We start from the raw sequence: 72,089 nt of genomic DNA, 5'->3' as shown, positions 1-72,089 counted from the left end.
TTTTCACTGATTGGTGGGGCTAATGGTGCATCTATAGAGTTGTCTTCCACACGTGTCTCATACTTGTCAAACTTATTGATCTCTGAATCAAGTTCCTGTATCTGCACTTCAAAGGCAGCATTATTAGTAAGGCAGGCAGTTAAATTGGAATTAGAGATACTTACCTCGGATATTGGGTTGCGAGATTCTTGGCCATTCAGCGAGATTTGCTCCCTTGAAGCATGTGTTTCCTGTTTTTCTCCATTCCTCAAGTCAGCGCCGTCCTTCTCCCCTGAGCTAGATCGATCCTGTTTTTCCCCGGTGGAGTTGATCACCGTTTCAGGGGACTTTCCATTGTTTGGACGTTGAGTTGGCTTTGGGACTCCACCCAAGCCATCGCCCATGCTAGGAACCACCACGAAAGGGAGTTTTTCGGGATTATACGGCAGAGCTCTCATCCATGGTCCGTATTCGTGAGGCTCTGTTTTTTCCGAGTCTCTTTTTGCCAACCAGCATTCACAATCCTTTCCATCATGTGAGATTACCAATAACAAAAATTGGGGAGTTTCTCGTACTTGAAAGAGACCCAGATCTCTTCGTTATCTTCCAGTGCAATTCGACGACCCCAGCATAGAGGCTTCGAGATGTTGATTTCTACTTGGATACGTAAGAAATCACCTCCAACCAAATCACTAGAGTTTTCGAATGGTACTACCTGGCCGAGTGATTCTCCTATTTTGATTGCAGTGTCTGAATCAAGCATTTGCATTGGCAATCCGTGAAGTTGTACCCAGATTTTTAGTTTAGTAAATTGCAAATATCTCGCCGGAGTTGATCCGTCAAATCTCTGTAACAAAACGACATGTTTGTCGAAGGTCCAAGGTTCGTTTGCGAGGACTCGCTCAGCGTCTGATTCAGTTTCAAATACAAACAGAAGGATATGGTCGCCAACCTCACGCACCTTGAATTCTTTTTTGGCTCTCCACAGTGGTTTAAAGGTGCGGCCTATTGCTTCCACGTTTAGGGCTCTCCTTGTAAGGAATTTTGCAGCCAAAACAAACTCCTTGCTACGAAGGTTTTTCGACTTTAACAGACTGAGTTTTGTGTCCTCCTCCTTTGTCAAGGATAATTTTTTCCAGTCTTGAAGAATATCGTCCATGGTGTTAATGCTAGAATGAAAGGGTAAAGAGAGAACACAGACCACACCGGAAGGAAAACGGGGGTCAGGAAGGCCCTACTGCTAAGGAAGATTAACAGAGGGGATGAGTTATCATTCCGGGGAAGATAACAAGGTTCTACGTTCTAGCAACTCGGAGAGCGGCTAGGGCAACTCAGAGAGTGGCTAGGGCAACTCAGAGAGTGGCTAGGGCAACTAAGAGTATTTAACGATACTCATTATAATGTGTACAAATCCTTGTTTGCCATATGACGTTGTTGGTCTATAACTCTACATGAGTCCAAATCTTTTATATCACACTCTTCCTAGTCCACTTTATACTCTACAAATAAAAATAACACATGTCCATCAATTTAGTTAAAATGAGCACTTCGGTCAGTTTGGTGTGGGCTGGACCATGGTGCTTGACGCACCCAATAGCAACCATCAACATAACTTCCCCTTGTCGTGGTTATTGCTTCATCGAAATATTGATTGATGGTCACAACTTGAATAAGTTAAGCAGTGAGCAACCCATAGATTAGACCTAGCTAGCTCAAGTTGGTACAAGTTGTTCAGCAAATATAAGGCATAAGTGTGAGCCCAGTGTTATCATTTTTCTTTTTACTGTCTTCATATTTATCGCCCACAGATGGACTCAAGCCTAGCTTTGACTTGTCATCTTCAACTTATTACCAAGCAAATCATTTTTTCACTTCCTTTACACTTTAAATTAACGAATAACTCTAGATCGAGTATGGCAGGATCATGGACCCAAGTCATTATTTATACTGTCAAGGAATATCTCAAACTTGTGAAATCAAGCACATGATGGAGAAAATGGGCTAATACCCCTTTCAAAAAAAAGTCTAGTATTTTGCTCTCTTTTCCAAACTAATTAGAGAAATGCCCCTCTTTTGAAACTCGATTTTCTCAAAATCGAGTTATAAAAAAGAAAAATTATGGAGCCCTATAGTGGCGTTTTAAGGACCTATAGTGACGTTTTAAGGACTTATAGTGGCGTTTTGTAACTCGATCTCCATGAAGTCGAGTTACATGCATTTTTTTTTTTAACCTATAACTCGATTTCAAGGAACTTGAGTTTCAAAACGCCACTATATATCCTTAAAACGTCACAATATGCTCCTTAAAAACGCCACTATAGGGCTTAACTTGATTTTGAGAAAATCGAGTTTTAAAAGAGGGGCATTTCCCTAATTAGTTTGGGAAATGGGGCAAAATGCTAGATTGTTTTTTTAAAAAGGGCAAAGGCCAATTTTTTCCAGCACATGATGGCATACAATTAACTAATTAATTATTTTGACATTGCTAAAAGTCGTGGTAAGCCCACGCATTTAAAGCCATAGTGACCCATGCACCTACAACTTATATTACTATCAAAATCTTATTCTACTAATTGAAGCGCATGGAATTGTTAAATTCCTCAGTCTTTTGTGTTTTTACATGGCCACAATTACTAAAAGAGATATTTTAGAGCTCATAGCTAGACTCATCTATATGAAGTGATTCTCATTACCAAAGGTCCTTAAGGGGGGAAAAGTGTGATTAACTAGGGTGGATCTACATAGAGTTCAGGGTGGTCACAGAACCACCCTGACTTGGAAAAAAAAAAATTTTATGTATAAATTTTAAAAATTTATGATTTTTTATCTTTGAAAAAACTTTGTGACCATCCTAATTTTTTTTTAGGCTCAACATAATTAAATTTTGGACAAAATTTGACAACAAGCATGGTTGTAGACTAAGGCTACAACTCTATTCAATATATATATTTTTTATTGAATGTGAATTTTAACAAATCCACCATTTAATTATATGTTTTTCTTAAATCTTCCATACTTGCAACGTTTCAGGAAGATAAAAGATCAATAGGTATGCCGTCAATCAAATATTTAAATTTCGAGTTTTTGTAGTTTAAAATTATACATAAAAAATAATTTTATGGATCGAATGACAAATAACATCTGATCGGCATGAAATTTTAACGTGTTTTAAGAATATAGAGAACATGAAATTCATTAATTAGATTTTCAAAATATGTAACGATGTTAATTCATTTAGTGAGAGTAACTAGAATTAAGTTTGTAGCCAAATTTTGTTCTTAAACTTTGGTCTCCTTACAAATAAAAAGAAAAAATCCAAGAAATTTTTTATTTAAATAAACTTTTGAAGAAATGTAGCTTGCAATATTGATAATGAGATTATCATGTAACGATTTCAAAATAAAAAAAATTTGTTGAAGGAAATTGTAAGATTTTATGTATTTGCGTGTGTGTGTGTGTTTTTCAGTCAATGTATGAAATTATCTTTTTATTAGATTTTATATAATTTAAGTTTCTTAATGATCACTCTAAAAAAAATTTCTGGAGGCGCAATTGTGATTAACCCTATTGTTTTTTTTTTTGCCTACTATGTTCGTCTTAAGTAACTAATCAAGCATATCTAATTAACTTTGCTATGATTGTGTTTAATAAAAAAAGATTTTACTAGTTGAGTTAGCTAAAATTCACTAAGTAAGATTCTTTTATCTTATTTTATATGTTTTAGGCATTTTTTTAACAAACGACATTGAAGAAAAATAAACGAAAATGTTAATGTTAAATTAAAATGCTTTAAGAAAATCTCATAACTTTAACTAAAATATTTTATGGGTTGATGCCCCTTGTGTGGTAGATCCATATCATAAAAACATGATAAAGAGGCTTCATTCTTCATGGACCCAATCACAGAATTCAAGGCTTCAAGAGTGATGCCCGTGGGAATTCGGATTTGATTCAATAACTTGAGCAGGGATTATCAACGAGTATAAGATGTCGCAAGTAATCTCCACATAGAAATAGTCTGTTGGGTCTTTTGCAGCTGGTATATAACTCTACTTCATCTTCAGTATATTAAGGAGGCTTGGCCTTTTGGTTCAAGGCTTTTCAAGGGTGGTCCAAGTTGTGGTTATAGCGAAACCACCTCAGTACTCAGCAACCTCTTAAAATCTTCACAATCATAGCAACCTCCTCCCAATATAATAATTAATTAGCAACTTCTCTAAGCTGATACAGTACCCATAGACCTACCAAAGGGCCAAAATGGCCCATTAGCATTAATTTTTGAAATATTTAGCAACAGAGCACTGTTTCGGAAATAATTAGGGAAATACCACTTTTTCCGAAAACGCCGCTATAGGGCCCGAAAACGTCACTATAGGGCTTAAAAAACGCCACATAGGGCCCCTTGAACCTGTTATGGGGACTTATAAAAAAATTTTGCAGGAAAACGCCGCTATAGGGCCCAAAAACGTCACTATAGGGCTTAAAAACGCCACTATAGGGCCCCTTGAACCTGTTATGGGACATATAAAGAAATTTTGCAGGAAAACGCCGCTATAGGGCCCGAAAAAGTGGTATTTCCCTAATTATTTCTGAAACAGTGCTCTGTTGCTAAATATTTCAAAAATTAATGCTAATGGGCCATTTTGGCCCCTACCAAAGTAATTCAAATCCATCAAAAACATTTTAGGCCCACAGCTCACTTGAAACTCTCTTTAGGCCCAACCCGGGTCATTAGGTCCACTCATGATTTGGGCCACCTTCAATCAAAGCAAACCCACTCACACCAAAGGCCTTGCCTCTCTATTGAACCAGGGTTGAGAAGACTTGTACGAGATTATTGCCGGTGGCTTCCCCAGAACTTCAAATGGTTTTAACGTTTGAGAAGTGTGAACAATCAAACACTTAGAGCATCCACAGCAGTTACTGATCATCCTTCTCAAAAAAAAAAAACACTTACTGATCATATATATAATTGACAATTTTACTTGCACATAGAAAATACAAAATAAAATATTATACAATCTTTGGTAATGAGTTGTACGCACTCATTAAAATGTCCGGGAAAAAAAAAGATTACTCTTTTTTGTTTGAAATTTTTTCGATTTATTTATATATTTCTTAGCCTCTCTTTTTTCCCCTTAATATAAACAAACACAAATAAGAGGAAAAGAAAATGAGATTCTATCACGAAGGCGAGTCAATAACAAATGTTGCGGTGTTGTTAATATAGAGGTAAGTAAACTATACACACAACTCAATACCATCAAATTTTCTCAAAAATAAATATAAAAAAAAAAAAAAAAAATTTCAAACCCAATTAATTATAATGAAGCATTCAAATCATAGACTAGGGTAGGTCCACCTGGAGAACTAATGAATTGATCCACCCTAGTCTTCCTAATAATAAAACATGGTCACTTATACAAGTGTGACATCACCGATGGTTTTTTTTTTTTTTTTTTTTTTTTTTTTTTTTTTTTTTTTTTTTATATTGATTATAAACTTGACTCACACCTACATAGGTGTAGTCAGCATTTCATTGGTTTGGGAGAACCATTTTAGTGCTCTTTGTATTGGACTTAATAATTTAGAGGAGGCAATTTCCTCCCTCACCTAACAAGAAGTTATAAATTAATAATAACTTTTCAGAGTTCCAACCATTGTTTTCCTTTCCACTTTTCATTTGAATATAAATATATATATATATATATATTTTGAATTTTTTTGGTGAATTTATTATTATTATTATTATTATTATTATTATTAGGTGAAACTACACTATTGGTCCCTAAAGTTTACATTGTGTATGTAATTAGTTTCTTAAGTTTGAAGTGAGTATAATTAGTCCCTTAAGTTTTAAAACTGAGTTATATTGATCATTTTACTAACTGCTGGTGTTACATACGTGGTTAAAGAAACAATGACTTGACATTTTTTTAAATGGTGTGGTATGTTTTTAATTAAAAATTAAAAAAAATAATTCCACATTAGATGAAATTGAAAAAACATATTGACAAGATTAAAAATAAATCTGATATTTGTTTAACAAAGACACACGGAGATAGTAGAAACACAGATTTAAAATCATATGAACTATTAAATAATTTTTTTAAAAAAGCATTTAGGGTGTTCTAGATAGTAGAAACACAGATTTAAAGTCTTTTAGCATCACCAACAACAACAAAAGTAATTTTAACAAAGAGTTGCTGCAAAATAATTTTTTGACATCAATCAAATAGTTGTCGCATACCCAAGGGTGTCCAAGAGACTGACTAACTTGACCCACCCAAGGGATCCAATCGGATTCAAACCAGACTCGATCAAATTCAATGGCCGTGGAGGTCGACAACAGGTCTCTGCCTTCAAAACCCAACTCTAGCGGGTTGATTGATGATGACCCAAGTACAATCCGGCTAGATCTGCCGGATTCAATGAGATCTAATCTAAACTAGATCTCACCAGATATTCTCCATCATTCGTCTCTTTCTACCAAGATCTCACCCGATTGTGCCATTTTTCATTGTTATCTCACTGGGTCTTCAGAGTTTCTGGATTCTGTTTCTCCCGAATCCGATCGCCACCTAGTGGTTATCGAGCTGTTCAGTCTGATCTCCTTAATGGTTGACGACAGGTATGGTTCTTCTCAGCCTGATCTGATTGCGATGGAAATTCCATTTGAGTTATTGTGACTGTCAATCTCTCGCTTCCCCTTCTCTCTCTCTCCGTCGTGCCTTAATCCAGTCAATATGATTTTTCAATTTCATCTATCGTAGAAATTTTTTTTTAATTTTTAATTAAAAATATGCTATATCATTTAAAAAAAATGTCAAGTTATTGTTCCGTTAACCACGTAAGTAACACTGTTAACAGCAATTAGTAAAAGGACCGATACAAGTCAGTTTTAAAACTTAAGGGGCTAATTGTGCTCGCTTCAAACTTGACGGACCAATTGCGCACACATAATAAACTTTAGGGACCAATAGTACAGTTTCGCCTTATTATTATTATTATTATTATTATTATATCATTGCCAAGCATACAGCCAGGAGCACTTATTGCATGCATCGCTTGCCCAAATGATTTTTCAATAATTACTCTAGAAAAAGGGCCTTCATTTATCCAAAGTGGATCTTCACAGTGAGACTATTAACAGAATGGGAAATTTATTGAGTACTTTGGCAGTTGGCATTGCTCCCAAAGTAATGCTTCCAAACTACACAATAATTACTCTAGAAAATGGCCTAAATTCATCTAAGGTGGATCTTCCCAAAATTTCATGTCAGTTTTTTCAATTTGTAGCCAATATCTATTAAGAGATGGCAGTTGGTGAAATTCCATAGGGGGAAAATCATATAACAATCCGCCTTGGGAGGTGTTATTCTCATATGTAAACTGATATTGAATTGTTGAGGAAAAACTTTTATGTTTTTTTTTTTTTTTAATAAGAATTTGAGGATGCTGAGAATGAAAGTGGAAAATGCATAGGAAATCTTCTAGTCTTAATGATCTTGAACTTAACTATACGTGAGATGTTTTATTGATCCACTATTAGCATAATTTGATTAGCATAGTTCTTTAAAAAATAGGACTATTTTTATTATTATTGATATATAGTTAAAAAAAAAGGAACTTTAGCAATATTCAACTTTTTCTTATTGATCAATGCTTAAAAAAAAAAATAGGAACTTTAAATCAAATTATTGATCTTTTTGGGCAAATTATGCTTTAAATCTTGAATTTAACAATGTACTGTTATAGATTAAAAAAGTATTTTTTTTTTAATGGAAAATACTAAAGTTACATATTTTTTTTATAAACTATTGATATGGTTAGTGGTTATTAGGAAGAAAAAACTTACGTCAATGATGAACTTAAATGAGAACCAGTTAGAATTTACTACATCAACCTTTTATTTATAGGACTTCAAGTTTTTAGAGAGGTTAGATAATTAGAAAGTATTAGAGAGGTCCATGTGAAAAGAGAGATATGGAAGTAGAAAACAGGGTTAAGGCTCGAGGGTGGAGAATTTTTTTATTATTATTATTTTTATTAAATTTTGGAGTTAATGACTTGATGTTGATTTCTAGAAGGTTGTTGATATGATAATTAGTGTTTTCTTGACCATTAAATTTAAAAGAAATGTGTAATGATCTAAAAAATGTGTGATATATTCTTAAACCCCATTTCGTGTATATATATTCATTTTTTGGGACAGATTTTATTTTAAATTTTATAATTTGAGGGTGCTCTCAAATTAAACCCTAAACTTGAATTATTTCAAACCTTTTTAAGAGGATTCAATTCACCCCATTTTCTATATTTCTCTAATGTTGTTTGCTAAACACATGTGCCTAACAAACGCCCACACCCGTTTGTTGCTTGGTAAGCCAAAGTTTCTTTCTCTCTACTTTTAGCCTTTGGTCAGGCACAAAAATGGTTGGAGTCTCCGTACCAACGACAATGCTGGTGTTGGGACTTTGGAGGAGACCGCATTGTTGGTAAAAATTTCGTCTTTTTTTTTTTTTTTTTAACACCAAATTAGGGGTGTGCATGGGTTGGATTGAAATGTTTTTCGACCCAACCCATCACAATGGTTCAACCCAACTCATACGGATCAGATTGGGTTAAGTTGAACCCATGGGTTGGACATTTTTTTTTAAAATTTCTGTTATAATTAACTTGGGCAGAAAATTATATATCCCACCTACTACCTAAGTTAATAAACAAAATATTCACGAATTAGCATTCCAACTCAATTATAATCAAAATAGATCCAACTGACTTGTTATACAAAATATACATGAACTAGGATTCAAACTCAGTTATAAACAAATAGGAGTGGAGTGGAGTGGAGTGGAATGGAAGTGGGAGGTGGCAAAGAGAAAAATAAGATTGTTAGGGTTTGCAAGATAATTGGGATTTAGATAGGAATAGCCAAATAGGGGAAAAATTATTAATTATATAATATATTTCTAAATATATTTTTTAAAATTTAAATATATAGATGGGTTGGGTCATGTTAGGCGAGTTTGTGATTGTTGTGACTCGCATTCAACCCGACCCACTAAAAACTGATCCAACCTAGCGAGTTGGGTTGGGTCAAATCGGTTTTGGCGGATTGGTAAGTTGGCTACACACTCCTACACCAAACAATGTTGTTTTCTTCTATTATTTGTGCAGTTATTTTTTGTGTTTTAGGGACAGTCTTTTAGAAAATGACGTTATCAATGAGAATAAATTAAAACGATTTAAAAAAGACACAGTTTTATTGAATTTTTTTAAAAAAAAATTTAAACTTAATTTAAAATTAATTCAAGTTAATAAGTTATAAAGTTTCCTTGATGGATAGATAAGTTATACAGTTTAAAATGAATTTTTTTTCCCTTGCTTATTGAACGATACTATGCGTTATTTCTTTTTTGGGGGAGACTCAAAGTCGTTCAATAAAGCAAAACGTGTGGCGATGTTTACGTCTCTTTTGGGTAAAATTTCCTCCTTTTTGCTTTCCTAAAATTGGACAATGAGTTATTAAAAAGAAAAAAATGGACAATGATCTTTGGCATGTTGCGGTAATTTTAAAATGAGGATTAGAATGTGGGTCAACATCAATATCCACAATACGACTTGACCAAAAAACTTTTCTACTTTGGAGCGTCAAACAAGGGACAACAACAACTACTAATGCTTCCATTAAAGTTAGGTAGAACATACGACTAGTCTTTATTTTGTTAAGGTGCAAGGTTTCGTGAACCGTATGGAACTAGCTTTATTGAACCAGAACTTTGCATGTAGAAGAAGTCAAGGCGCGGAAAAGCATGCAACTTTTCCTCTTGAATTGGAAATTCACATCGTTTTCCCAACATCTGGGGGCTACAATTTATTTTAGATTGTTCAATTGATAGGAGACTACAATAAAGTTATATAAACACAAATAAGCTTTATCATATTCCTTCTTTTGACGGAGGAAACCCACACTGGACGTTTGATTAAAAGAAAAAGAAAAAGAAAAGCAGGACTTGCCAGAGACTCAGAGGTGGCTATCAAAACTGGAAAGTAATATATGGTTATGTTCTACCAAGGTGTAAAAAAGCTTTTCAACTAAAATTCTATATATGTAAAAGCTTTGTCGTTGAAGCAGTACAATTATATCTTACTATATCATGGATTGCAATTAGTTGCACCCAATGCAATTACTCTCAATTATTGAAACTGAGAGTTGAAAAAAATAACTATTTATAGTGGTTACGTTTGGATTGGGCTGAAACCCAGCGCATTTGTGTTTGGCGGGTTTTTTTTTTTTGCACGCGTTTGTAAGACTTACGGCTACTGTTCATGCATAGTAGCAGCAAAGTTTGACTTTTCTTACTCTTTTTAGCAAATCAGTGCACACCGTGCACTGTTCACGGACCCACAAATTTCACTTTTCAACAACTTTTTCATTAAAAATGAGTCCCACGGTACTATTCACACATTTAAAAATTATTTTGCTACAGTGTTTTTTAATTTTCAGTTTTCAGCTGTATCCAAACGGAAGTATTTGTTTGGATTGGGTGTTTGTGTTTGTGTTTTTTTTTTTTTTTTTTTTTTTTTTTCCACGCGTTTCAGGGAGTAATGCGGTTACTGTTCATGCACTGTTCATGAACAGTAGCTGCAAAGGTTGACTTTTCTACGGTGAACAGTGCACCTGTGCACTGTTCACGGACTCACAAATTCCACTTTTCAACAACTTTTTCATTAAAAATGGGTCCCATGGCACTATTCACATATTTAAAAATTATTTTGCTACAGTATTTTCAATTTCAATTTTCAGTTTCAGAAAAAACAAGTTCAATCCAAACAGACCCTAAAAATAAGTTAAGAAAAGTAAAAGGTGAAAGTTAAAAAAGTGAAAAAAAAAAAGAAAAAGAAAAAAAAATTTATGAGTGGGAAGGGAAGAATTGCATCATGATCTTAATCCATATCATAATACCATTCATGAGAAGTCATAAAGACATCTTCACAATGTAAAATAATTAATGTATCTAATAATAATTGAATAAAAATGTATCTTTACTATCATCTATAAACTTAAATATGTTGTCAAGTCATGATCATCTTTTCTTATAGATATGATAGAAATTTAATTTATAGGGTACATTTCATAATGATTGTTTTTTATTATCAAGCCACGACACTAATCATCTTATTTTGTGCAAAGGTGGATTCCAAATCCCAAATCTTTTGTTAAATAATAAGAAATTTTATTAATTGAGTTAACTGAAACCCACAAAATTATCATCATCAATCACTTATTCTTTAGTTTCATTTTTTCATAATTGATCCCACCAAACGGTTTATGATGACTGATCCTGATCTTTATTGAACTTTCTAACTTAACCACAAGAGAAAAAGAAAGGAGGGGAAATTGAATAGAAGAAACTGCTGTGGGCCATGAACTATGTTACTTATTAACATGCATCTCAAATTTTAAAATATGTTCCTTCAAACGAAAAAAATATATCAAAAAGTTTTGGTTTTCTTTTTCTTTCGAGATGTAGACTACAAAAAATTGAATGTTGATTTAGTCATCCTCTTCTTTTTCTTTGTAATTCAACAAAAGTTGATTTCTTCATGTATAAAAACATCATACAGCCATACTTATTTGATACAATAGTCAGCGTCACATATCAACCTACACATAGAAACTCATGGAGATTGCTGCGTTTCTCCTCTTTTTTGCAGTGTTGTTGGTATACTGTTTAAAGGCTAGCTCAGCTGCGGCAGTAGAGACCAACATCACCACAGACCAATCAGCGATTCTTGCCCTCAAACACCATATAGATGGCCCTTACAAAAGGTTGGCAAGCAATTGGTCTACCTCTACTTCTGTTTGCCATTGGATTGGGATCACTTGTGGTGAGAGACACCATAGAGTCATTGCCTTGAATCTTTCTCATATGAGTCTTTCAGGAACCATTGCTCCACAAGTGGGAAACCTAACATTCTTGTCTCATTTATCCTTCAGAAACAACAATTTTCATGGTTCTCTTCCAAACGAGTTGGCTGCTTTGCGTCGGTTGGAAATTGTCAGCTTTGGATTGAACAACTTTTCGGGAGTGTTACCATCATGGCTTGGGTTTTTACCCAAACTTCAAGAGTTGTATGCTTATACAAACAGTTTTGAAGGTACTATTCCAGCATCTCTAGGCAACTTATCGTCACTGCAAATACTTCATCTCAGCGAAAACAAGCTTTCAGGTTGGATGCCCTCCACTATCTACAACTTTTTATCTTAAATTATTTTATTTTGGTATCCACATTTTGTCGATTTTCTTTTATCTCAAGAAGGTCTCTCATGTATAAAATATTTGGGAGCGTCACGACTTTAGTGCAAAAATATGAGTGTATACTTAATATATAATAGTGTATACGAAATAAACACCACCCAAAATATTTTGTCATTTCTTATCTCAAGAAGGCATTTCAATCATTAAAATATTTTATCTTTTTCATAAAATAAAAAAAAAAAAAATTATCTTTTCACAGCGTGTAAATGTTACACTCTTTTTTTTTTTTTTTTTTTTGATAATTACATGAAATATTCATTTAACTGAAAACAGAGGTACAACTGAGAGAGCATAGAACAACTGGGAGGAAAAACAACAACTACACCCCACTCTCACCAATGAACCCGAGAGCCCAGCACTTAACTTGTGTTTGCATATTAAAGTTTTGAGTTTTCTTTCCTTGGGCTCCAACAACCCTTTTTAAAAGCCCTCTCTGTGGGCATAAAGGGGAATTGGTGGGCTCATTGAAAGGAGAGGGATTATTTGTGGGAAATGAGCTGGGTGAAAATTGGGACTCAGATGCCAACAATGGAGAGCCCAAAACCAGGGCCTTGACAATTACATTCTTACCCTTCACAGAAGACCCTTGGGAATCGTGATTTGACAGAGCTATTGAGTGCGTATGCTTCGGACCCAGCCACGCCTGACTAGCAACCACCGGAATCTGAACGCCAATGACTTCCTTCAATCTTTCCTCCTCCAACCCACCACAACTAGCAACTCTATGATTCTCAAAAACCTCCATGAAACCATTGCTTTTTCTGGTCTAGCCCCCAAAATACCTGAGACAATCGGTCTCACCAAGACCCAAAACACCACAAATAAAACAAAGGAGAAGAAGCCGCTCCATTTGAAACCCAGACTTGAACCTATCCTGGAAAGCCATTATTCCCATATCTACAAACGTTTGATCGGAACCCATCATCCAAGCAGTTCTATGAGAGAATTTGAAGGCGCGCACGCACACCACATGAAGTCCGATCGCGTGGTTGAGATGAAGAAAACTTCAAACACTTCTGCAAAGAGTTGTAGATGCTTAAAACCCCCAGTGAAAGAGGGAGAGAAGACTTGTACTAGGCAAGAGGGAAAAAGCTCCTATTGAGGGAGAGAGAGAAACTTTCTCTCTCCTACAAGCCGTAGGAGAGAGAAGTTTAGTTTGTTCTGTATGGTGTGTTTTCAATGTTTGGGTTAACCTCAATGTGAATGCTCTTCGTTTATGAGACTAATTATAAATGTTACACTCTTGTGAGATTCACAGTGAAAAAGATATATATATATATATATATATATATATATATAAGCTATTGCAAAAAAGTCATTTGAGTTTAAAATGATCGTTTGTAAAAAAATTAGGAGAAGTTGTTGCGAAACAAAATTTTAAGTTTTAAAAACGCTCTTTTAGGCCTCCAAAATGCTTAACCAAATAAGTCTAATATATCAACAAACTCTCTATCATTCTTTAGTTCTTTAAGCATAAGCTTTTTGCTAGCCTTATCACCTAAAAACACCCAACCAAACAAACCCAATATATCAACAAACTCCCTATCCTTCTTTAGTTCTTTGAGTGTTAGCTTTTTGCTAGCCTTATCCTCATAAAATGGAGAGTACTTATTATTATTAAAGAGTTCCTCGTGATGAGGATATAGTATTTTGGCTAAAATTAATGTAAAATTCATTTTCTAAGTTTGATTGAAATTTATTTCAATCATCTGACATTATTTTCATTCAATTGTGTCCTTTAAGTTTCAAATTTATTCAATTCAGACATTTTGTCCAATTTTATTAAAACATTGCCCTTAAAAAAAATATTTTTACATGAAAAAAATATATAAAATACTTTTATAGATTTTTTTATATAAGAATTTTTTTTTCAAAAAACATCTTTTTATTAGTTAATTGCATACTTAACATCATTTTTTTTTTTAATGAAATTGGACAAAATTTATGAATTGAATAGCTTTAAAACTTAGATAATTCAATTGAATGAAAGTAAAGTTAAAAGACTGAAATGAATTTTAGCCAAACTTAGAGAATGCACTTTGTATTTTAGCCTAGTATTTTGGACAATATATTTCGAGTAATTATACTATACTTTAGAGGTACAATAATGATGTATTCCTTTTTCTCACATAATGATGTAAGTTATATTTTTTTTCTTCATGCTTGGTTTCAATTTATTTTCATGCCTAATAGTATTAGAGTTAGTATAATTAATATTATACTTAAATTAATTCATAATTTAAGTTGAATATATATATATATATATATATATAAAAGTTAAAAGATTAATCTAAATATAAGACATTCAAAAAAATCATTTGAATAATTAAAAATAAAATTAAAAAATAAGCTAACTTAAAGTATTAAGAATAAGATAATCTACTCAAAAATTTTAAAATATTATATGTATGCCTTGGGTTTTTAATACATTGTATGTCGATTTTATTTTGAATTAACTTAAAAGTGTCGAAATATATGTATATATATATATATATATATTATATCTTATACATATGTAGCATTGTATAAGAGATTTTATTTTAAAAAAATAACAACATATAAAATTAACGAAGGAGGCAATTAGAAGATATTGTTATAATATACCATGTCAAGTAAATTTTTTTTCTTGACTACATTAGGTTGTCAGAGTTAAAATTTATTTGAAAATTTGATTTTGGAATATTAGGTCTAGGCCTAGAGCTAGCCTTAAATAATAACGTTATAAGTTTATTTTATCGTATTTGTTATCCAAGAAATGAAAATACACAACATGAGTACAAGTCATTTGAATGATCAAAGTTCAAAGAAAATTTACTCCAATGTGACATAACTACAAATCAATGATCCATTGGTTAATTTGGCTTCTCTTGAATCTCCTCACATCCTAATGGTGATGTCCAGGACTCAACCTAGGGTCCGTTTAGAAACAACTTATTTAGTTGAAATTGAAAACATTTTGCTAAAAAAAAAAAAATGAAAACTAGCTGAATAGTACCAAAAAGAAGGTAAAAACTAAAATGAGCAAAAGCTTTCATCGGCTCCCAAACAGAGTCTTAATGTAAAAATGTAACATTAGTATGAATCATTTGAAAATTATAATTGATAAGTTTAAAGTTTCCCCAGATTTCAACATAAAACAGGGTTTTGGAAATTAATCTAATTTCCTGTCAACTCTATTCTATTCTCTTCTATTCCCTCTCCTTTCCCTTTATTGAAATTGGTCAAAGAAAGTGCGGATAGATATGAGCTTTAAAATTGATTATTTTAGTTTCCAAATAAAAGCTCATATTCTATAACTAGTACTTAAGCCTACTAGCAGCTCTTCACCTGTATGCAATTTGAAAATTTTGCAGGAGGAATTCCAAAAAGTTTGGGAAACTGTACTTCCCTCAAGATAATTCATTTGGATGATAACAACTTTACAGGTATGACGATAACCACTTCAATTTAAATACTACTTCCCTTTTGGCTCCAAGAATGTTTGAAATTTTAGAAACTTACGTCCATCAAGTGCAATTATTTAGTATATCATTTTCTTTTGCTAGAAATTATTTAGTGTTTATCGTATTGTGTATTATATGCTCTCTATTCACATAAAGTAAGTCCCATTTATCTATAGGTCATGTACTTTTATGTGATTTGTAGTATACTAGGTATATGGAACAATTTCTCATCAAACCGAAGTGGCGAATATCGTGTTTACATGGTGCAATGCGTTTATAAAGACCACAACATTTAGAGAGGTACTTAGTGTATCCGGGGTACATATTATACGTATTACAAGTCTCAGTGTCTTACAAAAAATTTGTTACAAACTAATATGTTTGTTTATGGTGATTCCTGTAGACAAGCATACTAATGGAGATTCTGGAGAATCAATTTTGCATAATGAATGAAATAAAGTGCCTTTTTTTGTTGAGAAAAAATGGAATAAAGTGCCCAACAGGCCTAAACTGATTTGCATCATTCTATATTATAAGTTCGTACACAGATTACTAAGATAGAGCAAGTAGAATAAACTAAAAGCATGATCCATAAAGAAAAGATATCAGGGGCAAGTTTTCCACCTTGGCTAAAAAAATGCATCTTCTTTCATTATGTACATAGAGTGATTTGAATGAACTCTATTGATTTTCTTATTTGATTATTATTATAAATATTATTATTAGCACGTGTGTCTGCACGAGATTCACCAAATATGGTTTTTTTTTAACATGTCCAATGCACTTAAAATTATTTATTTTTTAATTCCATAGTTGGGATAGAGGAAATTTGAACCATTTATTTCTCCATTAGAAATACTAGGTTGTAACCTGTGCTAATGCATGGGAATAGCCGTCGGTAAAAATCCCACAGCCAGTATTTGATATTACACCACTAAAAAACCTAAGAAGTTGGAATGGAAAATAGCCTTAGATTCAGTAAGATTGGTGTATTCTCGAACCTCTCTTCCGGCCATCTTTATTGAATAATATTGATGACTTTTTGCTATGGAATTCTAACTCTCTATCTCCTTGTCTCTGCTCTGGATTTATGATTTCAACTCCTTGTAGCCTAGGATTTTTTTTTTTTTTTTTTTTTTCATCCACCAAACAATCAAACCCACTAACCAAATTTAACCAAACTATATATAGAAAATTAAAATTAAAAAAGAACCAAACATTTTTAGGGGATAAAACCTGTACTGCCACATCATACCATGGCTGAGTTGTGGTCTTGGTGGGTGAAGGCTGGTGTAACAGTGGTTGGTGGCCCTCATGGTGGTGGTAGCAATCATATTTTTCTCTTCATAGATTTGAGTTTTTTGCTTTTAATTTGCTTTTCCATCATTTGTGAGACATGAAAAGGAGTTTCACTGTTTAAAATGTTTTTTTATTGGACTCTTCAATTTTTGCATTGTTGTAAATACAATGAATAGCTAGATGGATATTTATGGTATAGTCCCACATTTGACCCCAAAATTAAGAAAACTTTTGAGACACATGACACAAAATTAGACTTAAATTGTAGATTCTAATTAAATTTTTTCTAAACTTTGGCTTTATATATATATATATATATATATATATTAGACACACACACATACTAGGAGTAGCCAACCAATTGAGTTATAAGGCTCTCTTGGCTCAATCACACTTGATTACTAGTAATTGTTATAGTGGACGCAACCATTTACACAGGGACGGACCTACACTATGCAAGAGGGGGGCCATTTCCCCCCCTAACCCCCCCCCCCCTAAAAAAAAAAAAAAAAAAAAAAAAACTAGTATAAAAAAAATTAAGATTTTCCCTTATATATATATTTGTCTCTCCTCCTCTAAAATATTTAGATATTGACCTACAAGAAAAGAAATAAATAAATAAAATTCATACCCCTTTAACTACAAAACCAAAAGAAAAAAAAAATGGACTAAACAAAAATCACGCACAAAATAAGAAACACTTATTTAGTATGTTATACTTTGTTAATATGTTTTTATAATATGAAATGTTTAAGAAATACTTATTTTGTAGGTAGTATTTTGTTGAATATGAAATAGATGTTAGTTTTTATTTTCATGAATTTTTTTTTGGTTTTAAGCTTTGCCCCCCCAGGTATGAATCCTGGTTCCGTCTCTGCATTTACATAATAGTTTTAATCAATTTTTCTAAATACATAGGATCTATATTTCAAAGAGAAAATAAAATTTATGTTTTGTTGATAACGGGGTTTGGATTTTTTTTTGAGTTGTTGTTGCAGGTGAAGTACCACTCGAGATTGTCACTCTTCAAAATCTAACGGAACTAAGTTTAGCCAACAACAACTTAACTGGTCGCATCCCAAATGCACTCTTCAATAACTCAAAGATTGAACTCATTTGTCTATGCATGAACCAGCTAGTAGGCCTACTTCCATCAAGCATAGGAAATTGGCTTCCAAATCTTAAGTTTGTTTACCTATGGGATAATGAACTATATGGAATAATTCCTAGCTCTATCTCAAATGCTTCTAAGATCACAGAACTAGAGTTGGGCGCAAACAATTTCTTTGGCTCTATTCCTAATACTTTGGGAAATTTAAGGCGTCTTGAGAAACTCAATTTAGTCAACAATAATTTGACCAGAGATTCTTTAAGTCTAGAATTGAGTTTTCTCACATCTTTGACAAACTGCAAAAATTTGACAACTATAAAGCTAGCAGATAATCCCCTTAGTGGCACCCTTCCAAATTTCATTGGAAATTTCTCTACTTCTCTTGAAGAATTTGTAGCATTTAATTGCAACATTATTGGCACTATTCCTACAGGGATTGGTAATTTAAGCAACTTGATGACCCTAAACCTAGATGACAATAAATTGGTTGGACCAATTCCAACTACAATTGGAGGGATGAGAAAGCTCCAAGGTTTGAATCTTCAACACAATAGACTCAAAGGAATCATCCCAAATGATATTTGTCACTTGAGGAACTTGGTTGAATTACATTTAAACCAGAATGAGCTCTTGGGAGCAATACCAACATGCTGGGGAAATCTTTCTAAACTTCAAAAGTTGTCCTTGGAATCCAACAAATTGACTTCCATTCCCTCATCCCTTTGGAGTATTGAAGACATACTGCAAATAAACTTGTCCTTCAATTCTTTAAGTGGCCATCTACCATCAGATGTTTTGAATTTGGAGCAGGTAGTAAATATAGACCTATCATGGAATCAACTATCAGGTGACATTCCTACTTTTGGAGGTCTGTGTCCTTTGGAAAACCTATTCTTAGCACATAACAAATTCCAAGGTCCTATTCCTCAGTTATTTGATATGTTGATAAGCTTGGAAAGCTTGGATCTATCTAATAACAACTTATCAGGAGAAATTCCCAAGTCTCTAATGGAACTCAGATGCCTCAAATATTTCAATGTATCTTTCAATAGATTGCAAGGTGAAATTCCATCTGGGGGTGTTATTGATCAATTCTCAGCTCTATCATTCATGGGAAATCGAGCATTATGTGGTCCACCCCGACTACAAGTTCCACCCTGTGAAACAGGAAATGTTGGACAATCAAAGATGGTCATTGTAGTTATTGTAAGGTATATTCTACCAACAATGATAGCAGCAATACTAGCATTGTTCCTCATATTTGTTTTGATGAGATGCCGAAAGAGGGATTCAAAACTAAGAGGTCAAGGAGATTTGTTACCTCTAGCGACATGGAGAAGAATAACATATCTAGAACTTGAACAAGCAACATATGGATTCAATGAAGGCAACTTAGTTGGGAAAGGGAGTTTTGGCTCGGTGTACAGAGGGAAACTTTCAGATGGGACTAGTGTTGCAGTAAAGGTTTTTAATTTGAATATAGAAGAAGGGTTTAAGAGTTTTGAAGCTGAATGTGGTGTAATGCGCAGTATTCGCCACCGTAATCTTGTGAAAATCATAAGTAGTTGTAGTAGCATTGATTTTAAAGCCTTGGTACTAGAGTACATGCCCAAGGGGAGCCTTAAGAAGTGGTTGTATTCTCATAACTACTTCTTGGATATGATAGAAAGATTGAGCATAATGATAGATGTTGCATCATCATTGGAGTATCTTCATCATGGTTGTGCTTTACCTGTTGTCCATTGTGATTTGAAGCCCAACAATATCCTCCTAGACAACGATATGGTTGCACATGTGAGTGACTTTGACATTTCAAAATTCTTAAGCAATGAAGACTCTACGATTCAAACCATGACACTAGCCACTATTGGTTACATGGCACCAGGTAATGTTTCTAGTTTACAATTCAATTTTATGTTTACAAACACACACAAAAAATCAGAAAACTATTGAGAATTTTTCTTTTTTCCATTAAGTAAAGATATTGGATGCTTTCTCACAATAAATTTTAATCAACTTGTAGAGTACGGATCACAAGGGATTATTTCCACAAGTGGCGACGTGTATAGTTTTGGAATTTTGTTGATGGAAACATTCACAAGGAAGAATCCCATAGATGATATGTTTGTTGGAGAAATGAGCCTAAAAGGTTGGATAAAACAATCACTACCACATTCAATAATTGAAGTTATAGATACTAATTTGCTAAAGAGGGATGAAGAAAATTTCAATGCTAAGCTAAATTGTATGTTGTACATTATGCAATTGGCTATGACTTGTTCAACAGAGGAACCAAAAGAGAGGTCAAACATGAGAGATATCGTTACAACACTCAAAAATATCAAATTGAAGTTTCTAAAGGATGTCGGAGAAGATTAACAATAGAGAGTTTTATCTATATTTTGTAGGTTATACTACTTCCATAAAAACTCGTTGGAGCAGAGAAGCTCTAAGCAATTTGCGTTTACAGTAATGTTGAAGGATATATGATTAACTATACATATTGGAGGCATTAATTTGCTCAATAATGGTAAGAGACAATGCAGTGATTATTTCAAAGTTAGCAACCGATAAGGTAAATACAAGCATATTTTTAAATATCATAAAAATTGACGAAATATCTATATCTACCTCGCATAAAAATCCTGCAAATTAGCGAATGAAATCCATCAATTCAGTGATTTTCTTCACAACTTTAGAAGGCTTTCTTCTAATTTTGGTCATGCTACATGATTTGAAATTTTCATTATATTTAGTGCTTTCCTTGACGAGTGGCCTTTGTTTCTTCTAAGATTAGATTTACCTTGATTTTTTTTCATTAGCTTAATATTTTTTTATTCTTCCTTTTAGGCCTTGATTTCTAGCAATTTTTTTAAATATATCTATTTTGAATGCTATCATTAGAAGTATTGAAATTTACCTTAGATCCAACTATGTTGTTAGTACATAGCTTAGTCTAGCGTCGCCCATTAGACTTAGCCTAGTATACTCATATTACTTGTATTTCACACATACTTAGCCTATATAAGGTTCTCTATTGTACAGTGTTATTTACACATACCTCACACATACTTGGCCTATTCAGTCTCTCTCTCACTTTATATTCTTAACATGGTATATGTTAGTATATAGTTTAGTCTAGTATATCCCATCGGGCTTAACCCAGTATACTATACTTGTAGTATACTCATATTACTTGTGTCTTACACATACTTAGCCTATATAAGACGTTCTATTGTACAATATACAAACTATTCAGTTTATCTATCACTTTATATTCTTAACATGTGCTATTAAAATAAGGAAAATCATCTTCGTTTTGTACTCTTCCTCCATTCTTAGATAGGTGGTAATAGTTCCCATAGGAAGTCCTTTTCTTTAATTATATTGCAAGATCTTAATTCCCAGGTTCCTTCCATGAGTCAGTTAGCTTATCAATGGTTGCAGAGACTTACATTTGTTCATCTACTTGAATATCAATACTCGAATAGCTTATCAATGAGGATCTTTGAAGGTCATATGCTCAGTCCAACACAGAGTTGCTTACCAATATTTGAAATCTAAAATAGAGGCCACAAGCGTAATTCTTCCGGCCTCTTCAGTGTCATATATTTGTTGAAGTGGCTCCCAAATTTGCTTGGCAAAAGAGTAAGCTTGATCATAGTAGTCGTAAAGAGTATCAACAAGAAAAATGAGTATATAATTTCCGTAATACTTGATTTTTTTTTTCCCACTTTTTCACTATTTTTTCATGCTCTACGTATTTTACTGGACTTTTTTTTTTTTTTTTTGGCTGAATTGTATTTAATGCTATACTTTTGTACTTGTATAGTATTTTAGACTCTAATTTTATATATATATAGGGCTTTTTTTTTTTTTTTGAGTTTTATATATATATATATGGCTTTGATTGTGAATTAGTAATATTAATATATATTATTAGTTTCAAAAAGTTTATTTATTCATATATATATATATATATATATATATATTTTTTAAAGGAAGAGAAATGAAAAACAGAAGTCATTTAGAGATGCTCAATGTTTTCATTAAAATTTGGTAGACTATGGGATGGAATTCATTATTTATTTATTTTTTTTGGTGCAAGACGTCGTGAACCACATGGACCTAGCTTAATTGAACAAAAAGTCAAAAAGAAGGAAAATTATGCAATTGGAAGTGATTGAATAAGGTCTTTAGAATCTTATTGAATTGACAGGAGACTATGATAAAGTCTTTTTTTTTTTTTTTTTTGATAATCAATAAAGTCTGATAAATATAATCACAAGTTCAATTTTTATTAATTCCTTCTTTTAAAGAAGTAAAACCCACACTTCACGTTTGATTAAAAGGACAAAAGTAAAGCGCAACGTGTTTTAAGCACTATCAAAACATGAAAGTAAGGATATATGTTGAAAAGGAAGGTAAAAAAATTAGAGAATTAATTTAACAGAATTGGATTCAAACCTATTTACATATGCTTTTAGATCAATTGGTGTCCTTATATTTTAACCCTTCATTTGGAATCTCCTCAAGCTGTACCTTCTCATGCTATTATCCCTCCAGGTCCTCTTGTTCCTTTCAATAACTTATTTTGACTGTATTGATAATCTAGTGACTACGTGATGAGAATTATATAACTGATGGAGTCTTTGTGTAGCTAATGGTAGATAAATAGTAGCCAAAAATGAAGAATATAATTATATACCCGACCGGGTGCTTGTGATTAAGGAGCAAGTTAGATATTTTTGAAAAAAAAAATATTTTAGTACCTAATATTAGCCCAAACCTTTGGGATAAATTTTATGTTTTATCCTAAAAATGTTTTTTTATACAGTCATACAGAGCATTATAGTTTCTCAATAACATCCTCAAGAAATGATACATTTAGCTAAACATCAATTTTAGAGAAGGAAGCAAAAGATCCTTGCCTTGACCATTTTAACCACATCAATTACTCAATAACATTTAAGATTGAATTGTTTAAAGATAATTCAATAGTTGTTGGAGAAAGAAGGAAATCAACCCTAAACATCTCTATTGAAAGCCCGAGAAAATAACTTATGAGAAAACATGAAAATCAAATTGCCATTAGCTAGCAAGGGCAAATTTACTTTTACTGTTAGTGTCTTGTTTTTATTTTTTTGGCTCCACCCTTGGTTTTTGTGTCCTATACGTATTCTATTTGTTTTTTGTGATCTGCACTTAATGCAAAATTATTATACAATATTAACTCTTTTTTATTAAAAAGAAAATGAAATTATACAATATCAACTCCATAAGCACAATTCATATTAACATTTGTGAGAAGCCATGCATAAGACGTTTTTCTCTCAAAAAAAAAAAAAAAAAGTATCTAATAATGGAACATTAGTGTGTCTTTTACTATAATTTATTAACTTATGGGTTTTTATTCATGCATATTCACTATTTTCATCTATTTTTTCATATTCACTTTTATGTGCTAAAATGTAGACATTTCTGCATTAATTGTGGATATCTGTATAATGTATAAAATAGTAGATGTAAATTAACAGGTATGAAAGGATTATCATAATATTCTTTAATTTCTTTTTTCCCTTAATTGATTCCACCAAACAGTGCATGATATCGATCGCTGATCCTAATCTTTATAAAACTTTTCTGATTGACTATAAGAGAAAAAGAAAGGAAAGTGAGCCACGTAACCATGTTATAACATGTATCTTGTATTTGAAAGTCCAATCTTATACTCATTAATCATTATACGTTTATTGGCCTCCCGCTAGAAACAAACGAAAATACACAACAAAAGCATTTTGTTTTTATGTTTGAGAAATATCCGCTTAATTACAGTTATTGTTCAGTGTGTGTGAAATGTGAAGATTGGAAGTGTAATCATTGCCCTTTAGTATTTAGTATTTAGGTGAAGACTACAAAAAGTTGAAGGTTTATTTAGTCATCAGTCATCACCTTCTTTTCCTATGTAATTCAACAAATTAAAGTTGATTTCTCCATTTATGTAAATTAACATCTTTCAGCCACACTTGTTTGGTACAATAGCTAGCCTCATATCTAAACCTAGCTACAGATAGGAACTCATGGAGATCCATGCCTTTTTCTTATTTTTTCTCTTGTTGCTGTTGCACTATTTTATGGCTAGCTTAGCTGTGGCAGAAAGAACCAATATCACCACAGACCAATCAGCTCTTCTTGCTCTCAAAACCAATATCACTGATGACCCTTACAAAGTCTTGGCAATTTGTCATGCACTTGGTCTTCCGCTATCTCTGTTTGCAACTGGATTTGGATCTCTTCTGCGATGCCAAACAATTTAGCCCTCGTTTGAGATGATGAAATGGAAAATAAAGAAAAAAAAAATAATTTTAGAATATTCTTCTTATTCTTTTTTGAGAGTTTTAATGAAAAGAATAAAAAATTTATTCATTTGTTTGGGAGTTTAAGTTTAAGTGTTTAACTGAGATGGAACAAAATGGATAGGAAAGAACACTCATTCTTCTTTATCCCTTTAAAATCTCAAATTTGCATTCCTTCATAATTAGAAGGAATTGGAGAGAATTGAATTAAATTTAATGAATTTTTTTACTAAAACTCCAAAAATACTCCAATATATTTAGTCCTTTATTTTAAAGTTGTTTTTAAATATATAATGAAATTTAAAATTACATAAAAGTTTTTATTTTTTAAATTAATTAAATAATTATATATATATATATAAATATACACACTAGATAGAATAATGAAATATTAAATTGTGAGGCTATAAAGTTTATGTTGCAATATAAATATATACACACACTAAACACAGACTCATGTAATGCGTAGGAATAAATAATTATTTTCTAATTATAAGATAATGTACAATTTTTATCTCTAAAATTTGTTGAAGATAATTTTTTCTTCCTAAAAATTTTTAAAAATATATATATATATATATATATATATATATATATATATATATATATGTATATATATTATTTAGTCTAGTCAGGCCTACTTAGGCCTTATTTGGTCCCTCAGTCCAATTTGGTCCATTTGTTCAACTTTCGTTCCATTTTGGACTAATTGGGCCATAAATTAATTCTTTTTGTAGGTTGCATTTTTATGTTTTGCTCAAAAAGTCTTCTTTTTTCTTAAAGTTTGATCCTTTATCTATTGCTTTATCTTCCTAGATATTTGTTTCATACAAATATGGGGTTCTAATGGACAATAATTAGATTTCTATGGCATGATTGGTTACATATCTACTTGATTTTAATTCCAAACCTAGATTTTTGCTAACCCATTTTTCCCCATGAAGTGTTTTATAATTCAAACACAGAAACCAAGAAAACTTATATTAAAATTGAAAAATAAGTCGATACTATGAAGCCCCTCTAACGCCACAAATGAACCAAATTTTATGTCCTATATCGAATCCAAGAAGTCCATAGCAATATACGAGGTTTAACCTTGTTTGACCAACTTTGACCAAAAAATCATACCATTCAACCGAAACAATTCTCACATCAATGCATTGATATTTCAACTCCGTAGCTTTTTATGTGTTAATCCCCACGACCAAATTTTAAACAAATGAGATATTGCAAAAGAAGTCTATATTTCTAATCTACTCTCTGTAATTTGTGAATCTTGTTTAAGACATGTACAGTTTGAACAAGTTTAGATTAGGTAAATTAAACTTAGGAAAAACCAACTTAAATGACTGTAGGAATAAAAACAAATGAAAGGTGGGAGAGATTTAGGGGAGAAAAATAAGCCTTGTGGGCTTTATAAGCAACATGTTGACCATAGCATCTCCAAAGAAGAAGAATTCTACTTCCTCAAATTTGGAGGGTGGAAGAAAAAGAAAAAGTGTACCTAAATTGATATGGGATTAACTCAATATCTTGTTTGAAATATTAGGTAGAAGCTCTTAAGTTTGTAACTAATTATAATTGGTAGATAAATGCATGTACTAAGTCTAATGTATAATAATGGTTTTTTACATATAATGAATTATTATCCCATGAAATTATCTATATTTATGTCTGTATATCTATCTATATTCATATCTATACTACTATTATTTAAGGGGATTCCAAGTCCATTTAAGCCACGAACTCTAAGAAGTGGAGTCTAAATAAAACTCCAAAATTTTAGGTAAATAGAAAAGGAAAAAAAAAAACAATTTTTTTTTTTTACCATGTTTCTCCATATCCATAAAATTAGGTAACACATCTCCTTACACTTTCTAACTTTATATATATATATATATATATATATATATATATATATATATATATATATATATATAATATATATTATATCAACTTGGGTTTATTTTTTATAGACTTTTTTTTTTTATGGAATATTTTTGATAGAGCTAAACACGTACAAAAAAAAAAAAAAAAGGTTAAAGAGAAACAAAAAAAAAAAAAAAAGGGAGGGGGGGGGGGAGATACGTTTTATTTATTAATGAAATCTCTCTCTCTCTCTCTCTCTCTCTCTCTCTCTCTCTCTCTCTCTCTCTATATATATATATATATATAAGATATAAACAAAAAATATCTATTTTTTTAAATCTAAAAAATAATTGAATTTCGTATATTTGTCCTTATATATAATATATCTAATTACAATGATCAATAAAAAATTTTATAATTTTTTTTAATAATTTCTATTTATTTATGAAGAGGGGATCATCCTAAAAGAATTAATTCAAAATTTAAGATTAAAAAATAAATTTTACTTGTACACCTAAAAGAAATTTATTTTTAATTTCTTATTTTAATATTTAAATCATTTTTTTTAGTGTTGATTTTATTCAAATGGTTATAAGTTATATCACACATTTTAACTTAATAATAAATAAAAGTATAATACCATAACTTAATGTAACATTTTAACTTACTAATAAATAAATATAACACCCTAACTTAAAGTGATGTTTGTATTTAGACTTTAAGAACTATTTTTTTCAAATAAAAAAATGGACATTAATATTACACATGAAATAATAATGAATTCAATAATTGAAACAATTAAAAACAAAATTAAGCCAAAATCCCAATTCATTAATGAAAAAATATCCAATTTCTGAACTTTAAAAAAAATGAAAATGAAGTTAAGTAAAGATAGACTTACATAGGAATTTGGATTGATGGATATAAAAACATTTTTAGACCCTTCTTTTTCTCTCGTATCTAATTTCATGTTTAATAGCAAATTTTTCTTTTAATTAAAGAAGATAGATTACATGGAACAAAGCACCAAACAAAAACCATAACAAATTAAATCCACGTACAATAAAATATTGATGTAAAGAACAAATAATCATGTGATAAGAAAATAAAAAATACAAATATATTGTTTGCTATATTGACGTCTAAAAAAAATACTAAAATGTGCAATCAAACATAGAATTTCAGCCTATCTATAAATCATATAATATATAATAAAAAGGTAACAAATACACAAAATTTATTCAATTAGATGAAAGAAGAAAAAAATACCTATAAGGTTGTAGGTAGGGTACAAAGGAGAAGGGAATAATATAGTAAATAATTGTAAGGTACGTAGTAGAAAAAATAATACACTAAAAAACTGTGTGTATATATAGAGAAAATTTCAAGTTGTGAAGAGGATGATATGAACAAAAAGGAGTTTAGGTGAAACTCAAATACTTTTTTTTTAACTTTATTATTAGGAAAAAGATAACATAAGATTAAAAAAAAAAAAAAAAAAAAAAAAAACAACAACAACAACAACAACGTAAATTCTATCAAAAGCATAAAGACCTACAAAGGCGTTTATTTCAACATCCAGATCTACAACTAACATATTCAACTTTATTATCATTTTATACTTTTCAAGTATATATTTTTTTAATTCTATATTTTTTTTTTCTTTCACGTTTTTTTATCTATGTTTTCTATTTAAATTCTATCCTTTCTTATATATAGGTAATTCTATCCTTTTGATTTTAGACTTTGTTGATAACATTTTAGATAGACACAAATGTAGTTGTAGTTGTAGTTGTAAATCAAAAAATGAGCATGTATTGATACGCAATAGTATTCAATTCTATCTTCTTCTTCTTCTTCTTCTGTTTCTTTTTTTTTTTTTTTTTTTTTTAATTCTATCTAATTTGCTTTATTTTATGTATTTTTTATTTATTGAAAATTTTTCCTTCTTTTAGGTAATTCTATCATATTCATTTTAGGCTTTGGTGATAATATTTTAGATAGACCAACCAACTAAATTTAATCTCTTTTTGAAATTTTAGAAAATACTTATTGTAGGTTGCACGTTTTGTTGAAAAACTTATTGGGGTATATATACTTATTGTTATTTTATCCAAAGAAATTAATAAGAAGTGTGGGGCCCAAATAATTTATGGGCCAGGCCCATTTACCCGTGGGGAGTCCAAAGGACTAAGCCGAGGAGGGCTATAGCCCAAGCTCGATAGTATAAAACCCAAGATTGCCTTGGGATACAGCCGAGGACAGTTCAGTCCTCGGCAGACCCAAAATCCCACCAAAAAGAAGGGTAAAAACGGTATAGGATTAAAACTTGGAAGAAAAATCTAAAATATCCAGGGAAAGCTGCCCTTACTGCCATTCAATACTCTGAACCTGACAAAGCCGCATTCTTTGGCTTTTACAACCACCCCCAACGACTTTGGGTATGGACTGATGGGACAAGTATCAGCCTTGGAAAGGTTGACCCTATACGTGGACGAAGGACAGTGAACGCAGGCGAGAATAAAAGGAAAAATAAGTAACCTAGAGAGGGGGCTGGGAAAAATGGCCAAAAACTAGAGCCTCCCAGCCCACCTCCAGGAGAAAGATTCCAGGGGTGAAGACAACCTAGCCACGAATGAATACCATGAAAAACTCACCGCCTGGCGACCAAGGCCTAGCCTTTCAAACCCACGCTCTACAAATGATATTGTTTGGGCATTTTTACGTGCGAACCTGACACTGTTACGGTCCGCCGCGAATCGTGTCCTTACAAGAAGTATATTGTAAAAAAATAAGGATTAGATGGATTAGATGAAGAATTTGGATTGTAATCAAATTAAGATTTTTATCCACTTAGAAATTACAGTTGAAGAAAACTTATATATATATATATATATATATTTATTTATTTATTTATCCTTAAAATCTAAGAAAATTTCTGCAATTTGGTGCCGCCATGTGGTGCAACCATGGCGTTTAAGTCCAACTTTTATTATATATATATATATATATATATATATAACTAGTTATAGGCCCGTGCGTTGCACAGTTTAATAAAAAAACTTATTAAATAAATGTTAAATAATTATATATTTTAATAGATTCAATAAAGATAAAAGAAAAAAAATTATCAAATGTAAATAATTATCTCACTAAAATAAGGGGTAAGATTTCTTCCTAAAACTAAATTAAATTGATAATTATTTTTAAAAAAAGGTACTAAACAATTGATAAATCTAAAATTAATATAATCTTGATAATATTATAAATTTAAATTAAAGTTGATAATTCAAGAATACACATGTGGAACATCTTGATAATTTGATGTAACATAAAAATCAAATAAGAAAATTGTTAAAATTAATCTATTAATTCTAACCATATTTAATCATAATTCTAAGACTCTAACCCTAAGCATATAAATTAGATCAAATCTAAGAAAATTAGTTTAAAGAAAAGGCAACCAATACACAAAACCTAATCAATTTAATAAAAACAAAATACAAAAACAAAGAAGAAGCCTTTAGAAACTTGACAATGTTTTCGAATGTTTTGAATTCATTAATTAAAATCACATGAAGACAAAAAACGAATAATAACACTAAAGAAAATAAACAAAATGAAAATAATAATAATAAAAGAATAAAGAATGCATACCTACATTGTCATGGGATTTAGGCATTCACATATTGAAATAAGCTTCATTCCAAAAAGGATAATATTATAAATTAAAATTAAAGTTGATAATTCAAGAATACACGTGTAGAACATTTTGATAATTTGATGTAACATAAAAATCAAATAAGAAAATTGTTAAAATTAATCTATTAATTCTAACCATGTTTAATCATTAATTCTAAGACCCTAACCCTAAGCATATCAATTAGATCAAATCTAAGAAAATTAGTTTAAACAAAAGGCAATCAATACACAAAATTTAATCAATTTAATAAAAATAAAATACAAAAACAAAGAAGGAGCCTTTAGAAACTTGACAATGTTTTCGAATGTTTTGAATTCATTAATTAAAATCACATGAAGACAAAAAACCAATAATAACATTAAAGAAAATAAATAAAATGAAAATAATAATAATAAAAAAGAAAGAATGCATACCTGCATTGTCATGGGATTTAGATATTCACATATTGAAATAAGCTTCACTCCAAAAAGGATATATAGGGTTATATATATTGGTAGAGTACCATTTGAAATATAATTCATATAAATCTTATTGAAATTAAAGATATCTAATCAATGTGTTTGTTTTTATCCTATAAAAATTGGAATTTAAAAAAGGTCATATGAATAGAATGAAAAGAGGAAAAAAAAAAAAAGAGTTGATTCAACATAACATAACATATAAAAATTAAAAATTAAAAAAAAAAAAGAAAAAAGAGAGAAAGAGAACGTGGTTGATAGCTATAAGGAATTTTGATATATATAATATATATTTTAAATGTCATCAACGTATAAATTATCAAATTAATGGAGAGTATATATATATTTTAAATGTCATCAATGTAGAAATTATCAAATTAATAGAGATATATACTGTTTTTTAGGATAGATAGAGATTATCAAATTATTGGAGATATATACTATTTCTTGGGATAGATTAATATTAATCACCTCTTGAAGATTTTTTTTGAAAATTTAGATGATAAATATTATCTAAATTAAATTTTTATATGTTAAATATTATCCTAATTTAAGAAATATATCTTAACAAATAAAAAAATAATGTTAATTAGATAATAAATATTATCTAAATTAAATTTTTGTATGTTAAATATTATCCCTTAAATTTGAGAAATATATCCTAACAAATAAAAAATAATGTTAATCTAATTTTATTTAATGATAAGAATAAATTAGAGTCCTAGTAGTATACTATTCTTTTTTAGTTTTTTAAAAATCTAAAATTTTAATAAAATTTCTACAATTTGGTAAATTCTTGAAGATTTTTTTTTTTTTGAAAATTTAGATGATAAATATTATCTAAATTAAATTTTTATATGTTAAATATTATCCTAATTTAAGAAATATATCCTAACAAATAAAAAAAATAATGTTAATTAGATGATAAATATGATCTAAATTAAATTTTTGTATGTTAAATATTATCCCTTAAATTTGAGAAATATATCCTAACAAATAAAAAAAATATTAATCTAATTTTATTTAATGATAAGAATAAATTAGAGTCCTAGTAGTATACTATTCTTTTTTAGTTCTTTAAAAATCTAAAATTTTAATAAAATTTCTACAATTTGGTGAAGCCACGTGGCGCAATTACGGCGTCTAAGCCCAACTTTTATTATATATAATATGATATGATATGATTTGAGTTTGCAGAGAATGATGATTCTTCGAGAGTCACCTTGTACAATAGTTTTTAAATACAGAATCCTAATCAGTACTAGGTTGGAATCTACAAACTCTATTCAATCTACAAAACCACGTGCACTACCTATTTAATACCTAAATTAAATTAAATTGAATCACCTTCTTTTCTTTTTTTTTCTTTTTTTTGAGAATCAATACTTTGAACTTTATTAAATAGTAAGCAAAACTGCCAGATAAGTAGCAATGGTATGCAATGGGACATCTTCCATCCACATTTGAAAACCAGTGACATGTCGTGCATGTCGAACTAGGTTGTGAGGTACACCATTCCCTTCTCTACGAACATGTGGAAACCTAATACAATTAAATAAATTTGCAAAACATTTAACCTTATGACTAAATAAACTAAAAGAAACCAAAGAGAATGAGTCAGAATCTCCTTCTAGGATGGGAACAATTAAACTTAGATCAGCAACTAACTGTAGAGCACTCGATGTAGCCAAAGTTTCAAACTCCACGATAGTTAAGGGGAGAGGGATGATTTCAACCCTGTGCCAAGCCCTTCCTTGGCAATCTCGAATAATCAATCCAATCCCTGCCCTATCATCTTCTTGAAACAATGCATCGATGTAATTTGTACCTGAAACCTCCACAGTTACATGAATAGTCAATCCCTAGAAAAACATTGATCCACCTCCTCTCAAAGTTCTTGGGTAAACAAACATATTTTCACACTGAATTTTCCTCATCACCTCTTTTAGCCTTGCTTCATTTGCCCGTGTTTTAGCTAATAACACAACAGAGGGATCTTTTACCTGCACCAATTCCGCAAGCTCATTCACTGTACGTGGGTTCCCAAGCCCATGACAGATCCATATTAAACAACTCATGGTGATTGGTGGAGCTGGGCACCAGCCTCCACCATTGAGAAATAGGACACACCTTCATCCCTAGAAGCCCGCCTACGTTTGCTTGGTAACTTTGGGTGAGCAACTCCCCTTCTCTTTCCACTAAGTTTTCCTTCCAGTTGCACTTCAGTTACAGCCTTCTCCCTACCAACCCAATTTTGTTTACTCCTTCCATAGGTTGTGTTTTTTTCGCCCCGTGTTGCCCTAATCCCTGCCTGACGTGTACTTTGATTTTTTCTTGAGGTGGCATGCTGAGTTGGGGAGTTAAAAACCCTAATAGCTATTGCCGTAGATATCTCACTCCCATTAGGATTCTAGCCGTTGGTCATTGATGCCTCATTAATCTCCCTGACTTGGATATCAATTAATTCTGGCATAATAACCGAAATTGGGATTGAATTTATGGATTCCTTATTCGCCTCCTCATAATTAGGAGCAATTATTGGAGGTGATTTGGTTGGAATCACCTTCTTATTGCACATTCTGATCCGACTCGACCCGACTCGAAAAATACCCGACTCGAACCCGATTTTATTTGTCCTGAAGCAAAAACAGATTGACCTGTGACTCGACCTGTGAATTTTGCAGGTCAACCTAACCCGACCCGAACCCAAACCATTTAAATAAAATAAAATAAAATAAAGACAATATTGGTTCAATTGTTTGTTGTGAGCTTTAATGAAACAATTGAAACATTTACATAACTGCATGCAAATTAATTGAAAGATGAATGATTGAGCATTCTGTAATGAGTAAAGATTTTTAGATATCAAATAGCACATGCTAAGATAATCTAGTTACAGCAGAATTAAAAACATTGATTTAAAATTGTACACATATGTGAAAAATATTCACAAGTGTAAAAATAGTGAAGCCGAAGTATCAAATTAGCATAAATTATGAATGCTTACACCTATTTGTTAACAATTTATGTCCAAAATAAACGGTTTTTCAAAATAAATTATAATAGTTCCTAGAGTATGTGTTGCTTAATAATGATATGATATTCATAAAAAAGACCACGTATAAATAAATAAACAATCAGACTTAATGTATATCTAAAATTGAAATAGAGTGCTAACCACAATTGATAATAGATTATAAAATTAATTTTCAAGATTGTAAATTTCTTATATGTTTTTATTCTTGATCAAATGAGTTATTTAATAGGTCATTTGTAATTTTTTTATTTTATTTTGGGAAGTTGATTTTGAGTAAAAATAAAACTTGTGTATTTGTTTTACTTATCTTTGTGTTATTTTGTTTGAGATAGCAATGTTAGGATTTGTATAATTTTAAAATTATTGAATAAGTATTAATAAGTTTGACTGAGTTCATTCTTGATATAAGTGGTGAATTCAAAATAATGCATTTTACATCAAGTAATTTGTTGCATGACTTTCCAAATAACAAGTACATGTTGTTTTCTTTCTAAAAAAAAAATCATGTGAAAAATATGAGTCAACCTAACTTGACCTACAACCCGATTGACCTGAACCCGTTTTTAACTCGCCCCACCCATTTTGCCATGTCTATTTGCACACCATATTTCTCTCTCTCTCTCTCTCTCTCTCTCTCTCTCTCTCTCTCTCTCTCTCTCTCTCTTCCTTAAGAATACTTGCCTCTTGTCCTCAACTGTACACAACATCATGATGGCCCTTGTAACAAAAGGTACAAATTCTGATTTAATGTTGAATTAAGGTTCGCCTTTTGATTTGACTGTCAATAGTTCGAATTATCTCTATGTCTATGTAATTTTGATGCTTTGATTCACTGATTTTTTTTTTTTTTTTAAATGAAAAATTGTTTTGAGGATTAATGTTTCTTTGAGAAAAAAAGAAAAGTTAATAGGAATCCCTAAACCCTAAACCCTATAATTATGATATGAGCTTTTAAGTTCGAGGTGTATCGAGAAAATTTGATTGCTTTTTCAGGTTTAAATTTGAAGGTAGTGGTTTAGAGTATACGTTTTAGACTTTTATTTTGAGAATGTGAAATTTAAGTCGAGAATCAAACCCAAACCCAATTTACAAGTTGAGCCGAGCCTAAAGCTGATCAAATTTTGAGATTTTAGGAACAATTTTGGTTAGAGTGCTGATTTTTTTTTTTTAATTTTATATATATATATATATATATTAATTAAGGAAACATTTTATGGAAACTCAAAACAATATAGAAAGCAAAGACTTAGGACCCGTTTGGTTGGATAATTTTTAATATGATTGTTTAAAATGATATAAAAACTATGGTTTAAAAGTTGTGGAAACTCGAGTCCAGCAGATTTCAAAACATGAAACCCCAATACACAGCATTTCACCAAATTGGACAACACAATACTATCTAGCTTCTTACTGTTGTTTATATAGGTATATACATGGATAGGTTGTAATAATGATGTTTGAGTTTGGAAAATATTGTTTCATAAAGTGAAAATTCAAGTTCTGGAATTTTCCAAGTGAAAATTCAAAATACAGCATTTTCAATTGATCGAAGATGATAAGAAAATAATCCTAGAGTTTCTGGATGTCTCAATTGCTGTTTGATTCCTATTCAACTGATCGAAAATAGCACTCGATCGATCGAAAATCATGAAACAAGATTTTTTGCAAAATTTTCTAGTGACTATTCAGAAAGGTTGAAGAGGTTTCAAGCCTTGTTAATGATTTTATGAAACATTTTAACTCTCCATACATGCCTTTTGATGAAACATAACCCTATGGGTATAAATAGAGGCTTATGTTCACTTGAAAAAATCCCGTGGTCATTCTCTAGAATTGCTATCTGTAGAACCCAACATCTTGGTTGTATGCTGGGGACAAATTTATGATAACCCTTTAGCAACAATAGTGTGGGGGCAAATATTTTCTAAGAAAAATGATATAGTACCTCCAAGTTATCTTTTTTTTTTTTTTTTTTTTTTTGTGTGTTAACCTTGTTGTTCCATTATTACTTTGTGTAATATCCCCAACACTTACATAGCTGCTAGCACAAAGGGGTGATTTCCCAATTACAACACTACCAAGAATATTCTCATAAATCCAACATATATTTTCCACTCTATTCTTGCCATCTTTATAGTTATTGATAACATTTAGCCATAATTTAAGTACAGATACAGAACCTTTTAAGACCCTCAATAAAAAAAGCAGCATAACCCTTGTTAAACATAACCCAAATCATATCATAAAAAAATTTCCTTATCAAATGCAAAAGATAGATATTGGATAGAGACACTAAGGGTGACAAATAAGAATCTTAGTTTTGATATAACTAGATTGTGAAGTTAGGCAAAGACTAGATGTCTAAAAAGAATTACAATTGTAACTGAATGAGAAAGACTTAACACATTTTACAAATTTACAAAGATTGTGGGTGGGGGGAAAAGCCATACATGGGCCCACTTGGATTAAAAAACTTATGTAACTTAAGTCTAAAAGTGTTCCATGGTCAGTTTAGAGGGAGTGTTAAAACAAATTAGAGGAAAGTAATTAATGGGTGGTGGTAAGTGGTATCATGTGGACTATGTTATTATTAAGATATGTGTAATGTTATAATAATGAGTGTGGGGTACATAAATTTGATAAAGTGGTATTGACACGTGTCATACCTAAGGCCGAGGAGGCCAATACCATTCCAAGGAGATCAAACCCTTGGACGGTAAGGCCACAACAGTGGCACGTTGCCAGAGGAAGTCCTACTGTTGAGAAAGAGCTTCAGGGAGGGGGTTAGCCCTGACATGACTGAAGGGATGGTAGTTGCCCCCACATTTAATGCATCCCACCAAATCTCCTGGCTACATTTATGTGGAGAAAACCCCTGAATAGTGCTACCTTGGCTGCCGTAACTCACAAAGGGTTTGGGAAGGTGTCTGATGGGACAAACACGCAAGTGGCGGCTTAGACGATCAACAAATGGAGGGCCAAGATCATCTAAAGGGGGGCTATATAATGTAAGAAACCCTCCAGGGATGGGGGGACTGGAAAATCTGTAGAGAAAACACTGTAGCCACAAATTCATTGTATTGGGCTCTTTGGGCCTTAATCCATTCATCTTTTGGGCTTAGGAACCAAAAGCCTACCCTTACAATGAGTTTATTTAGTAAACATATATCAAGCTAGCTATAAATGAGCCTAAGCTTAGCATGTTTTGTATCGAACCTTATTGTTCACAAGCATGTTCACAAACAATTTTTCTTCCTTGGGCTCGACTTGTTTATCAAACAAGCCTAAAACTAAGGCTCAAGCTTGGCTTTTTTTTAAACAAACGATCATGAACAAGCTTTTTATCAAGCTGAACCCAAGTTGTTCATGAACAACATGCATTTTACAACACCAAGGTGTTGTTGGACTATTAATAATTTTCAAAATATATTTGTACATATATACAAGCTCAAAACTATTTACCTAGCTAGCTAACAGTAGGAATGGGAGTATTTTTCCTCATCATCAACTTTAACGACAAATGCTACTGGATAAGGCTAAAACAATGTAAAGTCCCACATTGAATAACGATGACAAAATGAGTGAGATTTACTCTAAAAGTATGTACACATGTGAGTGAAGTCTCATATTGAATATTAATTAAAAAATGAAGTTGTTAATATAACATAATTAGGCCTAAACTTATAAACTTAAACTTTTTGAGTCAAGTGATATCTCATATGACTATATCTCAAAAAAAATAATAATAAAAAAAAAAAATAAAAAAAAAAAATAAAAACCCTACAAACCTCTAAAAACCTCAAAAGAAGCTTTAGTTTCTCCTAAAACTCAATACAAGGATTCATTCTCCTTCCATGATGAGTAATTACTGCACAATTCTCTACTGTCAATAAAATAATGCAATTGAATTTCATTCTTCCATGACGAGTAACTACTGCACAATTCTCTATTGTTAATAAAATAATGCAATTGAATTTAATTTGGAATTCTTTAGTGAGAGAGACAGTATACAATTATTATTAACAAAACAGGGTGAACGAACAAATTGGCCAATTAGGCAGAAAAGCACAATGTCAATTCTTCTAAGCCAAACTACAGAAAGGTAGCAACAACATTAGCAACTATGGTAAGAAATGACCAAGAACGAAATCCCTTCAAAATAAAATATCACCATCTGAAGTTCCTAACAGATGAAGATCTTACCCTCCACGAACTAATTGAAGCAAGCTTGCCCATCAATTAATGACCTGTTGTCAGATCACAGGGAAACTTCTTAATTGAAACTCATTATGGACTAATTGACCTTATAGTTGTAGATTCCACAGCCCATTGCTGTGGAGGAACCCAATGAGAGAGTGTGAAGAAGTCCAAAACAAATCTAAGGATTGGTCAATGTTGAAGGTAGAATGGTGACAGTTCAGCAAGCCCAGATAAAGCAAAACTAACAATCTCCCCAGGTTGATGAATTATTTCAATATTTGGATTTAGTATCTCACCCCATGGATTACTTGATTACATTTAGACCATGATCTCCAAGAGATGACTTAAATTCTTCCAACTCAAATTTTTCTAACTTGGGCATAAGGAATTGAAAAAGATCTTTAAAATCCTAGAAGTCTGGAACTTGATGAAAATAACTTTCTTTGATTTTTTTTTTGCCTTGATCATCCCTGCAGAAAAGGAAAATGCGCATCACAAACTACTTCTTCATTTGCAAACTAAAAGAAAAGAAAGAAAAATTCCCAAACACACTATCCACAACATTTCAACCACTGGCCCATTTCATGCAATTCTAAAGACTTCATGAAATTTGCTGTGCTAAATCCTCTTCAATGTAAAGCATTTTTTTACAAAAAAAAAAAAAAATTGTGATATGTCAAAAGAAAGTAGTATTTAAGACCACCTTGTTATTATGCCAGTGCCATTATTTAGGCACTTCACTATAAGATCATGAAACCATAAAAGTAAACCAATCATGTTTAGGAAACATTCCACAGCAAGGCCAGTCCAATACTGATTCCGTAAGTATATGGTTGAAAACCAAAACACAAAGTGCACATTGCCTTTTCACATGAACATGAATAATCCTTAGACTAAATTGGTTCAGATGACATTGAAGACAAAATTAATCACAGTCCAAACCTATGCAACTTGGCTAGAAATTTCTGGACACAGTCATTGGTAAGAATATAGACATCAATCAGCAATTTGTACCATAACTAAACTATCTCTAGTTCCTTCCATATTCAACACTCACTAACTGCTTTCTAATAGTAAAAGAACTTAAAAGCTACCTAAATTTTTTTTGCAAGTTTGGGATCAGAAGTCAGGTTTGGCAAAGGAGATATTTAGAAAATATGAAGATTTTAAATTCCCCCAACCCCTTCTCCAACTTCAATGTACTATTAGCTGTTACCATAGTTTTATGTAAGAAGAGCAACTTTCTATAAAGATTAGTAGATGAATATCAGTTCAAATATAGCACTACACATATCATTGATACAAAAAATGAGATTCCTATTCTAAAATAACAAGTGACTTATATAAAGCATCATATTCAATACATATTAAGAACAAAAGAAATTGCATGTTGACCCTAGAGACTTAAAGGGAAACGCAAATTAACCCCTGGAGATTAAAATAGAACAATTTATACCTTTGAACTTTCTAAGGCATCAGCCAAAGGCCAGTACTCACAAAGTGAGCAAAGAAAACATATTGTACCAAACATATTGTACCATGAGAAACAATTACCAAAGAAAACATATTGTACCTGTTAGTGTGGCTTGAATTATGCCACAAGCCCATAAGGGCCAACCAAGCCCAATCCGGCCAAAAAGGTGACCTAATACAAGTTGAAAAAGAATCCCACTTGACCGACTTACATAAAGTAACATATATATATATATATATTGCTTTATGAGATAGGCGGCTACATTGCAGAGAAAAGAAAAAATGTGTTATTCCAATTAACCTAGTTAGCAGTCACATGAGAGAAAATAGAGAATAGAGAGGCAGTCATCATTAATAATAATATATACCACTTCCAGTTTCTCAACAAATTGATTCACAAGGCATAAACTCCAATTTATAAAGTTAGCCCATTTAATATCATCTCCAACATCATGACTAGCTTCCATAAAATTTACACTACATCAATAAGAGACCCATGAAAGCAAAATCAAAATATCCTCCAAGACAAGAAATTTAGAACTTAAACTAACTCCAAATAAACCCAATGGCAATGGAAAAATTAGATTTACCAACCATCACATGTTATAACTCAAAATCCCTAAATTTTCCACCATAAATAAACCTTAGGTAGTCATCATTAGCACAAACCATATACCCACTCATCAAATAATTCCACCAATACAAAACCCATACATACAAACACATAAATATCACTTCCAATGCTCATAAATCACATGGGTATCATTATTAAAGCTTAGATAAAAATAACCTAAAGCAAAAGTGTAAAACTCACCAAAAAGATTAGAAATTTTTACCTCAAAAAAAGGATGTGAAGGTGCTTATGGGTTCATAACAATTTTCTGGTGATCTTGCCCAAAAAACTATGGTGGAAATGGTGGTGGTGGTGTGGACGTGCCGGTGGAGAGGATGAGAGTGATAGAGAGGAGTGTGTTTAAGTGAAAAGAAAAGAAAGAAAATGAAAAGAAGAAATGAGATGGCCGGACATGAGAGGGTGAGATGGATTGAAATGAGTGGTGGGTAGTGGGGTTAGGTGGGGCACGTGGGAATCCAAAAAAATATCTGATCTTACACCTTTTTTTTTATTTTTTATTTTTTATTTATTTTTTATTTTTTTTTAAAAAAAACTGACAGGGACGTTACAGCTTTTATCTAAAGAACTATGAAATTATATACTCAAAAATTCATGTCATACCATGCTAATCTCGTTCATATAAAATTTTGATTACACACAAACTTAGAGTAGCTATTTAACATAAGAATATCAATTTTTTTATGATAATTTTTTTGTACCTATTTTCTAAAGGCAATATCCACTCACTAAAAGTTTTTAAGAATGATAATGAATATAATTATCCTACATTTTAAATGTCTTTATGATATTTAGCTTAGTTTTTAATAAACACCTTTTTAAGCAAGAAATTAAATTAAAATAAATAATAATAAAAACAAGATAAGAAAATATATATGTGCAATTGAAGTTTCCATTAGATAAATTTATAGGTCTAAAAGATAAAAATCTATTAAATTAGTGTTCTCTAGGTAACAAATAGAATACCCTATATTATTATTTCAACTCCCAAGCATGACTACAACATAAAGCTCAAAAATACGTAAAGAAGAATTTTGGGATATTAAAATTTAGTTTAGATATAGCAAAATAAAATATTTTAGAAATCATAAAATTTCATTAGAGTTTAATTTAGAGAGTAATAGTATTAGAATCATAATATAGATACTACTATTTATTTATCACATAGACTTCTTATGGTTTTTGGTAGTTAGCAGTGGAACATATAGTTAATAATTAGCAAATCACTTTGAAGATTTAGTAGGGTTCAAATCACATTAATAAATTGACTCTCTATTAAAAAAAAAATCACTTTAATAAAAAGTTACCTATAAAACTATTATTAGTAAAGTGATTATGTTTGTCTAGCATCATTGACTCTGAAGCCAAACTAACATAGACCCTTATTTGAGAATTGAAATTGGAGAACAAAAAAGGAGCTTTTATAAACCAAATTAATCAAACTTTTTAAAGAATGGAAGAAAAGAGGGAAACTTGGGGACCCATGTTAGAAATGTTGTAACCATTATGCCAGTCTTAGTCAAACTTGTATAGGTCCCAACTTGTATAGGCATGTGAGAGATTTTCTCAAGGGTCTCTACCTAATGGGTTCTAGGCCCTAGTTATGGTATTTTGCCTTTCAATTTCCTTGTATGCCTTCACTACCTATTCCTTCATCGAGCCTGCTGAAAATTTTGTTCCTAGAAACGATGTCTCAAGGAGAGAGACTTGAGAGGCGACTGTTATGACAAATTGGTCTCATTCCTCTTGTACTGGTTTCGTATTTCAGTGCCAAATATGTAAGTATCATCAACTCAAAGCATTATAGTTTCAAGTTTCTAATTTTGGATTTGATTTGATTTTTTAAGGCATGCTGTTGAAGTGGGCCGTGTGTGTGGCTTGAATTGCCACAAGCCCACGTCCACCTAAGTTGGTCACTATTGACCGATAAAGTAACATATATATATTGCTTTATTATATGTGGCTAGAAAGATGAGAATTGATTTAAGAAAAAATTCCAATTAACCTAGTTAGCAGCCACATGAGAGAAAATAGAGAAAAGAGAGGCAGCCAGTTTCTATTCTTATTTTTTCTGTGAGAGAGTGCTAGGGTGTAATTGGGATTTGGGTTTCTTTAGAGTGTTCTTGTGCACTATTGTATTTTCCCTGATAATAGTGAAATCCCTGCAACTCCATGGACGTAGGCAAATTGCCGAACCACGTAAATATTATCTTGTGCGTGTGATTATTTTTCTTTGACGCGTGTTTTTCTCTATTTGTTTTGTTTCTCACAGGTTAGGAATTTTTGGTTAAATTCCCTACAACTGGTATCAGAGCCTAAGGTTAGGTTTGAGTGGGAGCAATGGCAGAGGAAGCAGGAAAGACGTCTGGAATAGAAAAATTTGATGGCACAGACTTCGCGTATTGGAGGATGCAGATTGAAGATTATCTCTATGGGAGGAAATTGCATCTGCCTCTTTTGGGGACAAAACCTGAGGCTATGAAGGCTGAGGAATGGGCTCTTCTTGACAGACAGGTATTGGGAGTTATTAGGTTAACTCTGTCTAGGTCTGTTGCACACAATGTTGTAAAGGAGAAGACCACAGCAGATCTGATGAAGGCTTTGTCTGGTATGTATGAAAAGCCGTCAGCAAACAATAAAGTGCACTTGATGAAGAAACTGTTCAATCTGAAGATGGCAGAGAATGCATCAGTAGCACAACATCTGAATGAATTTAATACTATCACAAATCAATTGTCGTCTGTAGAAATTGATTTTGATGATGAGATTCGTGCTCTGATCGTCTTGGCTTCCTTGCCAAATAGTTAGGAGGCAATGAGGATGGCAGTAAGCAATTCTACAGGAAAGGAAAAACTCAAGTACAATGATATGCGAGATTTAATTCTGGCTGAGGAGATTCGCCGAAGAGATGCAGGCGAAATCTCAGGATCTGGTTCTGCCCTAAACCTTGAGACAAGAGGCAGAGGTAATGACAGAAATTCAAACCGGGGCAGATCAAAATCCAGAAATTCTAATTGGAATCGAAGTAAATCTAGATCAGGCCAACAAGTATAATGCTAGAACTATGGGAAAACAGGTCAATTTAGGAATCAATGCAAAAGTCCTAAGAAGAAGAATGGAGATGATTCTGCTAATGCTGTAACAGAAGAGGTACAGGATGCATTACTTCTTATAGTAGACAGTCCACTTGATGATTGGGTTTTGGATTCAGGAGCTTCGTTTCATACCACTCCACACCGAGAAATCATACAGAATTATGTTGCAGGTGATTTTGGTAAGGTGTATTTGGCTGATGGTTCAGCCTTGGATGTTGTAGGTATGGGAGATGTTCGAATATTGTTGCCCAATGGGTCTGTTTGGTTACTGGAGAAGGTTCGACATATTCCTGACCTAAGGAGGAATCTGATTTCTGTTGGACAACTTGATGATGAAGGGCATGCAATACTATTTGTTGGTGGTACTTGGAAGGTTACAAAGGGAGCTAGGGTATTGGCTCGTGGAAAGAAAACTGGTACTCTGTACATGACCTCAAGTCCAAGAGACACAATTGCAGTTGCTGATGCAAGTACTGATACAAGCCTATGGCACCGCAGACTTGGTCACATGAGTGAGAAAGGGATGAAGATGCTGCTGTCAAAAGGAAAACTACCAGAATTGAAGTCCATTGATTTTGACATGTGTGAAAGTTGCATCTTAGGAAAGCAGAAAAAGGTGAGCTTCTTGAAAACTGGCAGGACACCGAAGGCTGAAAAATTGGAGTTAGTACACACTGATTTGTGGGGGCCTTCTCCGGTTGCATCCCTTGGAGGTTCAAGGTACTACATCACTTTTATTGATGACTCAAGCAGAAAGGTATGGGTTTATTTTCTGAAAAATAAATCTGATGTATTTGAAACCTTTAAGAAGTGGAAGGCCATGGTTGAGACAGAAACAGGTTTAAAAGTAAAATGTTTGAGGTCAGATAATGGAGGAGAGTACATAGATGGAGGGTTCAGTGAGTATTGTGCTGCACAGGGAATTAGGATGGAGAAGACCATTCCTGGGACACCACAGCAGAATGGTGTGGCTGAGCGCATGAACAGAACTCTCAATGAGCGTGCTAGGAGTATGAGGTTGCATGCTGGACTACCAAAAACTTTTTGGGCTGATGCTGTTAGCACTGTAGCTTACCTGATAAACCGAGGACCTTCAGTTCCCATGGAGTTCAGACTTCCTGAGGAGGTTTGGAGCGGTAAAGAGGTAAAGTTTTCACACTTAAAAGTTTTTGGTTGTGTTTCTTATGTTCATATTGATTCTGATGCTCGTAGTAAACTTGATGCAAAGTCTAAAATATGTTTTTTCATTGGCTATGGTGATGAGAAATTTGGCTATAGGTTTTGGGATGAACAAAACAGGAAAATCATCAGAAGTAGAAATGTGATATTTAATGAACAGGTTATGTACAAGGACAGGTCAACTGTAGTGTCAGATGTTACAGAGATAGATCAAAAGAAATCTGAGTTTGTCAACTTAGATGAATTGACTGAAGGTACTGTCCAGAAAAGGGGTGAAGAAGATAAGAGAATGTAAATTCACAGGTAGATCTGAGTACACCTGTAGCTGAAGTCCGCAGATCTTCCAGGAACATTAGACCTCCACAGCGTTATTCACCCACTTTAAATTATCTCCTGTTGACTGATGGTGGTGAGCCAGAGTGTTATAATGAAGCCTTGCAAGATGAGAATTCAAGCAAGTGGGAGTTAGCCATGAAGGATGAGATGGATTCCTTGTTGGAGAATCAGACATGGGAACTGACTGAATTACCAGTAGGAAAGAAGGCTTTGCACAACAAGTGGGTATACAGAATAAAGAATGAGCATGATGGTAGCAAACGTTACAAGGCCAGATTAGTTGTTAAAGGGTTCCAGCAGAAGGAAGGCATTGACTACACAGAGATATTTTCTCCAGTTGTGAAGATGTCAACAATCAGACTAGTACTGGGAATGGTGGCTGTAGAAAACTTATATCTTGAGCAGTTAGATGTGAAGACAGCATTCCTTCATGGTGACTTGGAGGAAGATCTTTACATGATTCAGCTAGAAGGGTTCATTGCTCAAGGACAAGAAAATTTAGTCTGCAAACTGAGAAAGAGCTTGTATGGCCTAAAACAAGCTCCTAGACAGTGGTACAAGAAATTTGACAGTTTTATGCACAAAATTGGGTTCAAGAGATGTGAAGCTGATCACTGTTGCTATGTTAAGTCTTTTGACAATTCTTACATCATATTACTGTTATATGTGGATGATATGCTTATTGCAGGGTCTAGCATTGAGGAGATCAATAATCTGAAGAAGCAATTGTCCAAACAGTTTGCAATGAAGGATTTGGGAGCTGCAAAGCAAATCCTTGGTATGAGAATCATTAGAGACAAGGCTAATGGTACATTGAAGCTTTCACAGTCAGAGTATGTGAAGAAAGTTCTCAGCAGGTTCAATATGAATGAAGCTAAACCAGTGAGCACACCCTTGGGTAGTCACTTCAAACTAAGCAAAGAACAGTCACCGAAGACAGAAGTAGAAAGGGACCATATGAGCAAGGTACCCTATGCCTCAGCTATTGGCAGCTTGATGTATGCTATGGTGTGTACAAGGCCAGACATTGCACATGCAGTGGGAGTTGTGAGTAGATTCATGAGTAGGCCTGGAAAGCAGCATTGGGAGGCAGTCAAGTGGATTCTGAGATATCTGAAGGGTTCATCAGATACATGTCTTTGCTTCACAGGTGCAAGTTTGAAACTGCAGGGTTATGTAGATGCTGATTTTGCTGGTGATATTGATAGTAGAAAAAGTACTACTGGGTTTGTTTTTACTCTGGGTGGTACAGCTATATCATGGGCTTCAAATCTACAGAAGATTGTTACTTTGTCTAGTACAGAAGCTGAGTATGTTGCAGCAACTGAAGCTGGAAAGGAGATGATTTGGCTACATGGTTTCTTAGATGAATTGGGTAAGAAGCAGGAGATGAGCATTCTACACAGTGACAGTCAGAGTGCAATCTTCCTTGCCAAAAATTCGGCTTTTCATTCAAAGTCGAAGCACATACAGACAAAATACCACTTTATCCGTTACCTTGTTGAAGATAAGCTGGTAATGCTTGAGAAGATTTGTGGATCTAAGAACCCGGCAGACATGTTGACTAAGGGTGTCACTATTGAGAAGTTGAAGCTGTGCGCAGCTTCAATTGGTCTTCTAGCTTGAGGACAGGAGGATGAGTTGCAGGGATGAGGGATTGTGTTATGGAGGATTGTGGCTGATGTTTGCAGCTTGTGAGCCCTTAAGGGCTAAGGTGGAGCTGATGGAGGAGTTTGCTCGTGAAGCTTGATCAATTCAAGCCAAGGTGGAGATTTGTTAGTGTGGCTTGAATTATGCCACAAGCCCATAAGGGCCAACCAAGCCCAATCCGGCCAAAAAGGTGACCTAATACAAGTTGAAAAAGAATCCCACTTGACCGACTTACATAAAGTAACATATATATATATTGCTTTATGAGATAGGCGGCTACATTGCAGAGAAAAGAAAAAATGTGTTATTCCAATTAACCTAGTTAGCAGTCACATGAGAGAAAATAGAGAATAGAGAGGCAGTCAGTTTCTATTCTTATTTTTCTGTGAGAGAGTGCTAGGGTGTAATTGGGATTTGGGTTTCTTGAGAGTGTTCTTGTGCACTATTGTATTTTCCCTGATAATAGTGAAATCCCTGCAACTCCGTGGACATAGGCAAATTGCCGAACCACGTAAATATTGTCTTGTGCGTGTGATTATTTTTCTTTGACGTGTGTTTTCTCTATTTGTTTTGTTTCTCACAGGTTAGGAATTTTTGGTTAAATTCCCTACAGTACCATGAGAAACAATTACCAAATAAAGATTTTAAATGCATATATAGTCTATATAGCAGTGATACTTACAGTAACAGAGTAACAAAGAGAAACTAGTTGAAAGAATCTTCTTTTTTCTTTCTGAACTTTTTACAAAAACATAATATCTAATGAGCGGGTTTTCTCTTCTTTGCCCTCTTGGTGTCTTAAAGTGAATCAGTTTCCAGAATTCATTAACATATAATTAACCAATATTCTTGAAAATATAAAATATCATACTTTGAGTGGAACTCAACTTTGTGTTGCTCCAAGTTGTTGACATCTGCAAACATATTTCCGTAATTCTTTTCCGGATACGGAACTTGGAATCTGTGACTGTATTTGTTGTGATTAATGATGCCATCCACCAATCGGAAGCTACTTCCACAATGCGCACAGAGGAGTGTTTCTTGAAAATCTTGCTGCTAATTATTATAATATATAGGATTTTTGTGAAAGTTTAGAGACAAAAACAAATTTTTTTGTTATAGATATATTCGTATTATGTACTACTTTGTATCTACTAGCTAAGCTCCTAATTCCGCATATGTATGGAGCATTTGTTATTAGTTTCCACCAATATTTCAATAATGTTTCTAGTAAAAATTTGTAAATTTTAGTCTTTTGTTTTATAGACAAAAAATAGGAAGATGATAGGAGTGGTGTAGTAATTTAATCTTGCTATATCTATTTACAAATTAGAAAATTGCATGATATAATGATTGATATATATATGTATGTAGAGAGAGAGAAGCATGTTTCACACCTATAAAGAATGCAAATATTATTTTTCTTAAATAAAAATGCAAATATTATTGAGTTATTTTTTTACATTCTAGATTGTAATTATTTTTTTTTTCTTTTGTTGGACTTTGTTTCAATAGCTGCAAAAGCAACTAAATTTGAGCAAAAATACAATATTTCAAATCAATTTTTTCTCACATAAATCATAGAAAATAACATCATAATTTCACTATACTTAAATAATTAATGCACTGGTTAAAATAATTAATATAACAAAATAAATGTATTTATCTTTGTAAACGACTAAATTTCTAGTTTGAAATAAATCAAACAACTAAAATAGTTTCACAAATGTGAATTTGTATTGATGAATACGTGGTACAATTCTCTGTGATTACAAAAGAGTAATCCTCTGATTCGATCTCCTTGAAAGACTTATTGATTGGAATTGTAATAATGTGATTTTGACTCGAACACCAAATATCCTTCAATTTGGCTGAAGGATGGATCAAAGACCCTTGAAACAGAATTACAATGAATCTCTAGCTATGAGCTTGTTAGAAATTCTTTGTTCTTCGTGTTTTTCGTGTGTTCTTCGTCTTCAAAGGTTTGTGGAGGAAGTTCTTTGTTGCTTAATTTGGAGGCTTGAATCCATAGAGCTTCACTGATTTATGGTTCATTGAGGTTTTTGGAGGCTTTTGAGCTTGATTTTAGCAAACTTTAAGATCTAGGTAGATAGTTTGGATGGTTCTGCTTCGAATGTTCTTCGATTTTGAGGTTCTTGAAGTTCTTGAAGGCTTTGAGGCTTGATTCCTACAGGGCTTCTGTACTTCTGAGTGCTTCTGAATCTTCTTTAATGTTGCTTGTGCTTTAGATCTCCTAGTATCTGAAAATGTCTTAGAAAGGCTTCTATTTATAGGAGTTTGGGGTGGGTGAGCGACACGCGACAAAGCTTGATTGGCGACACGTGTCATAGTCTGATTAGAGGAGCTTTAAGAATTTTTCTCCAAGACATGTGGCATCTTTTGATTGGCCGAAATGCTTTGATTTTCAAGGTGACACATGTCAGTACCCAATTGGACTGCCTGTGTCATTGCTTACATACGCCAAATTGCTTATGTCATTACTTACACACGCTGATGTGTGATTGGTTTTTGCATGCATTTTATGACTCTATTTCAACGACACTTGGCAAATTTCTATTGGTTTCTGAATAGTGATAGTAAAACCTAGTAATAGTATGTGGCGCTTTGTAATTGGTCGTACTTTGTAGATTTGGTAATATGATGTGTTAGCTTGTAATAGGTCAGAAATTTTTCCTCTTTACAATCTTATTAATAATGTTTTAATTACATAGAATAATTTTTTTTTAATTTTTTAAATATATACGTGTGTGTATATCTTACATCACTCAAAAAAAATTAAGAAAACTAAATGGTCAGGATTCATTTTAGTGAATTTACAAATAATTAATTTTGATGGTGTTGAGGTCTAAAAAGGGTCATAATAAAAATAAGCCCAGGAAAAAAATGGAAGAGCAAGTCAAGCCCAAAAGGAAGAATCTCAGGCTAAGCCCAAAATAATAGGCACGGATGACCCATGGGGATAAAAGGAAGGCCCAGAGGATCCTGCAGCCCAGAAAAGGAAGAAACATCCCAAAAAAGACCACGGCAAAAAATATAAAGAAACAAGGATCCTCAAATCTCTTCAAGCACAAATAAAAAAGGAAGACTGGGACAGATCGGTAGAAAGAAGACAGGAAAAGAAAAAAAACAAGAAACGCGAGCGACCTTTCATGGCACAGACAGCAAAAGGGCCTCGGGAAACCAGGATAGGGAAGAAAGAATGGCAACGAATGACTTTCAAAAATGGCAGAACAGGATTCCGCCCAAATAGGAAAGAAAGGAATACGCCAGAAATGGGGATACCGAGAAGGGCATACCTCAGCACGTCCCAAAGAGGATGGCCAACCAGAAACTTTCGAAGGAATCAGAACCAAGAGAAGGAAAGAGTGAGAGAAAACGGCAAAGGGACTTACCGAGGCGACAGAGACAGAACATGCTCTGTTTGCAAAAGAACAAAACAGGGGAACCCGGGACACCCAGAAAAACTCCATTATAAAAGGAGGGGACGGGTTGTGAAGAAAGCAGCGAAAAAAAAAAAGAAGCACAAAAAAGAAGAAACTCTCTAGAAAGAACCATCAGAAAAATCCACCCAGAAAGAAAATACTAAGGAAAGAACGAAATACTTTTTCCCGATATCCTGCAAAGGCCACTATTGCACATACTCGGATCCAACGGGAATCAAACTTTGCAAGTTTTGAATGCTGAAATAGCCATTCAAGACTGCAATTTTTGAACTTGATTGGACCTTGTATCACGTCCTAGTGAGCTTTCTGTAATCAAACAGATAATTTGTTAATGAAATACTGCTTCATAACTCCCAGGATCCCACAGCACCTTTTCTTTATCGTTTTGCTAATCTTGTCTTTCTTCTGAATTTACGTTGTTAACATTTTTGGCATTCTACGATATCCTTGTTTGTCATTTTTTTGTATATTGTCAGGAGTATTCTCTGCACCTACTTGATTCTTAAACAGCTCGTTAGCTGCGGTGAGTCAAGGCCCGGTCCACCAAATCCCTCTTTTTATTTAGGCCCGGGATCCTTGGGCCTGAGTATCCTAAAAAAGGGCACTCTCACATTTTGGCGACTCCACTGGGGACTGGGCAAAGAAGAAGGAAGAAGCAACCCTTCACAGAGAATGCCTCCAAGACAAAGAAACAGCAAGGGAACTAATGTGCCACCTACGGCCTCTGAGCCTGTAGGAGAAAACGAGGAAGTCTCCAGGCAAGGAGGTGGGATACCCTTGGTAGAACAGGAGGTGGTGTCAGAACAAAGACACGCGAGGCAGGAACATTCTATTGTAAGGATCCTCCAAGGGATGTATTGTAAGGATCCTCCAAGGGATGTACCCCGGGGAATCCAAACAGTGGGACTGGAGGGACGAAATCAAAGAAAGGATGAAAGAGGCAAGCCCCAGAGGGAACATCAAAGAACTAATGGATTACACTCAGATAGAAGGAGAGTTATATAAGAGACTGCCAGGAGGAATACTGTCCAGATGTATCACCGAGAAGGAAGGTAAAGCGAAACTAGAAGAATTACACGCCCAAGCATGTGGAGTTGCAGAAAAAGTCAGCCTATACAGAAGAATGCAACGCATGGGATACTACTGGCCGGATATGGACAAGGAAGCAGCAATCATACAGGGGAGATGCCAGGAATGTCGTTTGGCAGTAGACAAAGAAGAAAGCTACGCGGTGTTTATTGCAGAAGATTGGCGGGTTCCTTTCATAGGATACCTGGCTCGGGGTATCCTGCCAACCGACAGGGAACTGGCCCACAAGCTCAAAAAACTAGCAAGCAGGTATTTCTTGCAGAACGACATTCTATTCAAAAAGGGATATCATGGGGATCCCCTCAGGTGCCTGGGACCAAAGGAAGCTAGAGAAGTAGTCAGAGAGGTGCACTCTGGAGATTGTGGAAGTCACCCAGGAAAGAGAAGACTGTATAAGCAGTTATTGCTGTTGGGATATTACTGGCCAACGATGAAAAGAGACTCTGAGGAGCTGGTCAAAACATGTCATGCTTGCCAAGTCCTAGGAGATGCAATTCACACTCACCCAAATGTCCTACAGGATATGACGACGCCATGGCCTTTTCATACTTGGGGGCTCGATCTCATAGGGCCCATAAATCCTCCATCCAATGGTTATATATGGATCTTGGCAGCCACGGAGTACTTTACAAAATGGGTAGAGGCCATCCCTTTGAAAAAAGCTACTGGAGCAGCTGTGGCAAATTTTATTCGAAACCACATCATTACAAGGTTCGGGATCCCCAGAAGATTGATCAGCGACAATGGAACCCCATTCATAAACAGAGATATGAAAGGATTAACTGAAGCATACCACATCAAGCATGGAAGGTCTACCCCATACTACCCACAAGGAAACGGCCAAGCTGAAGCCACTAATAGGGTAATATTAAAGATCCTTAAGAAAATGAAACATGAGTATGGAGGAAAATGGAGTGACCATCTGGCAGATGTGCTTTGGGCATGTAGAAGCTCTGTAAAGACAGCCACAGGATTCTCCCCATTCTCCCTGGTTTATGGAACGGAAGCCATCAGCCCTGCGGAGTTAGTCATTCCTACACCAAGGGTAGTTCTAGAGGAAAACCAGGGAGAAAGTGAGGACACAAGCAATGAAAAGAGGCTAGCAGATCTGGAAGGAGTAGAAGAAGAAAGAGAACTGGCTAAGAAAAGAAGCCAGAGATACCAGCAAAGAATGACCAGAGCATATGCACAAGCAGTACGCCTAAGAGTGTTCAGTAAAGGGCAATTAGTGCTAAGGATGGCGGAGCATGTGAGGAGGAACCTGCCAGGGCCTTCCAAGTTCACCCCAAAATGGGAAGGACCTTACATCATCAATGCAGCTCATGAAAGTGGGTATTATTACCTTGCCAAAGAAGATGGAACAGTCCTGACAGAGCACATAAACGGGAAATGGCTGAAGCAATATTATGCATAAGGACAAGGGGATCCCGGTACCTCAGGGTCCTTTCACCAGCTTCACTATCTGCTAAGTTCCTTTTATTTTTTGTCTTTTTCAGCCTTTATCATGAATTTTAGTCTAAGATAATTTTGTTCAGGAACATGTGATAGATTGACACTTTGTGGTCAATACTGCACCAAAAGACTTTTCTTTGTTCCTTGAAAATGACTATGTTTTAATGAAATTCCTGTTTCTTCAACATTTAAGTTTTTCATACTACAAAAAAAAAAAAAAAACAAAGTTTGGATAAATTTAAGGAAGGATACCTGAGTCAAAAAAAAAAGGGGAGAGTGTGTAATACCCTTTTACATATGGCCCAGGATTCACCCCATAAATAATTTCAAATATCCCACAAACAGTCCCAAGTGCATAGGTCTAGGATCACAGAATAAAAGCAAAATATCTAGGATACCTAGCCTAGCACTTGGCAAAAGGGGAACCTGTCAAAGTTCATGAACTGGGACCGTATCTCAAAAAAAATATGTACATAGAGAAGGATACCAGTGTACCCAGTTCAGTACTTACACAATAGATTACCGGGTACCTGGACCAGAATTTACAGAGAAACCTGTGAAGACCATGGTCCAGGACTCAGGAAAGAAAAGAGCCATAGGAAAGAAAAGGCAATATACCAAAGAAAAAGGTAGATTCACATACTGAAAAAAAAAGAGAAGCAGTTTTGAAACACAAAAGAGAAAGAAAAGAGCAGAACAATGTTCAAAAAAAAAAAAAAAAAACTTATACAATCCCAAATTGTTTATGTAAATCTAAAAAAGAAGGCTAAGGAATGAGGCCGGCCAACAGGGAGGCATCCGGAGAAATAACAGGCACAGTCAAAGTAGAAAGGATCCTCTGCCGCTTGACCTTCAAGTCTTGTAAAACCTTGTGAGCACGAGCCAAAGTTTCCTCAGCAGCAGCTATCTCAGTGTCTATACTCTTGAAAGATTGCCTCTGAAACAGCATATGGGCCAGCAGACGCAAGTGATCCAGTAGAAAAGACAAGTTAAACTTGGCCTCTAGAAGGTCTTGCACCACCCCTCTCCACTCCAGAAGCTTTTCTTCAGACAAGGAATCTACAGAGGAATTCCTTAGGGAAATCAGCACAGCACACAGCAACTCCATTAAAATATTGCCTAGAAAAACGCCTCCCCTGAAGCCGCTGGTGAAATCCCCGTGACTCTTAAGCAGACTCTCTAGCAGCGGCAAGCCTTCCACAGGAACAGAGAAACGCAGGAAGCTGCCATAAGAAGACCCAAAAACATGGAAGTGGTTGGCAGGAAGACTGTTGAATTCCAAGAGATCAAAGCGAGCCAGAAAAGAAGAAAGCCTTGAATCAAGATCTGAGGCAGTCATCTTCGAGGCATCCCCCATCACTGTGTCACCACTTGCAGAAACAGGGGGACTTGCAGCCTTTTGCTCTGGACGAAGGTCAGCAACTTGAACAGGTCTCACAATTCCTTCAGGAATAACAGGCTCAGAACCTGCAAAGCCTGTATCAATATTCAAAAAAAAAGAGGAGAAAAGAAAAGAAGAGGAAGAACAGATTTAGTCTTAAAAAAAAAGGGGAGAAAAAGAAGAACAAACCGGTTCCAGCTTCTTGGGGCAGAGCCTCTTCTTCCTGATCTCCTGACTTCCCCGAAGATTCTGGGAAGGAACATAAGGCAAGTTGAAGAAAAGGTGAAGGACCAATGGCAAAGTGGCTAAAAGAAGGGATAGATGCAGGGGGCTTCGACATATATAAAAAGAAAAGGAGGAGAAAGAAAGGGAAACACGATGGGAGTAGCTTGCACTCACCTTCTGAGCTTTCTGATTCTAAAGAAGAGGCAACACTGGGAGCGGATTTCTCACTAGTTTGACCTAAAAGGAAAAGGAAAAGGAGGAACTCAAGAAAAAATTGGAAAAGAAAGAAGAATATAACGCCATTCCAAGGAAACAAGGATTACCTGTTTGTTTGGATAAAGGAGTGTCTCCCAAAGCACCTTTATCTGACAAGGACTGAGGAAACACAGTCCTAATAGGACTAGGAGTACGCTTAAGATGGGGACTTTGAGATGACGGGATCCTAGAAGCTTTGGGATCCTGGGAATCCTGGGAACCTTGCATTGGTTGCCCAGTTTCTTCGGCTGGGTCATCAGTAGGGGGCTCCTCCCCCATAACAGGAAAAACAACAGAAAGAGCTGTGATAGTTTCCTTCCCCAGAGCCTTGTCAGTCATAGGAGGGGATACCTCCACCTAAAGGAAGAAGAAGAGGAGAAGGCAGTGTCAAAAGAAAGAAAAAAAGAAAAAAACACAACAGCAGGAAATGCAGACAATACAATGACAGAACAAAAGGGAAAGAACAAAAGAAAAAGGGGAACACATACCACGTCGTCTCCAGAAGATTGGCTTTTACCCGTCTTGTGATCAGACTTGCGCTTGGACTGCAAAGGAAATCACCACTCGTCAGCAAAATAGAAACAAGTGCAACAAAAAAAAAAGAGAGAAGAAGGAAAGAAGTCTTGCCCTTCTCTCTCTCTCTACAGATTCTCTGGAAGTCTTTTGCTTACTACAAGTACGCCCAGAGGGTCCTAAAGGAGGCTGGGATACCAAACCAGAGGATCCTAAAGAACCATGGACTGAGGCAGTCACAGGAACCTGGGGAAAAGAAGGCTCTACCTTAGTCTTCTTCCGGGTCCTTGAAACCAAAGGTTCCCTGACATCCTTGCCTTCCTGAGATGCCAAGTGTGCTTGAGATTTCCCCGATTTCCTTCTTTTCGCCTCAGAGCCTATCTCCACACCTCCTGTACTTTCGCCAACATCAGCAGCTTTCATTTTCTTTGACTTGACATCCTTACCTTTACCCGGAGCAGTGGCAGCATTTATTGTCTCTGTTGCACCCCTTTTGATGGGCACCCCAGAGGAAGCACCAATGATGAGGCTATCACCTAGCCAAGTCTCAGGAAAATCCTGTCCATAAACCACCCAACCTCCCCTGGAGGCATGCCACTCTGCAAACCCAGTCTTGCTGCTTGCAGCAGCAGAAACAATCCCAGCAGTAGGAAGGGATAAACGTCTATTGGATGTCGGAGCAGAAACAATGCTAGGATTCGGGATATCCTGAACTGTGCCAGTGCCAACATAATCAACAAAGGACTTTTGCACTCTCCTCCAATAACTCGTATAGCCACTAGAAGCAAAGACTCCTCTTTGGGAGTTAGGCACTGCAAATTGGGGGCTCCTCCGTGACCAATAAGAAAAGGCCTGCAGCCTCAAGAAAGGATCCAATGAAGGAAGGGATGGCACCACATCCTTAAAAATTGGAGGAATGTCCTGATCAAAACCAAATTGTCGGAGCACCCGGTGTGCTGAATAAAGAGTATACTTTGGGCCACTTGAAGAAGGCACAGGAAGCCAGGAAGGGCTAATGCAAGCAAGATAAGCCAGACTGCCCTCATCACCACGGCGCAAGTCAAAGGTATTACCTGTAGAAGATAAAAAAGAAGACAACACAGAATCACACGCAAAGCCAGGACCAAACTCACGAGGGGATCTCCAACATAAGCTCCCTGCTTGGTCAAACAACTCCACAAGATTGAGACCACCACCCTTCAAGCTGATCCAACGAAAAATAATGGGAAAGGCATCGGTAGAATTGCCACAAAGACCCTTCACTATGTCGGGGGATCCTTGGAACTTGTCTTTCACAAACTTCAAATTCCTGCACTTAGCCAAAGTAGCTGCAGAACGGTCCCACATGAAAATCTGAAGGATAGCACAGTGAAGAGACGAAGTGATCACATAACAAGAGTCACCCTCAGCCTCATCTCCATGAAGCTGGTCCAATTGAGAATAAACATGACCCAAAAACAGAGGGGCCAAAGGATACTGGGTACCTTAAGCCAACTTGATTGCCAATGGAAAAAACGAAGACTTAACTCCGTACCCAGGGAACTCACTGAACAAAAACTTACTAAGCCAAAAAGCCAGGAAACCGGCCCACCTCACTTCCTTATCTTTTTCACGAGAGAGGGTCATCACCCATCTCCCCATCCTAGCCGGCTTGCCACCAGAAGAAGCGGCGCGACCACCAAAATGACCAAATAATTTCTCTTCTACCATGAGATCCTCACCAGAAAGGTCAATATCAAAGGGATTCTCTTCGCCAAACACCGGGAGGAGGAAGTTATTAACCACATCCTCCAAGGTGACTGTTAATTCACCAGTAGAAAAGAAAAAAGTATGAAGGGAAGGGCACCAATGACGTACTAGATGCCTGAGCCCTTTGGCGTCTCTGAAGCCCTCAAGGTTTCTGGAAATAGCCACTGCCTTTAGGATACCGGCGCGCTCCAAACGACCCACAAACTCAGCATCAGACAGTTCTTTGTCTACCCATATAGGCCAGCCCTGAATCTTTCCTGGAACAAAATCAAAGAAAATAGGAACCGCCTCTCGGATTCCTTGTCTGATCTGGAGATCAAAAATCTCTCTAGGGTCAGGAACTTGGGCGGAACCAGCGAAACCCGCTTGACCAGAAAACATCCAAACGTGAGGGGATGGAGGAGCCTCACCATGAGATATATGAGGAAAAAATGCACTGAGAGAATACCAAGGATCCCGTAAAGGGAAGGCCGGACGTTCAGTAACCTCGTGAGAATCACTTGGAGCAGAACCAGAAGAACCTTCACCCTCAGAAGGACTAGGAGTACGCTCTCTCCTCTTTCGAGAAGAAGAAGAAGCCATCGAAACAACACGCGCTCTGAGAAGAAAAAAAGATTGAAAGTGCGAAAGGGAGGAAGACCAGAGTAACGGAGAAGAAGAAAAAAGAAAGAAAGAGAAACACAGAGTGAAAAACTCAGAGAAGCAAAGTGATAAGGTGAAACGGCTACAATAAAGGCGCAAATAGCAGTTGGGAAAAACAGTTTATGGAAAGACGCACCAGTTGCCAAGAAATTTAATTTGAAGTGATCAGCAGTTATTAACGAGGAATAACGGGAAACGAGAAAAGTGGGTAGAGGAGTTTTACCTCAAATACCCAACTGCCACGTCCCGTATAAAGAGGAAGCTGCGAGAGGTAATAATTATAAGGGAATGCAACACGCAAAAAGGAGGTAACTAAAAGCAGCAGAAAAGGGCCGGGATCCCAATTAAAAAGGAAGGAAACCCAGTAGAAGTCGAAGGAAAGGGGGATACCATGAGAGTCCTAGGAAACCTAAATCACTCACGCGTGGGTTTCAGGCAACCCACGAGCTCGGGGGGCTAAATGTTGAGGTCTAAAAGGGGTCATAATAAAAATAAGCCCAAGAAAAAATGGAAGAGCAAGTCAAGCCCAAAAGGAAGAATCTCAGGCTAAGCCCAAAATAATAGGCACGGATGACCCATGGGGATAAAAGGAAGGCCCAGAGGATCCTGCAGCCCAGAAAAGGAAGAAACATCCCAAAAAAGACCACGGCAAAAAATATAAAGAAACAAGGATCCTCAAATCCCTTCAAGCACAAATAAAAAAGGAAGACTGGGACAGATCGGTAGAAAGAAGACAGGAAAAGAAAAAAAACAAGAAACGCGAGCGACCTTTCATGGCACAGACAGCAAAAGGGCCTCGGGAAACCAGGACAGGGAAGAAAGAATGGCAACGAATGACTTTCAAAAATGGCAGAACAGGATTCCGCCCAAATAGGAAAGAAAGGAATACGCCAGAAATGGGGATACCGAGAAGGGCATACCTCAGTACGTCCCAAAGAGGATGGCCAACCAGAAGCTTTCGAAGGAATCAGAACCAAGAGAAGGAAAGAGTGAGAGAAAACGGCAAAGGGACTTACCGAGGCGACAGAGACAGAACATGCTCTGTTTGCAAAAGAACAAAACAGGGGAACCCGGGACACCCAGAAAAACTCCATTATAAAAGGAGGGGACGGGTTGTGAAGAAGCAGCGAAAAAAAAAAAGAAGCACAAAAAAGAAGAAACTCTCTAGAAAGAACCATCAGAAAAATCCACCCAGAAAGAAAATACTAAGGAAAGAACGAAATACTTTTTCCCGATATCCTGCAAAGGCCACTATTGCACATACTCGGATCCAACGGGAATCAAACTTTGCAAGTTTTGAAGGCTGAAATAGCCATTCAAGACTACAATTTTTGAGCTTGATTGAACCTTGTATCACGTCCTAATAAGCTTTCTGTAATCAAACAGATAATTTGTTAATGAAATATTGCTTCATAACTCCCAGGATCCCACAGCACCTTTTCTTTATCGTTTTGCTAATCTTGTCTTTCTTCTGAATTTACGTTGTTAACATTTTTGGCATTCTACGATATCCTTGTTTGTCATTTTTTTGTATATTGTCAGGAGTATTCTCTGCACCTACTTGATTCTTAAACAGCTCGTTAGCTGCGGTGAGTCAAGGCCCGGTCCACCAAATCCCTCTTTTTATTTAGGCTCGGGATCCTTGGGCCTGAGTATCCTAAAAAAGGGCACTCTCACAGATGGCTGTGAGAGTGCCTTTTTCGTGACACTCAGGCCCAAGGATCCTGGGCCTAAATGAAAAAGGAGGATTTGGTGGACCGGACCTTGACTCACCGCAGCTAACAAGCTGTTTAAGAATCAAGTGGATGCAGAGAATACTCCTGACAATATAAAGAAAATGACAAACAAGGATATCAAAGAGTGCCAAAAATTAACAACGTAAGTTCAGAAGGAAAGAAACAGGATTAGCAAAACGATAAAAATTAGTGCTGTGGGGATCCTGGGAATTATGAAGCAATATTTCATTAATACATTATCTGTTTGATTACAGAAAGCTCACTAGGACATGATACAAGGTTCAATCAAGCTCAAAAATTGCAGTCTTGAATGACTATTTCAACATTCAAAACTTGCAAAGTTTGATTCTCGTTGAATCCGAGTATGTGCAATAGTGGCTTTTACAGGATGCCGGGAAGCAATACTTGTTTTTCCCTTAGTATTTTTCTTTCTGCATAGATTTTCTGATAGTTTTTCCTGGAGAATTTCTTCTTTCTTGTGTTTCTCTCTTTCTTTTTTTTTTTCGTTGCCTTCTTCACAACCCATCCCCTCCTTTTATAATGGAGTTTTCTGGGCTTCCCGGGGAACCGTTGGTTCCCCTGTTTTGTTCTTCTGCAAACAGAGCATGTCCTGTCCCCATCGTCTCGGTAAGTCCCTTTTCCTTTTTCTTTCATTCTTTCCTTCTCTCAGTTCTGATTCTTTTGAAAGCTTCTGGTTGGCCATCTTCTTTGGGACGTGCTGAGGTATGCCCTTCTCGGCATCCCCATTTCTGGTGTCTTCCACTTTTCCCTTTTCTTTCTTATTTGGGAGGAATCCTGTTCTGCCATTTTTGAAAGTCGTTTGTTATCATTCTTCTTCCCTGTCCTGGTTCCCCGAGGCCTTTTCTGTCTGTGCCATGAGAGGTCGCTCGCGTTTTGCTTTTATTTCTTGTTTTCTTCTTCGGTCTTCTTTCTGTCGATCTGTCCCAGTCTTCCTTTTTCTTTGTGCCTGAAGGGATCCGTGCTTATTGATGGTTCCTGAGGATCCCTGCTTCTTATACTTTGCCGTGGTCCTCTTTTTGGATGCTTCTTTTTTTCTGGGCTTCAGGATCCTCTGGGCCTTTCTTTTATTCCCTCATGGGTCTCCCGTATCTATTACTTTGGGCTTAGCTTGAATTTTCCTTTTGGGCTTTTGTGTCAAATTGTTTGTCAAAGCAATTTTTTTTTTTACTATACCAGATAGAAATTATACTCTAGCCTGATTTAAGTGTATATACGTGTGAAGCTCCTTTTTGGAGACTTGAACTCTGGCTCTTGCCCCCACATCCCACAAACATTTATACCAGTGGAGTGACCACAAGCATTTATACACACTAGTCGCAAACCCGTGCGATGCACGGGATAGTTTTAAATCAAATGTTAACACGTTCAGATTTAAATATCTCTCTAATTTCAATTATTGAAAGCTAAATTGACTCTGATATAAGATGAAACATATAATATTATGAAGTAATATTAAAAATGAGATAAATACGGATATTATGAAGTAATATATTACAATAATCATAATATACTTTTACATTTGGTTTAATAAGTATTATAAAAGAACATCGCACGAGAATGCTACTAATTTTTTAAATTAAAAATAAATAAAAATTATATCCATAATAGAAGGACATAAAATATCATTATTGTCCCAAAAGATGACAGCTCCTCCCAACAATTTTTAGTTTGTACATAAGTTCCAATACCATGTATTTTTGCTATGGCTTTTTTTTTTTTTTTCCAATTTCATTTATTTCCTGACTTTCACTAAATAACTAAATAAAAGAGTTTAATTCCTCTCTGTTTCAATTTAAAACCAAATTGTGCATAAAAGCAAAAAAATTTCTTTTGTTCCACTGTCTTTAGTACCAAAATCACAAATCAATTAAAACCAAATTGTGCATAGAAAATCTTAGAGATTGAAAGACAACTTTAAAGTGTTTTTTGTAACAAAAGCAAATCAGATCCTAAGTCATAATTCTGACATCAAATTGATTGAAAGCAAGCATAAATGCAGAACAACCATAGACTACCACTAAACAAATTCAAACCCATAGCTCAGTTTCCACACCAAAAAAATCAAATTGATTATCGTCAAAACACAGTACTAAACTCAGTTATAGAGTTCCAAACCCAAACTCAATCAATTACAGATACAAAGAGAAATGCAACTAAAACTACAATTTAATCAACCCTAGAATACAAAAAAGAAATCAATGAAGCTGGGGTAAAAAGGCTAAGAAAAAAAAACTAAACTAAAAGCTAAGAAATCCAAACTAAACAAATACCATACCTTTAACCCTACTGCAAAAACTAAAATTTACTAAAATTAACAACAATTTATAGCATAATAACATATTACCACTAAATTTTATTTATTTCAATCAACCTAAACAAATAAAGACCAATAAAATTATGGTATATAACACCAATAACCTAGAGGCCAGAGGCCAGAGGTCAGTTCATGTTTTGTGTTTTTCAGGGAAAAGATGGAGAGGTTGAGAAAGAGTTGAAGAAGAAGCAGATATCTTCGATTTTGCACGGATTCAACATTAATCAAAACCAATTATCCAAATACCTAAATTAAAGAAAATCAAACCAAATCCAAATACCTAAATCTAAGATAACAAAAATTAAAATACCTGCACTGGTAGCAGCTTTGGCGGTATATGACAGCGATGGGAGGCTGGCACTTTTTGCCAAAACACAAATTTGATATATAATAAATGGCAGAAGGATAAGGAAAATGAAAAATAAAAATGTTTTTTTATGTTAAAAGTAGAAAAACAATTTTAAAATAGCCCTAAATCCTAATCACAAAACTTTAACTCCAAAAACTCCCAAAAGATCAAAGAAGATTTCTCAAAACTCCAGGACATTATCACTTGCAAAATTAATTTTATAAACTCTATAGCAAATGAGACTCTAATGCTGAAACAGGGTGCAACTGCTTCTATTTCTAATATTCCTTGTTTTCTCCATTAGAGAACAGGGTTACTATAAGTCTATAAATAAAATCTGGTAAGTGGTGTAATGAAGGATCATACTTTAGAGATAGATGATGGCCATGAGTCTCTCTTAAAATGGGTGGGCAGATTTTAATAACTTTGTCATGAATCATGATACCCATTGAGAAAGTATCAAACAGGGGCCAAAAACATCCTTTCACAGACCTTTTCTTTTAAAGGGATAGGTAATAGGTCATACATACAAAACCAATGGATTTGTGGCAAACTATGATGAAATAAAGCTTCAAGACCCCAAGATTTATAAAATACTAAGTTCAAAAAGTAAATTCCCACAGCCATGAACTATATATTATTCTAAAGATTTGCAATGGCACCTTGTCCCTATTTAATGGCGCTAACCTTGGCTTTGCATGCTAACCCACCATTCAACTAACCCATAAAAACAACTACGATAAAAAACTCACAACCTAAATTTAATACCAAGACTTAAAAAAAAAAAAAATTTAAGACCCAAATGTAATTAGAGCAACTGATGAATTTTGCTTCTCAAGAAAAAAAAAAAAACTGATGAATTTTGAATGTTCCCTAAATCCTAAATTAGACCTTTTTTTTTGTGCAGTTATGCCAACAATCCAAGTCTTGCAGCAACTGAGTTAATGAACGAACCTCATGCACCAGGAGTCACTCTAGACAACCTTAAAAACTATTATAAATCCAGGTATGATGCCGTGAGAAAGTACACACCAAGTGCTTATGTGATCCTCTCAAACCAGTTGGGGAATGCTGATCCAAAGGAGCAACTCTCATTTGCTAAAGACTTCAACCATGTAGTCATTGACATGCATTACTACAATCTCTATTCAGATGAGTTTAGCAACATGAATGCACAATTCATTCTCAATGATAAATTTCAAATTTGCAGAGAATATCCCAAACTCTAATCTCAATGCACAAACCCACCATGAACTAAATCAATAAAAAATCAAACCTTCTTCCCAATATCCCTTAAACGTTCAAATAAAGACCATTGTGATTCAATTCATCTCCTTTCTACTACATAAACCTATCCTATTTGCAAAACCTGAAATTGTCTTCAAAAGTTAAATACCAAAACGTTAAGACCAAGTCCAAGTTCAATACCAATCCCACCACCAATAGTCTACCAAATCAGTAAAAATATTTAACATATGACCTCATATTCACAAATCCACCTCTAAATCAAACCCAAACCCACAATTCAAAAGAAACCAATACCAAACTCTAATCTCAAAGCACAAACCCACCACAAAATGAATCATAAAAAATTCAAACCCAAAGATCAGTTTTCCCTAAAAGTTCAAATACACAATCTTAAAGTCTGTTGTGGTTCCATCTTGGTTCAAATTAAAATTTAAAATTCCTTGTGAATTTCGAATTTATATCTAGAAGAGAAACTATACCCTAAAACCAAGTTTCTAAGTGGTAGCCACATGAACCCAGATAAGAATTCACAAAATTAAATCCAAGAAAAAAAAAAACCTAACAGAAGTAGCATTAACAATACCCAAGAACAATATTAGCAAAAACCTAACAAAAGCAGCACTAACAATACCCAACGACAGTATCAGCAAAAGAAACTGAATAGAAAATATTACTAACACAACAACAGTAATTCAATATAGGAATCAACAAAAAGAAGCAAAGCCAACGAAAATTAATAAAACAAATATTTAGAAAGATAAAGAGGGAGGAATAAATTGGATACGCATGATCTTAAGACTGCTACCGATTCCTTACCGAGAGAGATTTATCCGTAAGGGAAGAAGAACAGTTTGCAGAGAGGCCACACCGCCGTTTCAATCTCTTCTACCCAAAAAAGATCCTAAACAAAATCAAATCTAACGCAAATAGCAAAAACAAAATCAATTCTAACCCAAAGACCTCAGTTCAAACAAAATCTAACCCAAATTTAGTTTTTATTACCTGATTTCTTCATGGTTTAGGGGTTTTGAGAATTGAGAGAGGCAGAGGCTAGAGAGAACAGCAAAAGAGAGAAAGCCGTATAAAACCTAAAATAAAATAGTGGTAGAATTGGGTTCCGGTTTATAAAACCTAAAATAAAAAAGGAAAATAAAATAGTGGTAGAATTGGTTTCGGTTTTAAAAAGGTTTTATTATTATTATTATTTTTTTTTTAATATTGTGCTGATGTGGAAAATTGTGGAAGCTTCAAAAGCTTCGGTTTTATATATATATATAGATGAGGAAAACTGTCATTTCTAAGTCAATTATTATTTTTACAAACAAAAATAGTTGGCTAAAATGTAAAACTCATCTTCTAAATTTCATCATTTTTCATTTCAGTCTTGAAAGTTTGGGTTTTTTCATTGAAGTCCTCTAAGTTTTAATTCTTTCCAATTAAGTCTTCCGTTAATGTGCTATTAGTTTATGCCGCTAACTTACCAAAACAGTGTCATTTTGGGCCTAAATTAATATTTTTTTTCTTAATTTAAGAAAAAACATTTATTAAAAAAAACAGAAATCTAATTAGAGGAACCACGTCATCCCACCCACACTTGAATAACAATTCAATCCCATATTTGAAACTCTCCAACCTCATATGCCCATAAACCATTGCCGTCCAAGTAACTACATTCCTCTCTTGCATTATATCAAACAAATTTCTAGCATCACCTATCCTTTCCCCTTTGCAATACCCATCAACCATAGAGCTCCAAGAAACTCATAAAACCAAATAAAAATTGTCTGCTTCACTTCTGGCATCTGTATTGCCAAAGACTTTGGAAGATCTTCTTGCTCTTGGCCCTTGTTCCGCTGGCGGGTGATATTTCTTTTTCAATCTGACTCTTTCTACATCTCTGTATGATTCTTTATTTTTCCTGAAGCCTTTATATGCCTGAATTTCTCGATTTATTGGTAGTCCATGAGACTGAGGTCCTTCAACTTTCTAATGTCATTCTGGACTAAAGAAAAAAAAAAAAAAAAAAAAAAAAATCTAACGGCATTGTTAACATATATATCAAAATCGGCCTGTTACTGCAGGAACAAATTGAAACCAAGGTAGTTGATATATATATATATATCTTTCTTTCCCCCTCTTTCTCGGTTTCTCAGATTAGTATCGGGTGGGGTGGCGTTTCATCTTTGTTATTCATGTGGGTGGGGAGATGCCGTTCCTCCAATTATTTTATTTTATTTTATTTTTTAATTAACTTTTTTTTCCTAAAATTAAGAAATAAATAAAAAATATATATATTAACTAAGGTCCAAAATGATGCCGTTTTAGTAAGTCGTGTGGGTTCTTCTTTTTAGCATACAGACCCAAGTAGAGACAAGGATCCTGGGCTAATACTTATTGTTTTAAGGGACTGGACTTAGTTCACCATAGCTAAATTGGGCTAATTTCAACCAGGTGGTGCACAAATCACGAATCTTACAACACATACATGCTAACATACAGGAAACATATACATTGAACAGCAAGGAACTATAAAGGAACAGAATGATAAAGAAGGAACATAAAATAAAGCGTTAGGGATCCTTAAAATAATGTAAAATACTTCATTATTTCCTTGATTATGTAATACACTATGCTCACTAGGACGTGTTACAATGTCCAAATAGGTTCAAAGATCACAGACTTAGATGACTCTTCAGACCTCTAAAACTTACAAAGTTTAAATCCATTTGAATCTAAGTGTGTTTTCTAGTGGTTGTTTGAGGATACCGAATGGTATTTCCCTCCTTTTTTTCTCTCTTTTTGAATTCTGATAGAGTTTTCTCAAGGATTTTTGCTCTAATTCATTGTTGCTGAATGTTTTTCACTGTTGACTACTTCCCCTTTTATAGTGTCATCCTAGGGTTTCTAAGGTACCATTGATTCCCTCTATTTGCTCTTCTGGGTACCAGAACCAATATTGTGTCAGCAACAGTGGTGGCTGTTCCCTTCCTCATTCTTCATTATTTCCTTCTTTTGAGATTTCCTCTTCAAAAGACCCCTACTGACCTTCTTGTTTTGGGGTGTCCTAGAGGGCTGGCCTTTGGTCTTTCTTTTTCCAAGGCTTCTAGATTCTACCTTTTCAAACCCACCTTTTGGCTTCTTTTCCCTTTGTCATTTTTTCCAAGTGAGCTGATTCCTTCCTACTAGGCTAAAAGATCCCCAGCCACATTCCCTTATGGTTCTTCTTCCTGGGTTACCTGAGGTACTAGGCTCTTTACTCATGAGTTGTTGGTTCTTAAGCCTTCTAACACCCTTTCTACATCACTAGGTGGCTGATAGGGACTTATCTATTCTAGTTCCTTGTGTTTCTTGGCATGCCCCCTTGAACTGTCTTAATCCCAACTTGCCTTTGTTGCCTGTCCCGAGTATCCTAGGCTCCTAGGAATCCCCAGGTATCCTAGCCCAGTTCTCCCCTAGGCTTCCCAGCGATTTTTTTGACCTTTGAGGGCTAGGCTGGGCTTTTTCTTTCCTTTGTTTTATGAGGTCCAAAATTTGTCCATTCATGGATTTAGGTCCTTCCTTATGGACCCTTAATGGGTTTGGCCCTTTCCTCCTTTTTTTTTTCTTTATTGAAAATCCAAAAAAAAAAAAAAAAAAAAATTTCCTAGATTTTGCTCCTTTGCGTTAATTTGGGCCTTGGTGCAACTTTGTGATTTTTTTTGACCTCAACATAAGTTAACGGCAAAAACTAACAGTACATTAACGGATGACTTAATTAGAAAGGAATGAAACTTAGAGGACTTAAATGACAAAACTCAAACTTATAGGACTAAAATAACAAATGGTGAAACTTAGAGGGTGAATTTTGTATTTTGGCCAAAATAGTTTATTATATAAAATTTATAACAATAATCATATAAATCCTTTTAATATAAAAAATTAATGCATAGCTATTGATAATTAATATATGTATTTACTCGATTTGCTAATTCAATGAACTATCATTTTGATATAAATGTGAACTCTGTTGATATGGAAGCCTAAGTTAAGAAAATATGAAAGAATTCCTCACATGGCAAATTAAAGCTCATGCTTTCCTAAATGGAGAAATGTTTTGTTCACAACATTTTTACAACAAATTTTAGTTGGCAAGTTATTACAGATTGTTATTGGTAAGGCAAAAAAGTAATTTTAGTTATAGATTCAAATTATAACCAATAATAACTAATCACCTATGATTTGTTGTGAAAATGTTATGGACGTAACGCTTCTTTTCCTAAATGAGGTCTCTATTTTCACAGTAACTTGGTAAGGATGACGAACACTTTCATAGTTATGGCATAATTTTAACTCTAAAAGCATTTTGGAGTGAAGAACTTTGTGCTGAACACTTCCAATTCCACACTCTTCAAATCAGTTGAAAGTTATGGAGAGAACTAACAAGTTTTCCTACTTATCCAAATGACCTTCCAAATCCACTGTAAGAGCTCTCCATCAATTCTTCCATTAATGTTAGTATCAAAAGCGCTAAAGGATCATGCTAACGAGTGCCTTTAGGGTAATGGTTAACAATCAATTTTAGAAAAGTATTGACACTATTTTTATGGGAAATGAAAAACACTGTTAAAACATTAAGGTTATGTTTTGTAACAGTTTTTGTTTTCTATTTTCAAAAACTTGTTTTTGGTAATAAAAAGAAAAAAATGATTTTTTTTGTTTTTTTGAAATAAACATGTTTGGTTAGTTGAAATTTAAAAAATAGTTTTTTGAAGAAAAAAATAGAAAATACTAAAATATGTTGTTACTAGGATTTGAACTCTAATGCTAACTCATTAAATTAATGAGACAAATTTATTAACTCAAATGCGTGTTTTCATTGACTTTTGAAAAATAGAAACTGAAAACAATCTTTTGCATGTTTTCAGTTTTCTTCACAAATTGAGTTTTGAGAATAGTTTTTGTTTAATGTCCATTTTGGGTTGCCAAACAAGTTTTTTAATCTTAAAAATAGAAAATTGTTTTTAGAAACAGAAAATAAGTGGAAAAAATAGTTACCAAACTTACCCTAATTGTTTTATTTTTTATTTTTTATGGGAGGCAAAATGAGGCAAACACAGTATTACAGTAGGCATCAATTCACAAATCTCTGAAAAATTACAAAGTGAGTTAATAAATGAGTTTTTTTTTTTTTTTTTTTTTTTTTTTTTTATTGTGTTTATTTATTGCTCTCTATTTCTAGAGCGTGTCTTTATTCACTATTGTCCATTTTAATTAACAGATTTTTTTTTTTTTCATCTTAACGTGTATCTTATTTTGATAATATACTACTATTAAATCCCGCTAATTTTTTTAGGTGAATTAAACTACAAAAAGAATTAGAAGAAAGGTAGAGGAAAAACATAAAACTTAACGAGTTTAGTGTATTTTTTATATTAAAATATGTTAAATAATTGGAGTAATTTAAGGAAACCGGAAACCATTTACTCTTGAATTAAATAAATATTTAAATATTAAACTTTGCAAATGTCAAATATGTATGACAGTAATTTATCTAGGAGTATTTAATGATTCTCATTATCAGAAAAGTACCCTTGCCTCCATCAGTCGATGATTTAGAGGCAATTGCATGGAGAAGATCAGTCACCTTTGTCATCGATATTGGCCTTCAGGAAGTGATTTTTGAGGGATACTCCGAAGTTGTTTACAAGCATCTCTCGAATAATTCGCCAAGCTCCGCTTCCTTTGGACACATAACTGATGAGATTCAATGTTTAGAGCTTGTTTGGTAATGGAGTTCAAAAATTGTTGTTTAAAAAGATGTGAAAACTGTGGTTTAAAAAATTTTGTTGAAAAATGTGTTTTTAGTGTTTATAAAACCAAAAAAAAAAAAAAGTGTTTGGTATCATGGATTAAATAACATGTTTCAGTTTTCAAAAAACGTAAAAATGTGTTTGGTATGTGTGTGTTTGATTTTAAAAAAAGCTAACACCTGTACAAAATATCAATTTTTTAATTCAGGAGAGAGAATACATCTTATATTCCCGTTTCTCCTCTATGTTTGTTCCTTCTTTTTCCCTTCTCTTCTCTCTCTGAAAGCAGAAAACGAAACCCACACCCCTTATCTCCATCGATGCAGCACCTTGATCCACGACTGGGCTTCACGTTCCTCGGATCTCCTCTCCACCTTCAGCACACCAAGACCCAGCAACGAATCAAGCTTTTGTCGCTGCCGACCCATCACTCCAAGATCCAGATTCGAATCTCACCAAAGCTTTTGGTTATGATTCTGAGCAAGGGGTTAATGTGATTGACTGAGGTTGGTGATGCGGTGTAAGCTGAATGTGTAGAAGACGCTTTTGGATGGGTCAGTGAGGATTTTTAATGGCGCTAGGTTGAGTAATCAATGGCGTGGTGATCAGTTGTGAGGGAGAGACCTTTGACTACGGTCAGATGGGTCGGTGAGGGGAGTTATGGCGGTGGGTGAGATTAATGCCACTGGGTTAAGCTCTGATGGTGTGGGTGAGATGAGATCTTGGTAGGTGCAGATGGATTCAACGTGAAGAAGGCAAAGAATATCTATAAGAGGAAGAGAGGAGACAATACACAGAGATGTCTAAACAGGTGGGCCCATACAGTGTTCAAAATAATTACCCAATTGCCATTGAACACTAGTGTTTGTTGTTTAGAAACAAGCTGGAGGTGATTTCAAAACCATCATTTTGAAAATGGGTTTTTGAATAATGTTTTCCAAACAACCCTCAACACAAATGGATGACCAAATGCGTTTTTTTTTTTTGACACTAGGGTTTAAAATGGATGACCAAACGGGCTCTTAGTTTCTAATTTTCGTTTTGCTTCTTTTTCGCATGTCAAACGCAGTGGTAATGCAGTAAAGGATAAGCTTGCCAAGTTAGCCCAAAATGCTTCTCATCCTCAGATATGGATGGAGGACATTCACTATGAGACTAACAGTTTTGTAACACTTGACAAAATGTTACTATCTATCTAATAAAAAGCTTCGGCTGGTTTCTCAAAAAAAAAAAAAAATGGTACTCATTATGATGTGTCAAGTATTTATAACGTGTACAAATTGTTGTTTGCCATATAATGTTGTAGGTACCCCCATATATCTTTGGTGCGATGGTCACTCCACAAGTACAAGTGCTTGTGGGGTGTAGGGAGCAATGGTCGGGGTTCAAGTCTCCAGGAGGGAGTTTCACACACATATACACTTAGATTAGGCTAGAGTAGAATTTCTATCTTGTAATTTTTTTTTTTAAAAAAAAATGTTGTATGTCTATGACTCTTTATAAGTCCAAATCTTCTGTCACACTCTTCTTACTTCACTCTATACTCCACAAATAAAAGCATGTCATATGTCCATGTCTTTAATTAAAATGCTAGATTTATGCCATTTTCTTGTTTCAATTAAATAAATAAATAACTCTACATATTACCACTGCCAAACATTCGTCAAAGCCACAATCAAGAGTTCACCGACACCATCAACAACTTCAAGCATAGGCATTGGTTTAGAAGCTAATTTTAGAAACATTTTATTGGGAGAATAATAAAACAATAAATGTTGTTAATAGTTTTTTATATTTCCCATGAAAGTAGTGTCAAAAATTTCCTATTATAATTTATTAACAATTGCCCAAAGGGTATCTGTTAACATAATCCATAAATAAAAACCAGTGATTGGGTTAGGTCCCACATCAAAGTTAGCTTTTGAAAAATCTCAAAAAACTTCAATCTTTGAATTGCAAGATTGGAAAGTTCTGAACCTTTTTTGCTATGCAATTGTTGAGAATCTAAATTCAATTCGGAGAGTGAGGAAGTGCTATTGTCACTCAGGGACGGAACCAGGATTCAAACTTAAAGGGGCTGAAGTTCTTTGTTCAAAAATTTAAAAAAATTGGAATATCAATACTCGAGGTTGACAAAGATCCATTATTTGCATTAATTTTTTAATTATTATTTGTATTTTTTTTTAAAAAAAATCAATAATACGATTTTATAATCAAGAGTTTTGTAAGTTGATAATAGCTTAAAAGTACAATATTATCTTAGTTTTGGAAGGCATTATCACATCTATTTTGTGTTTATTCCTACACTTACACGTAAATATGAGAGTTTGTAAGTTTCTCTAAAATATACTCATTACGTGTATTTTCTTTTGTAAGAGATTAAAACTAATGAGCTAAGTATGCAAACATGAAGCCAAGAGAATAAAAGGGTGAATATTAATTGAGAAGTGGTTTTTTTAAGAATTTAATGAGTCAAAGATGTGTGGAAAAATAAAAAGAAAGAGAGAAATTCGTTCGAGCCAAAGTAGGAAAAAATCCTGGCATGGAAATATTCTAACTGGTTTTGGTATTTTGGCCATATCTTTTTACTCCGATATTGGATTGACTTGATTCTTACGACTATGGAAAGACGACTTGAAGATATAAAACTTTGTAGTTTACCAAAACTTCATAATCTTCTTTACTCAAGGAAAAAACTGACCTGAAATTTGATCCACCATTGAAAAACGGGAATTGACATTTTATATTTCCTTTTTGAGAAGCATGTGTTTTAGGATTTTGAATGTTATAAATATTAAAGGGATACAAGGGCAGCCACGTTTTTGGGCTGCTAGGAAACCTTATTTTTCATCAATTTTTATGAGTTTTTATTTTCTATAGAAGTTTAAGAACATAAGCTAGGGTTAGGGGTGAATCCCCAATGTTGTAGGTTGTCCACTATTCAATCTAAGCATGTTTTTCACGTTTTGATAATCAAAATAAATTATTCTCTTTTTCATAATTGTTTTGATAGATTGATATTTAATTTCTAATTCTTTCATAAGTCTATTATTGAGGTTTTATAATCTCTCTAGTAAAACATGATAATCTTATTAGATATTACTTTTTCCATGGTATTGCCTCTAGGGTATGTGATGTTCTTGAGTTTTTCTAGCAAACTTATTATCTTCTAAACTAAATTGTTGGTAAAACTGATGAATATAATCAACCAAAGTGAGTTTTATTAATAAAGCTTATTTCTAAATCTTCCAATCGGATAGTTTATGTGTTTACTTTCCCAGTTGTGTACTAAATTGGATTGGTAGTGGATGCATAGTAATATTGGTGGAAAAACCCTAACCCTAGTGATTTTAATTATTGAATTTTACCAAAATTTATTTTTTCTAAGTTTCAATCATATTTTTCTATATATTATTGGTGCTTTTGACCTATTCTTGTTTTCCTTTTCTAGATGAAACGACAATCTTAACTACACTACAATTTCAATTACAAAATTGGATGACATCAAGGATGGAACTAGGATTGAAACTTGGGGGGTGGGGGGGGGGGGGGGGAGGGGCTAAGTTATTTGGTCAAAGATTTAATAAAAATTGGAATATCAATTCTAGAGGTTGACAACGATGCATTATTAGCATTAATTTTTTAATTATTATTTGTATTTTTCTTTTGAAAAAAATCAATAATAGGATTTTATAATCAAGAGTTTTGTAAGTCAAT

At 34.1% G+C, this 72,089-nt stretch overlaps 1 protein-coding gene across 1 annotated transcript; it reads left to right on the top strand.

Moving 5' to 3' along the window:
* Positions 1-11,666: 11,666 nt before the first annotated feature.
* On the top strand, positions 11,667-62,564 carry LOC115966443 (probable LRR receptor-like serine/threonine-protein kinase At3g47570). The gene is made up of 5 exons (XM_031085678.1): positions 11,667-12,216; positions 15,659-15,730; positions 18,046-20,043; positions 20,182-20,281; positions 62,243-62,564. The coding sequence occupies exons 1-5, from the start codon at positions 11,667-11,669 to the stop codon at positions 62,562-62,564; spliced, it is 3,042 nt and encodes a 1,013-aa protein (XP_030941538.1).
* The last annotated feature ends 9,525 nt before the right edge of the window (positions 62,565-72,089 follow it).

This window comes from Quercus lobata, chromosome 11, assembly GCF_001633185.2.
Source record: "Quercus lobata isolate SW786 chromosome 11, ValleyOak3.0 Primary Assembly, whole genome shotgun sequence".
Lineage (NCBI taxonomy): Eukaryota > Viridiplantae > Streptophyta > Magnoliopsida > Fagales > Fagaceae > Quercus > Quercus lobata.
Note: the sequence above shows the minus strand (reverse complement) of the source record. Positions and strands in the feature narration are given on the sequence as shown.

Excerpts from the sequence above, each read along its gene's own strand:
- LOC115966443 (XM_031085678.1), top strand. The coding sequence starts at position 11,667 with ATGGAGATTGCTGCGTTTCTCCTCTTTTTTGCAGTGTTGTTGGTATAC. Across the intron at positions 12,217-15,658 it reads CAGCGAAAACAAGCTTTCAG|GAGGAATTCCAAAAAGTTTG; the intron begins GTTGGATGCCCT and ends AAAATTTTGCAG. Across the intron at positions 20,044-20,181 it reads TATTGGTTACATGGCACCAG|AGTACGGATCACAAGGGATT; the intron begins GTAATGTTTCTA and ends ATCAACTTGTAG.